Source organism: Magnolia sinica, chromosome 17 (genome assembly GCF_029962835.1).
Source record: "Magnolia sinica isolate HGM2019 chromosome 17, MsV1, whole genome shotgun sequence".
In the NCBI taxonomy this organism is placed as follows: domain Eukaryota; kingdom Viridiplantae; phylum Streptophyta; class Magnoliopsida; order Magnoliales; family Magnoliaceae; genus Magnolia; species Magnolia sinica.
Genome location: NC_080589.1, coordinates 3739698 through 3811516, shown reverse-complemented (window position 1 = coordinate 3811516; position 71819 = coordinate 3739698). Strand labels below are relative to the sequence as shown.

The window sequence follows — 71819 nt, the reverse complement described above, 5'->3', positions numbered from 1 at the left end:
TTCTATGGCCCCACCATGACTTATGTGTTGTATCCACACCAGTGATTCATTTGAATAGATTATTTTAGGGCATAAGCGAGAGAATAAGGCAGATCCAAAGTTCGAGTGGACCTCACTACAGAAAACAATGGAGAAAGTGACGCCCACCATTGAAACCTTCTTAGGTCCACCATGATGTTTATTTAAGATTCAACCTGTTCATAAGTTAACAGAGACATGAAAGAAGGGAAAACACAAATATCAGCTTGATTGAAAACTTATGTAGCCCCTAAAAATTTTTAATGGTAAGCATTCAATTCCCACTGTTTTCTGTGGTGGGGTCCACTTGAGCTTTGGATCTGACTTATTATGTGGCTAACACTCTAAAATAATCTTTCCAAATGGATAGATGGTGTGGATACAACAAATACATCATGGTGGGCCCCACATGACTTGGTGACATCACTTCAGTAAGAGAGTTTGGCTACTCAACCTGTCAGTAGCTAATCCCCTTCCCAAAACTCAATGGACCATATCTACCATGAGAAACTGTGGTGATTGAATGCCCTATCATAAAAAACTTCCTAAGCCCCCACGGTAATATTTATTTGCCATCCAACCTGTTGATAGTGTCACATAAATGCAGACGAAGTGAAGAAGTAAATATTAGCTTAATTCAAAACTTTTATGACACATTAATGCACAATTACCACTGTTTTCCTATGATAGGGTCCACTTAAGAACTGGATCATCTTTAGTTGTTGGGTCATGCCCTACAATAATCTGGAAAAAAAAAGGGGACAGAGAGAGTGAATATATATTACATACATGAAGGTGGGCCCCACAATAAGCGCCACACTGTCTTGGGTGAGGCCGGGGCCAGAGAATACATACATGAAGGTGGCCCCACAATAAGTGCCACACTGTCTTGAGTGAGGCCAGGGCCGAAGAATACATACATGAAGGTGGGCCCCACCGTAAGTGCCTCGCTCTGTCCTGGGTGAGGCCGAGGCCGGACCTGATCGGCTCCCCCTTTTTGACCACCGAAGCACCTAATTTACTTTCCCTTTCTGACCACTGACACTAAACATAATAAGTAGGGGTGTACACCGGTTTGGGTAGGGGTGTATACCGAGTCGAACCCAGCTTGACTTGGCTCAGCCACTAGCTGACCCTAGCTTGAACTTGGCTCGGCTCGGTCTTTGAGCCTGACTGGCTAGCTCAACTCGGTTCGATCAGTAGCTCGGGCCAGTTCAAGCCAAAATCAAGCCTCTGCAACATTTTCACAAACACATGCAGTGCACTTTCAATTTCTCATTATATGTAAAACAACAGTAGTTGTTTACAAGTATTTCATCAAACACCTCATAGGCAACATGAAAATTAAGGAAAAAATAATATTTGTTTCATATACATACCTTCCTTGTCCCTAGTCGACACTTCGTTGAGTCATTTCACCAAACACTTGGTGAGCATCATCAATATCAAAGTAACCGAGTCATCGAACTAGTTCGATCTGAGTTCAATTTGAGTTGGAGTTCAATCCTAGTTGAGTCAAGGTCGAACTCGGTTTGAAATTTTTTCAAGCTCAAAAAATCAGCTCGACTCGACTCAAACTTAGCCACGAATTGAGTTGAATCGAGCTTTTTGGAGTCGATTCAAGCGAGCTAACCGAGCTAACTCGATTCGTGTATGCCTGTAATAATAAAGAACGTGGCTTTGTGCATCCCCGCATCCATCAAGGTGGGTGGGATCCCTTTTGCTTGGGCCCACCTTAATGTATGTGCCTTATATCCACATTGTCCATTTGTTTTTTTTAAAAATAATTTATGGTATGATCTCAAAAATGAAGTAGATTCAAATCTCAAGTTGACCACAATTCAAGAAATAGAGGTAATAGACTATTAAAAACTTCTTATGGGATACAAAAGTTTTGGATCAAGCTAATATTTGTATGGTCTATTCATCCAGGTCATTGTGACATTATCAACAGTTTGGACGACAAATAAACATTCTGGTAGCCCCACAAAGTTTTTAATGGTTGGGATTTAATCACTATTGTTTCCCATGTCATGATTAGGGCTATACATGAGTAGAGTTAGCTCGCTCAACTTGACTCGAAAAAGCTTGATTTGACTTGATTTGAAACTGAGTTCAAGCCGAGTCAAGCTGATTTTTTAAGCTCGAAAAAATTTCAAACTGAGTTTGAGCTTGCCCGAGCTCAACTTGACGCGGATCAAACCCAACTCGAATCGAACTCCAATTGATTCATTTCGGTGACTCAGTTACTTTGATATTGTTGTTGCTTACCAAGTGTTTAATGAAATGACTCAATGAAGTGTGGCGGGTGGCAAGAAAGGTACACATATAAAACAAATACCTTTTTTTTTCTTGATTTTTATGTTGTTTATAAGGTGTTTGATAAAATACCTATAAAACTATTATTGTTGTTTTATATACAATGAGATTTTGAAGGTGTAGACTATGTGTTTGTGAAAATGTCACACAGGAGAACTTGACTCAAACTGGCCTAAGCTGCTGACCGAACCAAGCTGAGCCAGCCAATCAGACTCAAGGACCGAGTTGGGCCGAGTTTGAGCTGGGTCAGCAAGTGGCCGAGCTGAGACGAGCTATGCCAAGCTTGACTCAGTTTGACTCGTGTACACCTGGATCAACTTTATTTTTGGGATCATAACCTAAAATGAGCAGTCAAAATTGATGAACAGCTAGATGTAAGGCACATGTATCACAGTGAGCTCCTCAGGGATCCACCCAAACCCTATTCCATAATAAGTGGCAAGGCAGTAGACCCATTGCTTTTCTTTGTAAACGAAGCAGATGTAATGCTCACACACAACTAGTTGGACCATTCAATTTGGTCCAAATGTATTAAATAGCACAAATACCTTTTTCAAATCAATGTAATATACTACGTGAGAATGTGTGACACTATGACTTACATATGTGTGATGAAATTTACATGTTAAAGATCTAACCTGTTCATCAAATAGAATCTATTAAATAAAATTTATCTACTAAAAATTATAAAATAGTTCTCATCTCTGTAGCCACACTTGTAAGTTGAATATGGACAGTTGGAATGGATTTCTAACTGTCTAATTTTTTTAGAAGAATATTATATTATTGATCACCATTAAAAAATTATCTTCACCTGCTTACAAGGGATGTTACCCAATCAACAGATTGGATGTCTTACATATGCCGCGCTTAGTCCAAACACATAACATATTTACATTTATTTAGTCATTCCATTTTCTTGGGAAAGAAACACTTTCCTCAATTTCTATCTCTTCATTAAATGCATCTCTCTTGTTTAAATTTATCTCACCTGGTACAATAATGGAAACGAACATGCTCCTCTGCTACTTAGAGAAGGTCATGAGTTTTATCCACGCTGATCATTTTAGAACAGTAACGTAAAAAATAGACAGATCGATCGAACTCTTAAGTTAACCACCCAGAGGGGATTAAACGCCCACCATTAAAGACTTCTTAAGAGCTAGAAGTTTTGGATCAAGCTGATATTACCGTTTTCCCTTCATCCATGTCTGTGTGACCTCATGAACCGGTATGATGTCAAATAAACATCATGGTCAGCCTTAGGAAGATTTGAACGGTAGGGTCATTGACGCAACTGCTTTTTGTGGTGTGGTCCAATTGAGTTTTGGATCTGAACGATTTTTGGGCTCATTCACTAAAATAATTTAAGAAAATGGATGAACAGTTTAGATATAACACATTCATCATGGTTGGCCCACAGAATTTGCCACGTCAACACAGCACCAGCTTGGGTGGTTGTGTCGCTGCCCAATCCGAGTCAGTTTGTAACTCGGGTGTTAGTTTGTAACCTATGTCACACCATATTGGGTGTTTCACTGACTCGTGGGGCTATCCAGGACGTCTATTAGTTTTTCCAGATCAATTTAGGGCATGATCTCAAAAATGAAGCAGATCCAAATCTCAAGTGGACCACACCACAGTGAACATTGGTGATTAACCATTAAAACTTCGTCGGGGCTACAAAAGTTTTGGATCAAGCTTATATGTGTGTTTTCCCTTTAACCAGGTCTTCTTACCTCCTCAACATGTTAGATTTCAAAAAATCATTACGATGGGCCTTGGGAAGTTTTTAATGGCGGGCTCTCAATGTCTGTTGCTTCTTTTAGTGTGGTACATTTGAGATTTACATCTGCTTCTTTTTTGAGGACATATGCTAAGATTATGAGTAGAAACTGATGAATGGTATGGATATACAACTCATACATGAAGGTGGGCCCCACAGTCTGGGAAGCACCTCACTACTTATCATTCAGTTAACAAGGATCTAATAACGTCCAACATTTCTGAGAATTAACCGTTAATAGCAATGCACACCTTATATTTTGTACTGGGCCCACCGTGATGTGTACTATGAGATCCACTCCGATCATTGGATGTGTAATTCCATGTAGGGCTCATAGCATGAAAAAATCAAGGTGATAAGTGATTCAAGTGGGCCATACTAATGGAAACAATTGGGAGAGACGTCGACCCTTGATTGTTACCGGGCTTAACGTGATGAGAATGTAAAATCCACTCCAACCATTAGACGCTACACTAAATGATAGGCCTAATGCCTAATATGCAGGCCCATACATGATTCAAGTGGGCAATACCGAGGAAAGCAATTTCGAGGGTTAGCTTTCCCTGCACATTATTTTCGATCCTATAGTCTACCTTAACCACATCTGGGGCTGATTTTCAAGCTCTGGATATAACATGGGGTGAATTATCTAATGGATGGAGTGGATTTTACATAAACAGCATGTTGCGGCCATCCCAAGCCAGCAACTCCTCTCCCTCTTTACTTAACTTTTCCGTAAGCATCATTTATTAACACTAATTAGCATTTAATTCAGACAGCTAGTTGGACGATCCAACTAGTTGTGCGTGAGCATTTTTCATATATATATATATATATATATATATATATATATAAAAAAGAAATGCTCACACACAATTACTTGGACCGCCGGAGTAATTCTAATTAATTAAAGAGAAATTGGACTTTGTCAAGCCTTAGCTTTCAAAATGAGCATTGGCTTGAGTGGGACTTACTGTGCTGTTAATATAAAATCTACCCCGACCATCACATGTGTCACATCATGTTACACTTTTGGATTGAAAATAAACTCCATTGGTGGCTTAGATGCAACACACAATTGGAAACAGTATGCTAAAAAAGCTCACCCTCCATGATGATTGTTTGATGAGGCCCACTTGAATCACGTGTGGATATGATTTTTAAGTCCCGAACCTAACCTTTACTTTTGCATCTAATGGTTGGAGTGAATTTCACATACTCATGATTGGGGCAGTGTAAAAATTAAAGGTGGATGTCTCTCCTTCAAATATTTCATTGGTGTGGCTCACCTCAATTACAAATATACCTTATATTTTCTCTCTAGACATAGAATGAGATTTCACTCTAATGGCCGGAGTGGATCTTGCGTAAATAGTAGTGATTGGCCATTAAAAACCTTTTTTGGGCCAAAAGTTTTGGATTAAGCCGAATTTTATTTTTATTTTTATTTTCCTTCGTCAAGGTCTTTGTGATCTCATCAGTAAGTTGGGTGGCAAGTAAAAAATTCCACTGGGCTATAGGAAATTTTAATGTTAAAAGTTTAATTTTCACTATTTTCTATTTGGTGTGGACCACTCCAGGTTTATAATTGGTTTGTTTTTAGATTAATGTTCTAAAATGAGCTGAAAAAACCAATGCGCCACATGGATATACAATACATATATGAAGGTGCACCACAAGGCCAAGGGCAAATTGTGTTGCATAAGCAATGGATGGCATTTAAACCACTCTCCATATTTTTCCTAACATGGCTCTTTTTTTCTAATAAGGAAGCTGGAAGAACCTTAATGGTGAAAGCAGAATGTCTAACCTTATTTTTATTAGGCCCGCCATGATGTCTTGTTGTGCATGTGAGATCCACTGCAACCACCGAATGTGTGATCTTATTTTACATTTAGAGACAAAATATCAGGCTGACTTTTGATTTAGGTAGGACACACTAATAGAACAGTAGATGGAGAGATATCTACCTTTGATTTTTACAGTACTTACGATCATGAGTAAGTGAAATCCATTCCAACCATTAGGTGCCACAACAAAATCTAGGCATAGAACTCAAAAAACATGTCCATACTTGATTTAAGTATGCCTCATGAAAAGAACTATTTTAAAAGGTAAGCTTTTTCTAAACACTATTTTCAATTTTGCGGTCCACTTGAACCATGGATAAAGTTGATTTTTGGTTTTTAAATCCAACATGGGGTTACACACTTGATAGTGGATTTTACATTAACACCACGACGTGGCTTACCAAGTTAGAAATCATTCTCAAAAGACCTCTTAAAAGGCCACGCGTAGCAAAGACCCCTCTCTCCCTCTCTTAACATTAATTAGCATTAGAGAAAATTTCTTCAGTAAATGCCCAGCTAGTTGTATCAAAACTCACGGTCCGACTAGTTGTGTGTGAGCATATATATATATATATATATATATAAAAAACATAATTCATAAACCTCTCCATCTTACCCGCCGCACGCCCCAATCTGAAAACAGTCACGACCCCTTCCCATCCGGCACCCATCGGCCGACCATCCCATCCCGTCCGGCAGGCGGCAGCAACCTACGGCCTTCCACCTTCTCCTCTTCCTCCTCTTCCTCTCTCTGTCTCTCTTCTCTCCTCTCCCGTCCTGCAGCGGCAGCCAGCGGCCCATCAGGTGCGTCTGTCTTTTTTATTTTTATTTTTTATTTTAATGTTAAGATGATAGACCTCACACCGGAAACAGTGGAGATGGAAGCGGGTTGGTCCCCTTAGAGCCTTATCCGCGTCCCTTTCCATCCACTCTTTCCTACTCTCTGGCCCACTTGAGTTTTGGATCTTCTTTCTGTTTGGGTTCATATCCTAAATCATGAAACCGATGTACCGACTCGATATGAGACAAACATCACGCCCCTAATTCTCTAATTCCAAGCTTCCAAAATACTCCTTATTGAAGAGAATTTCAGTTTCAGAACTGCTTTCATAAGAAAATCAGTTCCCATTGATTTTCAGTATCCATTTTTTTTCTTCATTTTATTAAATATTAGGATTGAAGAAAAAAAGAAGCTAGTAGCGGCTTTCTCCGGATGATTAGGCAGATTTTGCAGTGTACATGTGAATACAAGATAAATTGTCTAAGAACGGTCAAAATTGCAACAATTTTGAAAAATTTTGAGTTGGGTGAAATTTGGGTTTTCCTCATCCTGTTAGTATGTTGTTACTTAACTGTTTGGCATTATGTCCCATAAAGCATGGTTGATCTTATAGCTATTCTATCCATAATGTTAGATATTTTGTCTATATATGAACCCCTCAAAATCCCTCCTAATGAATTATAGTTCCTTTTATTATTATTTTTATAACCATGAAACCACCTCAAGACGTTGCAGGACTTTTCTCAAATTATCAACTTGGGTTCCATCCACTGACAGACACACACACACACACACACACACACACAAAAGGGAAAAAAAGAAGAAGAAAAAAACAGTGTCTGTCCATAACATAATAACATTAAAGTTAAAAAATATAAAAAAAGTTCCGTACATAACGGTTGTTGCTTAACCATTTAGGTGGTGGCAAGTTAGTAGCACATGGAGAGAGGAAGGAAGAGAGAGATTGGGAAAGAGAAAGTAGGCGGATACAGAATCATGGAGAGAGAAAGTAGGCGATGGACACCTTTTTGAAATGACAAAAAATGAACTTGGTTGATGAGTTACATTTTTAATGCCCCAAATACCCGACCCATATGAAAAATCCCTCCTATGTCCTTTCAAATATTAAAGTTAAGAACTCTCCCAAAAACTAATTATGGGGGCAAATTCGTGCAAAATGACTGGACACACACACACACACACACACACACACACACAGAGGCTGTTATTTAAGGAAAATGCGTCTTCTCATTATAATAGGAGGTATGGTGTTTTCTACATACCTTGTGCAAGTCAAAAGGATGTTATGGAAAATGTATCAACAATAGATGTACTGAATCATCACATCATCAGAGAGGGCAAAAAATAGGATCGCTGATAAGAAGCGACAGATGAAATGAGCCCTAAAAATATACATAATAGAAGAACAAGATGAAGAAAATAGCAAGCCCTAAAAATCTTGTTTATAGTTCTTACCCGGTTACATGCGTCACTGGAAATAGACGACAATGGTTCTGAAAATATATTTCGTAAGATTGTCATCAATGGCTTCCATCTCTACTAAAGGAGAGGGAATAACTCAGGGTTTAAGAAAGTCGACAAATACACACACACATATGTGTGTGTGTGTGTATATATATATATACAGAGAGAGAGAGAGAGAGAGAGAGAGAGAGAGAGAGAGAGAGAGAGAGAGAGAGAGAGAGATGCTAGGATAACTTACTTTCACGAACCGAGAGCCACATGGGTGGAACTTTCATTAGATCCACACCGTCCATGAGGTACACCATCTCATTTTAACCATTTATAAAAAAAAATCATCGTCATTCAAACTATTTATGTGATATATATCTTCTCTCTATATCTATATCTATATCTATCTTACAGAATTTGTTTCTAGAACATCACCATCTGTTTCTAGAGATGAAATATCCATTCTTATGGATAGAATAACTATTAGGTTAGTCATGCTTTATGGGATAAAATGGGTTAGTCATGCTTTATGGGATAAAATGTAGGATAGTCAAGTAACAACATGCTAATAGGATGAGTGTAGCAGAATGAGGGCAAGACGAGGAAGGATAGAATTAGAGGGTAATAAGATGAGGGAAAATAAACTTAGATGGTTTGGTCATGTGCAATGGAGACTAAGAAGTAAGAATTGCAACAATAGGACTAAAGATGTTAAGATGGATGAATGGCAAGACAAGGGAGGATAGAATTAGAAATGAATGCATTCAAGGGAACTTGGGAGTAGCACCAATAGCCAATAGGTAATAAGATGAGGGAAAATAGACTTAGATGGTTCGGTCATGTGCAATGGAGACCAAGAACTGCGCTGTTTAGGAATTAGGAGTGAGTTGGTGCTGGTTGAAGGTTGTAAGAGGGCAAAGGGAAGGCCAAAAAGGTCTATTCTTTTGAGTTTCTTTGGCTGTTGGAGGGGTGGCCGTGGTTGTTTGCAGCTCCCCTCTTGTTGCATTGTCCTCTTTTCTTCCTCTGGAATAAAGTTTTATTGCGCATAAAAGAAAAGGCCGAAAGGACGTGCATGGAGGTACTAAGAAGAGACCTAAGGACCTATGGTTTAATGAAAGATAATGGTTTGTGGTTGAGTGGAATGACGAGACATGATTCGTGTTGTTGACCCCAATTAGTCGGGATAAGGCTTAGATGATGATGATGACGATGGATGAGTCTGGATGCAAACTAGGAAAGCTCCCATCATCTTACATCTACCTCATCCTATTTATTGGAAAACCAACAAAACATTTGTCGGATGTTGTGATGGAAAGAAGGAAAAAAAAAGTTAGGTTTAAAGAAAAGATGAGTTTTGGGAGCATAATTACATTGATGTCTAATAAGCGAGTTTCTAGTGTCCTTCTAGTGTTTTGTGTCGATTTGGGGTGGAAGGTTAACGACTATGGAAGAAAATAATTTCACTCAACTAAAGTTAGTGCCATGGGTTAGTTCACTAAGGCAGCGTTTGGTTGCTTGTTTTTTACATTTATCGACTTAGCAATTCCCTGGTTTTTACGAAAACATATTTGCCTCACACTTTTTTGGTTGGTTCATATTTTCCCTAGGAATTCCATTCCCCCCCCTCCCAAAAAAAAAAAAAAAAAAAAAATTAAAATAATAATAATAATAAAAAAGCCTTGGGGAATGGAAAATATGGAGAATTTAAACAAAATTTTATACTTGTCCCAGGTTTCCCCAGGAAACCTAGTGTATCAACTAAACAAAATTTAATTGTTCCCCATAAAATATTTGGCCACCCCTCAATGGTGGGAAGAGATAAAGTTCTCACCATTGACTGCTTAAGTCACAATATTGTCCTACCAAATTTTTGCAACTTATGCCCGAGAGAAGTGGAGTTTGTGGTTCATTTATTTCTAACACTGGGAGTACACATCGTTCATCTAGTGGATGTTCTTCAAACATTCTGAACATCTTTTTTTTTTTCTTGGGTGTGAGATCAAATGATCTAATATCTTTCTAATCTTAATTAACATTATTCACTTCTTAATCAGCAAGAAATGCCAACAGTAGAGGATATCAAAGATATGCCATTCCACGTCTCTCCTACCTAAATAAATCCTAAAATATTCAATTTAACAATAAACTAAAAATGAAAATAGATAATTAGAATCATAACATTCCACCTGACATGAAAACAATCTTTTCTTCAAGGTTGCTTCAAAGTTTAAACACCCTCGTGGATCTGTCATTTTGTGCTTTTTCTTTCAATCCGATGCTTACTGAAAGGATGCTGAAATTGGCTACATTTATTTCCAAGGATGGCTCACCTACGGTTTACTCCTTATATCATGGCTTGGTGTTTTGAAGGCTGTTATGGGAGGATCCTGTGATTTCATGAAAGGGATTCAATTTGTAGTTGAAGACGGCTTTAGGATCAGGTTTTGAGAAGATGCATGGCTGAATAGAAACCATTCCACATGGAATTTGGCAGGCTTTACTGTCTCTCCCAATATGGGGGAATATATATTATATATCTTAATGCTTCGATGTGTTGGGGATGTGGTGGGTTCCCCCTACTTTCTACCTTCCACAGAAATCTCACAAATGACGGAATAGAGGATGTCATCGTGCGTTAAGACTCTGTGTTAAATTTAGTCATCTCTCCTGGTGTTGGTGACTAGTAGAGATGGAAGGGGGAGAAATGAGGCCTATTCATAGTGAAATCCTTCCATCAGTTCCTTGAAGTTGGCGGGAGGGCCATCGAAATTGCTCCATCAGCTCTTTTATGGCATTTTCTCGGCCCTCTGAGAGTGGTTACTTTTGGATGGTTGGTAAGGATAAGTTGCTAGGATTGTGATTATAATGAATGATTGCTCCCTCTGTTTCAATGACGTGGAATCCATGAACCACCTCTTCATACATTGCAACTATGCGCCATATCTTTGGAGGGGAAGATGTAGTTCTAGCAATGAAATAGAGAATTCAAGGGAAAAGAAAATTTTGTAGCAGCTATCTTTGTTAGCTGGTTTGTGGTCCTCATGAAGAGGCAAAACATTAGAAAATTTAATAGTTGGAGAGTGCAGAAGTGGTTTCCTATAGGGCCAAAGGGAGGGTAGTTCTATCATCTATGGGCATTGTGAAACACCCAGGTTTGTGTTGTAAATGAGAAGATATTTTGGGTACATGGGGGGATTGTTGATTGTTGTGTTTTCACTGCTAAGGGTCAAGTGGGATGACTCCTCAACATCCTATTTCGCCTTTTAGTTTGATGCTAATAAATATTTGTTGTCATTAAAAAAGATATTTTGATAAAGTCTTCCTTCCCAGTGCTTTCACTAATCTCTTTGTGAGCTTGTGATGCTAAACATATTCAAATATCCCAATATTTATCCAGACCTATTTGACTTCATGACCTTTCTAATCAGCTGATCAGATCTCGATGTATGAGACATCCAAGATATTCCATGCCTTCTCTCTCATTTAAATAAATCTGGAATTATTGAATTTCAAAATAACCTCAGAGAAAAAGATAATATGGATTATAACAGTTAACATACATAGCTATAGTGTGAACTCCGCTATTATGGGGTTATAACCATTTTCGAAACCTTGGATTTGCCTACATTATAATCTTCCCTTTACTTTTTTACGTTTTTCTTTTTTGACCTGCCTTGTACATATTGATTGAACATTTAGTCCCATCCAATGTGTTTACAAACTTTGGGAAAAATCTATTCTTATTTTTTTCTTTCGAGATGGTCCAGTTGATGTTGTATTGCATGAGTTTATTTCTTTTTTCTGGAGGTATTAAAAGGCCATGCCTCCAGTGGCAGTGGAGCTGCTCCCACACACACGGTCATGCGTGCATACATGCATACATTTGTATGTATCTATTTTATTATAGAAGGCTACTCAAATACAACTAGTTGGACTGCTAAGTTACAGTCTATGTAGTGCATTATCATTGGTGTTGATGTGTGTATTGCGATCATTGGTGTTGATGTGTGTATTGCGACCCATCTAAAAGCTAGACTACCATGAAGATCACCTGGTAAAAAAATAGGCCAATCCACTTATCAGGAGGGGCACATGTACTTTGGGTCAAATTGACAACCTTTCATTGTTTTCTAAAGTGTGGTCCACATGATTAGTGGATCAACCAGATTTTTTAGTCAAATGATCTTCACATTGGAGCCAAGGCTTTTGGATGGGGTTGGATGTCATGCACTCATGACTGGTTGGGCTGTAAGTCGGAGGTCCAACTAGTTGTATTTGGGCACTCTACATTATGTTGATGGGTTTTGCATGATAAATAACCAGGAGAATTTCTAATGTGACTCAGGCATAATCCTTGAGCTTATGTTGTATTAATGGGTATGGCTTACTCTACATTCCTAAGCTTATTGTTGGCGGCTGCTGTCTGGTGTGCTGCATATGCAGCTGTTGCAGTTCTTTCTTCATTTCAATTCTTCAGTTCGGCATTGAATTGGTGAACAATTTTGGATAGCGATCATGGGTTACGCGCAGCTTGTTATTGGTCCTGCAGGTAGTGGAAAGGTAAGCAACCTTTTCCTTGATGCCTGAACTATGCAGTTTTCATTGATGCTAAGAGTGCCATTGGGTTAATGCAGGATTGGTCTTGATTATTTTTTCTTTACAAGCATGGGCCTATGCTTTAAATGCCTCCATTATATGCTTCATGTCTTTCTGACAAGTGTTTTTGTTATCTGTTCTTGATCAGTCTACCTACTGCTCTAGTTTGTACCAACATTGTGAAACTGTTCGGCGGACAGTGCACATTGTGAACCTAGATCCGGCAGCAGAAAATTTTGACTACCCTGTGGCCATGGGTAGTGACAGATCTTCCATTTGTTTGTGTTCATATATGCCTGTACTTTTCACCTGTTTTTCTGGATAAGCTTCGAGATTCTTATTCGCATTGTTATTTGTTTGTAGATATTAGAGAACTCATATCCTTGGATGACGTCATGGAGGAACTTGGCTTAGGACCAAATGGAGGCCTTATTTATTGCATGGAGTATCCTTTGTTTCTTTTCTTTTCCTTTCTTTCTTTTGTCTGCATCTCATTCTTTGAAAGAGATGTTTTCATTTGGTTCTGTTTGTAATTTGGAGACATCTAAAAATCCATAGCATGTTTTCATGTAATCCACTTGTTGTGATTTGATCAATTGGAAGGTATTGAACTAGGAATGTTCATCAAAGGCAGCTGCAAAATGTGTGCGTGTATGCGTTAGTGACACATGGGAGTCCTTTGTTGTTGTTTACGCCAACTTGCTCTGGACATGACAATCTTGCAGCTGCCTTTTACTTGTATTTATTTTCCTGTTTTAAACCCATATATCATTTCAAAGTTCTCTCTAGGGCTGTTCTTTGATAAACTTTATAGCTTCAAGGATCATTAAATCTGATAAATGAATTCATTCTGCAGGGGCAGTAAGCATTTACAGAGTTCCTTGTACCCATTGTATGAGTACTATTGTAGATTTGTTCCTCTCTTTTGTTTTTGTCCCTCTATTCATCATCGAGTATCATATTTCCTTTCCCCATCCTTGCTATTGAATAAACCTTTTTACTGTTAAAAAAAAAAAAGCCCTCTCTGAATGAAGACTTGCTTTCACATTTATTTGAAATTGAAAGCACCCTCTCCCCTTGTGATCTTTTTTCTTTTGAACCTTTGCCATTGTTTTTCTTTTCATATAGTTTTGTGATCTATCAGAAAAGGAAAAAAAAAGATGTTGTTTAGAAGTAGATCAAAGTCAAACTTTTCCTGTAAACTAATTACTTCAATTTCATTACATGAATTGAATGAAAACTAACCGCATCATGATGGAGTCATTCCTGCATTGGGAGCATGTTTTGGCCCACATTTGATACCTGGATTGAATTAAAACTTTAAGACTGTGCTTATTCTTCAATATGAATTGCCTTAACATACCTTCAGGCACCTTGAAGAAAATTTGGATGATTGGTTGGCAGACGAACTGGAGAACTATTTGGATGATGATTATCTTGTTTTTGACTGCCCTGGTATGTATGCCCTTAGCATTATGCCAAGAAAACACTTCAGAACTGAAAGTTATGCTTGGTTCTTCTTCAATTCAACTGTTACACTTCTCCACTTCTCCTTTTGCCTTTTAGAACAACAGGAAAGCTGATGAACATTTGTAATCCATGGAAATGGCTGATTTACTATTCTTGAATGCAAATACTGCCATGCAAGAATAAATAGATTTTCAATGATTTCATATGTTCAGAGTTCAAAAGGTGGAGAATTTATTTTTTTGAGGATAAGAGTGAAGAATTAAGGGGCCACTATATTCTGGTACCCTCTTTGAAGAAAAAACTATTTAATTTGTCCAACTTAGGGTAATTTGGAAGTAAGAATGGTGCCTGATGTGTGTCTAAGTTACTGACAGATACTTATTTTTAAGCAGCAAATGACCATACTATATTATATCACCAAAATTAATATTTTAACTTTTTGGCCAGCCTAGTGCAGTTAATTATTTTTTAGATGATACAGTTAGATATGTTGGAGATGTCATGTTTTGTCAAATATATTTGTATCAGCTAATATGGTTGGACTTTTCAGGAAAAAAAAAGAAGGGAAGCTGCAGCTGGGGACCAAAAATAAGGACAGATGTACTATCATATACAACTATGGACAAAATAAAAACGTTGTCGGGGGTAATGAACAAAATAAAAATGTTGTCTGGCGCAATGAATAAAATACAGTTAGATATCGGTGATACTATTGATAATATTGCCAATATGATCGGTATCGCCACCCTGGCAATACTGAAATGGTTGGAAAATGCGAGATTTCCTGCTGTCGGTGATAACATCACTGATATCACTGAAATATTGCCTATGCATCAACATTGCGATAATATCATCATTTCGCGCAGTGTATAGCAATACTGGTGATATTATCGGCAACAGAAGGTGTGCTGCCAAAGATGTGCATAATTGCTAGAAAATAGTGAAAAAAATGAAAAATAGATTTTATTTTATTTATTTTATTATTTTTTTATATATAAATTTGCGGGGGGTGGGGGTCTTGTGAGGTGGATTTCTGAACCATAATTTTTAGATTCTTTTGGGAATAAGCTTTGATTTGAGTAACGAGAGCAACGGTGGGCTGGATCTTCAAAGGTGAGATTGTTTGCCAAAAGACCATTTTTTCTTAATATTTGAGTATCGATTTTGACTCAAATTTACACTTATGCATGATTTTTATGCATTCACATGGATTTGAGTTGAAAATGTCAAGAATTGGGCCTAAAAATGGGAGAAATTGGAAAAATCCTAATTTTCTTCATTGTCTCCTCCTAAAATTACTAACTGAGGACCCAAATTTTAGTATGTTGATGAGAGTTGGTCGATCTATCAATTTATGTAAACATTTCGCTTTTTTCAGAAAATATTTTTAAATTATTTAAAATTTCAACAGTTGGTTAAAATTTTATTTTATTTGAAAAATCAAGTATCTGTTTTATTTTATTTCTTTTTTATTTATAGATAGATGTTGATAAATTATGTCTTTCATTTTTCGAGAAAAATATTACTTTTCCTATGATTTAAAAAATGATAAATAACAAAATCTGTTTGTTTATAAAAGGTTATGTTTTCATTTTAATTTTTTATCCATGGATATATGGTTGTATGATGTGTTTATGTGATGGGTGCATTTTTTAGGGATGGATGCATGCATATATGTATGTATCTGTGTATGTATGTATATATGTATGTGGATGGATGGGTGGATGATGAATCATGTTTGCTGTATATAAACATCTATGTATGCATGGATGGATGGATCATGCATATATGTATGTATGTATGCATGGATGTATGTTTGTATGCATGTATGTATGTATTCATGGATGTATGTTTGTATGCATGTACGCATGGATGGATGGATCATCCATATATGTATGTATGTATGCATGCATGGATGTATGTATGTTTGCATGCATGGATGTATTAGTGTATAATGTATGCATTGGATGGATGAATGTAGTAATGTATGTATCTATAGATGGATGGATCGATTGATGGATAGACATGTATGGATGTACGTATGTCTACATGTATGTATCAATGTATGCATGAATGGATGGATGGGTGGAGCATGTATACATGTATGTCTTTTAACATCTCTTGAAGTTTCACTGAAAAATTCTACCTTTTTCTCCATGTTTTCCCAATGTTTCCTTCAGTCAGCACTACATTTTTGGGTATTGGCAATATCGATACATGTTTGCAGAACCTCGGTCAGCAATTCATGTAACGATACCAACACTATGAACACAGGCTGGTGTGTTTTGTGGCATGGTTATGAATATTGGTATCAGAGGGCATATTAGCCTAGCAAAAAACATGTACGATACAATGCTGTGTATTTGTACCAGCCCAACATCAGTCCGTGTTGGCCAATTTTTTTTGAGCCAAAAATTACGGAAAGATGTCAAAAAAGAAAAAAACAAAAACCAAAACAAAAACAAAAATATAAGAGAGACAAGAATCTCTCTTTCAAACATATATTCAATGGTGTATCAGACCATTCTTTGAAGAATGTTGTTTGTCTGGCAGACCTGTTGTAAGCTGTGATGCGGAGTCTTTGGGCTATAAGTTTTTCATGCATGTCATAAATTGATATGATATATGATTAATATGATTATCTATCAACTATTCAACTTTCATCTTTATCAATTCATGATGTTTTAAGTAAATTCTCTAAACTGAATAACATGTGCAATTCGTCAACTAGCATAGATTAAGAGAGAGACTAAGGGCCTGTTTGGCCGGGCAGATTGGATGGGATTGGATGGTATTAGAGTGGATTGCACGGATTTCAAGGTAATGATAGCTGTGTCAGTGGATTGATGCAAGATCCATGGGATTGCTATATCTGGTCTGTTTGGCACGCCCAGTCAATCCCGGGATTAAACCTTCCAATCCCTTTCAATCCCTCGAACCAAACACGTCCCAGGCAATTTTGAAGGGATTAGGGTGGATTGGATGGGATTTAAATGTAATGATGGTGATGTCAGTGGATTGTCTTAAGATCCATGGGATTGCTATATCCCGGGATCAGGATCCCGTGTCTGTTTGGCACGCCTGGCCAATCCCGGGATCTATCTTCCAATCCCTTCCAATCCCATCCAATCTGCCCGGCCAAACAGGCCCTAAGAGTACTATCAAGACAGTTCCATCTGCTTTTACCAAGGTTCACAAATGATAAATCACAATAGTAAAACACATGTGAAATATACACTAGCTTGTGTCTGACTCCAAGTTCACGTGTTTTACCTTGTAAATACCAGTAGGACGACCAAGCAAGTAAATGAAACCTAGTTGGTGAGGACAATAAAGAATTTTCCTGCCTTTGAGATACCATGCGGAACTTTGCCTTATCTCTCCAGCATGAAGTTAAGTGGCGTTGGAGGTTTGATCGTCCAGGAAGTTCACAGTTGAGTCATTTTATCGCATCCTTAGCGACAGCTGTGAAGGTGATAGTGAAGATTTTTGGTTGCGATCTAGCACTATCCAGGCCCCCCTAGGTGGTTGCATTTTGGCTGGATGGTTGCTAAAGGTTAACCTCCAACCATTAACCACATTCGTAAAAGAAGTATGACAGAATGTCTACATTATGTGTCTAAGGACGCATAAACAGTGGACCATCTATTTATCCATTGTGAGTTTGCCTCTGCCATTTGGCAAAAAAATCTTAAGCATCATCAACATGCAATGGACTATGCTTGGATTGATTGATACCTATCCCTGTTTCGCTTTTGCTCCCCTTTTTATCCTTTGCAAAAAAAAAAAAAAATTTATTGAGTTACAATGAAAAAAAGAAAAGAAGAAAGAAAAAGAACCCAATGGCACAACTTTGCATGCCAAGCACAAGTGGGCCGGCAAGTGAATGTGGGGACCCCAAGGTAAATTTTCTTAGCTTAAAGATCTTGTCAACTAACCAAGTGGATTAAACTTTCAAAAAAAAAAAAAAAACTAACCAAGTGGACTGCACATGTATGAAAAGAGTGTACAGCAAATGAAGGATAGCCAGTGGTCCACATTAATTCTACATACAAAGTGGGCTGGCCTAATTTTTAGGCTGGTGGTCCATTCATGGAGGGACCTACATAATGACTGTACTTGATCTCACACATGTTCCACTTTGGCACTAATGGAACACTTTTGTTTCACATATGCTGATACATGGCTGCAAATAGCATTCGACCCAATTTGAATACCAATGAAATGCCAATACCTGATGGTCTATGTAAAATGAGGATATGGTGCTTTATTTGTGTTGGAAAGATGAGGAGTCGGTGAGTCATCTTTTTCTGAACTGTCCGTTCTCTAAGGAGGTGTGGGAAAGATTCTTTGGGCTTTTCGGTGTTTCTTGGGTTATGCCAAGATTGATTGATGACTTCTTCAGGCACTGGCACATAAGCAGCCATGGTAAATATGGAGTTGAGGTATGGAGGCTCTATCCTAGCCAGTCTATGGGCTGCTTGGAAGGAACGGAACAATAGATGCTTTCGGGACGTGTGGCAATCCTAGGGGGGTCTTTCTTTGAGCAAAATCAAGTGTTTTTGAATGGGTGGTGGCTTTTTCTAGAGTTGAGGCCTCTAGTTGGAGCGGGTTGTAGTGCGTGGTGTGCGCTTTCAGTCTTTTCTTCTTTTCCTTTTTTTTCGCCCCCTTCTTTTTTTCCTTGTATTCTTTTGGCTTTGCTGTCTTTATAAATAAATTGTCATCTTTCAAACCACCCCCCCAACAACAACAACAAAAAAAAAAAGAAAAAAAAAAAGAAAAAAAGAAAAGAAAAGAAGGGATGTCAGTGGGCTGGGCCAACCAAAATAAAAACTTTTAACAAGGGCAGCTCTGCAGGCCCAGGTGACCAGTTCAAAATCGAGGCATAAACTAACCCCAAGCCTATTCCTTTGTCAGTCCTATAAAAAAATATTTTTTCTCTTTGGGTTTAATTTTTATTATCTCTTGTTTCGGCAACACTCTTCTAACACAAATGATCCTTTTTAAGTTTTATTGTTATTATTGTTTAGTAAGTATGGGATTTTTATCAAAACTATACAAATTTATGGAAGCAACTTCAGTGTGCATAGTACACTAGAAGAGCTGATGTGATATCTACCCTGCCATTTAAAGAAGGTTGGTTGGAGTGTAGCAAATATTGAGAATTTTCAAACATTGTGGTAAGATCCCCATTTTAAAATGCATGTTAAGACCCCAACAAAACCACCACGCACACTATGTGCACAAAAACTTCACCATGACCACCTTGATGCATGCTTTGCGCACAGGAACTTTCCAAATTTTCTATTATAGTGTACATTTGTACAGCCTTGTTGGAGAATCTCACCTTTAAAAGCCAAGTTACAGAGCTTATTTTTTGAATAAAAATGACAGGAGAGGTTCTCAAAATCTATAACCCCCATTGAATACAAAACTCGTCTGCTATGAATAGAAAATGTTAGTCTTGTATATACATGCTTCTTTGGCCTAAACTGTGTGTAATGAATTGCCTTATTTCATGATATGCAGGCCAAATAGAACTCTTTTCTCATGTTCCAGTTTTGCGGAACTTTGTGGACCATCTAAAACGCAAGAATTTCAATGTCTGTGCTGTATATTTGCTGGACTCCCAGGTTTGCTTCGTTATTGATATGTGGAGCTTCATTAATTGTATTTAAATAATGTACATCAAACCTTCTCAATCTGAAATTTGGCACTTCTTTTTTCAGTTCATGACTGATGTGACCAAGTACATAAGTGGATGTATGGCATCTCTTTCTGCAATGGTTCAACTTGAACTGCCTCATGTCAATATTCTCTCTAAGATGGACCTGGTGACAAACAAAAGGGATATCGGAGAGTGGGTTTAGTTTGCAATCTTCATCCATTCTTTATTTTTATTTGAGTTCTTTAATATCCTGACTGTTCTTTCTGTTTATTTGTTGTAGGTACCTAAATCCAGAGGCACCTGTTTTACTATCACAGTTGAATAAACATATGGCGCCTCAATTTGCAAAGTTGAATAAAGCTTTGGCAGAATTAGTGAGCTGTCAAAACTCAAAAGATTTTGTTCTTGTCATTCTTCTTTAGTCTACTTCGTTTGCTAGCTTGTACTCTCACCTCGATGCTTTTCTCATTTTCAATTAGGATATTTCTCTTTTTAACCCTCGTGAAAAACACCCCCCTTGCACTTAATGAAATGGTTTGCGATATATTTGGAAGTACCTCAAGATATGAGGAAGCTGAAACGCATTTCCATAAAAAAAATTAGTTTCTTTATGCTTGAAAGGAACGAATTATTATTTTCGGTTCTGGAGAGTGGAAAAGTGGCAGCTGTTTGGGATTTGCTTTTTGTGCCTCCCAAATGCTTTGTACGACATATTCGACCAAATGTCAATTTTTGGGGTTGCTCCAAACACTTATCTTAATGTTTTGGAATATGACTATTCATTCAAGATCTGCCTTGTCCTCAAATGATTTGTTCATTTCGTAGGGAAGTTCTCAACTTCTCAACATTTTCGTAGGAAGAGCCAGGAACTAACTAGATTCTAAATTGTCTTACTTGTGATGTAACTAACTAGATTCTAAATTGTCTTAACTTGTGATGTTTGTTAGGTTGATGACTTTAGCATGGTGAACTTCTTGCCTCTTGACCTGCGGAAGGAGAGCAGGTAGAATTTTTCCGACTCATCCACTGGTTGAAACCTACATCATCAGCAACAAAAATAGTAATTTTAGCGAATGGCTATTTGCATCAACTCCTAGTTGAAGATGCACTTTTCTTTCTGTTTTTTTTTTTTTTCTGAAATAAAATTGTAGAACTTGTTCTATTCTATTGCGGAAAGTAGTCAAGGCATACCTACCAACAAGGATCATCGTTTCAAAAAAAAAAAAAAAACTACCCACAAGGATGGTAGAAATAGTGTATCAGTTAGAAGTATCATTGTCATTGCTATATCACTATCGCTGCTACTGCTGCTGCTGCTGCTGTACCAGCAGTATTATCATTTTTGTTTTTTCAGTGGTTTATTATCTGTATTGTTATCATCATTGTGGCGCCGTCATTGTCAGTGTCATCATCATCATCATCATCATCATCATAAATGCCACAAACTACTGTGCATGCATATATAGTTTGGTGTACACACACTCTCACCATTTAAGGACAATTGACAGGAATCTAGAAAGCGTTTTAAAATGTGTTTTCAAGCCCCCATCTTAGAAATGTATTGAGATGTGTTAGAAATGGGGGCTTAAAAATCTACAAGGTGGGCCCCACTGGTACCTCTACCAACGCGCACACACACACGCGTTCCAAAATGGCACTTTATAGGACATTTAAACACGCAATGGGTGGGACCCACCTTGTAAATATTTAACAAAAAATGTAGATATTTGATAACAAATTTCAGGTCATTCAGTTCTCAGGTAGCCTACACATTTAAGGAAACAGTGTATAGTAAAAAAAACTTCTAAATGCATTTTACACTGCTCATTATTCCCATACGTGTGGTCTACCCGTGAAGGGCCTGAATTTTTGTATAGATGATTGACATGGTGTCCACCTGATACATAACTTTGGTCCCCTACTTAGGTACATATTTAGCACATGTTTCTATGTGTAGGAGTCTGTGTGGCTAGCAGAACTTTGATATTACTACTAGTACCAGCAGTTGTAGTCTACAGCTATTACCTTAATTTGTCAGAGGTTTACGGATTCGACAGGCATGCAAATCGTAGCCCCTATACATGCTTGTCATATTGGCCAGCATGTCAGTTCCAAGCTGTCCATTGGTTGGCCCATGTTGTATGTTTTCTGGCCCAAGAGTCAGGCCAGTTAACTCAGCAGTTGCGCCACAATATACAAAACAAACAGGCCAAGTTTTAACAAACCACCAACTGTTTGTTTCATGCACCATGGACCATGTATTGAGTGGATCAGTATATTTTTTAGCCAGCACGTCTACATGTCAGGGCCAACCTCAGTTCAGATTTTCCACATGCCAGCTTGTCACATGTACTGCTGCTGCTGCCACTTCACATCTTCTAGTGTTGTCATGCATGGACCACTGTACTACAGTTTTTCTTTTTTCTACTACAACAAAATAGACAAAAATAATGTGTTCTTGATTTCAACATGCAGTATCCAGTATATATTATCGTACATCGACAACTGCATTCAGTACGGGGAAGACGCAGATGTGAAGGTTAAGGACTTTGATCCAGACGAAGATGACTAGCAGCTTGAGTGATTTTGCCAATATCTTACATCAAAGGCCAGTAAGTTATTGTAACCAACAGTCCAAGAAATTGGATCAGAGTGAAAATAGTTGCGCTGCGTCTGGAACAACACTTGCTTGAAAAGAAAAACTTTGGTACTTTGGCAGAATATGATCATGCATGCGTGCCTGTGCGTGTGTGTGTGTGATAGTAGTTTTTATCAATGTTATCTTATGATTTTGAGAACAACACATACATGTAAATTCTTCCAAAGTTTTTTATGTTTCCCCACAATTCCTATTTGATTAGAAAACCCATCTTTTTCTTGAGCTGATTATGAATCAGCTACATTGCATTGCATCTTTCACAAATGCTCACATGCACATGCATCACCCTTGCTGCACATCGAGAGATGAAATGCTTTGCAAGTAGGGTTGTCAACGGGTACCCAGACCTGCACCTGATTTTTAACAGATCTCTTCGGCCATGCATGTATGCTGAATGCATATTGTTATTCTAATCTGTCCATTTTTCTAAGACGCATCCAGTCCGACCCCACTGTCTGCATGTTCGGGCTGAAAATCAAGTCAGTCCTCTCAAGTGGGCCATATGACCTGATTTTCTGCACAGACATCTGCATGATGTGCACAGCCAGACATTTGGGATGGACACAGGACAGAATTATATACTCTGGCAGAATGGGATGGATGATACACATGTAGAACGGGTCTCAGACACTTTCATGTCCAAGATGGATCAAAGAAGGCCTGATCAAAGGCAGAAGTCATCAAGACCGTCAGAACCGTAAAACAAGCATATCTTGCAAACTGGAATGAGTAACTGGACATACCATATATGATTTTGGGGTAGGACACCAAATTTGCGAGATTCCATCATATCGACAGTCGAATTCCATGTTTAATTAAGTTTTAGTTTGATTATAACTCTTCTTCCATTGGGCTTGAATTCTGCCTAACATGAAAAGTATTTAGAAAAATTAGGAGAATAACGTGGTTAAGCCACATACGGCACTTACTATAAATAGAAATTTTACTATTTATAGTAAGTTACAAATTTTAGGAAGTTTTAGTTATAGTTTAATTCTTAAACTTCTTGGTATCATGTTTAAAGGGTTGTTGACTCATTTATTTCATCTATCAATCAATCAACAAGTTTCTTTCATATATTTTAAAATTATTTTTATTTTTTTTTCTTGCGGATTCGAGAAGTTTCTATAATGAGTCCAGATAAACTCCGTAGTTATCCTTGAGGAAGACCGTGATCGGCCTCATCACGTTCATCCCTGCATCACACAGGCACTTAAAAATTACTGGCCCTGGGTAATGAGACATATGGACTCTCCTCTCTCTCTCTCTCTCTCTCTCTCTCTCTTTGAAATTTCATTTTATAGAATAAACCCATGTTAGACTGAACTAAACATCGAACGAGGATAAATTCTACTGAGCTAAGTTCAGGTCTCCTTAAATAACCTCATCTGCATCCAATCGGGTTCAGGTACCTGTTTAATTGGGGCTTTGGATCTAGGTTTCAAGATGTATCTGGGTCAAAATAAGACCATATCATGGTAGGGCCCACCCAGATGGACGGATTAGATTGCAAGCATGTGTGCCACTTTGACACATGCCTGGTCTGTAAATGGCCTGTCTTACATGCTTGTGGCTTAGATACCTGGTAATCATATACTCACGAGTCCGTCCCATGAGGTCGAGCTGTGTGGGCCTTACCATGATGCGTTTCGAAAATCTACCCCATCAGTCAGATGCATCATTCCATCGTGGGCCTAGGTCTCAAAAATCAAGTCAATCCGTGACTTGTGTGGGCCACACCACATACAGAAGTGGGGAGGGGCCGTGCACCATTAAAACATTCATAATCATTTTTTGGGCCCACCGAGATGTTGTTTGCAAATCTAGCCCATACATTATGTGTGTCCCACTTGGATGAGGGTTCAGACTAAGTTTCAGCAGCATTAAAAACTCAGGTGGGCCCCACCAAGTGCTTTTATATGTTTTAACGGTGTCTTTACATGATTTTAGATGGTATGGCCCACCTGAGTTCCGTATATGGGTGATTTTTGGGATATCCCATAATTTAGAGGGAACCCATCAAATGCACAGTGTTGATGGTCGACACGCATCATGGTGGGGCCCACACAGCTCGACCTCACGGGAGCTTATCGTGAGGTCGAGCGCTTAGTACCTTTTCCCACATATATATATAACAATACTGTTAAAAATATCTGGACCGTACTGGACTCATTTTGACCTCAGCCGATTGAGCGTCCAGTGATGTAGTTGAGTACCTGAGAGTAGTACCAGCTTATTTTACGGAATGGTCTGAAAAATGAAGCGGCTACAAATTTCAGTTGAACCACACAAATGACTGCCCACCATTAAACTGTTCCTAGGGTCCACTGTAATGTTTATTGACCATCCAACCTGTTGATAAGGTCACACAGATCTGGATGAATGGATAAAAAAAATATCAGCTTGATCCAAAACTTTTGTGGCCCACAAAAGGTTTTTAAATGGTTAATGACCACTGTTTCATGTGGTGTGGTCCACTTGAAATTTATATTTGCTTCATTTTTGGTGCCATATCCTAAAATAAGCTGGCAAAACAGATGGACAATGTAGATATATAATGCATACATCGTGGTGATTGCACACGTGTACAAATGTTAGTGACATTGCAACGGACGCGGATTCGATACTGACAGGTTGAGTAGCGAGTCCGGTACTGAAATGATGTCACCCAGTTATGTGAACCCCACTATAATGTACGTGTTGTATCCATACTGTTCACCCCACCACAGAAAACGGTGGGGAGAATGATTCCTACTGTTGAAACTATCCTCAGCCCCACCGTAATGTTTATTTGAAATCCAACCTGTTCAAAACTTTAAAAAAAGACATGAAAGAAGGGAAAGCACAAATATCAGCTTATCTAAAACTTTCGTGGCCTTTTGAAGTTTTTAATGGTGGGTGTCACTGTGGCACGCTTTTCTGTGCTGGGATCCACTGAAGCTTTGAATTTAACTCATTCTTTGGATCTTGCCCTAAAATGATCTCTTCGAATGGATGGAAGGCATGGATACAAAATATACATCATAGTGGGGCCCACGGAGCTTGGTGACGTCACTTCAATAGCGAGTCTTGCTACTCGTCAGTAGGTAATCCGCGCCCCAACGCAACATACCGGCGACACGCCGGAATAAATTGAGCATCTTCCCAGGCCGCGGCTTATGAAGTGAGGAGCTCACGGTACAGCGTGGTCTAAACAATATGTGAGGTCTACTGTGATGTATATGTTTTATCCACACCGTTCATCTATCTTTTCAACTCATTTTAGACATGATCAAATCTCAAGTAGATCATACCATAAGAAACAGTGGGAATTGAACGTTGAACGCCTGTTGTTGAAAACTGATTAAGGTTCATGGAAGTTCCGGATCAAGCTGATATTTGTGTTTTCCTTTCATCCAAGCTTATATGACCTTAAGAAACAGGTTGGATGCCAAATATACATAGCTGAAAGCATTAAGTAAAGTTTGGACGGTGGACGTCATAATTCCCATTATTTTCTACGGTGTGTTCCACTTGAGATTTGTATATGCTTCAATTTTTGGATAAATCCCATTGTTTTCTATGGTGTGGTCCACTTGAGATCTGTATATGCTTCGATTTTTTGATAAACCCCTGTGTTTTCTACGGTGTGGTCCACTTGAGATTTGGATAAGATTTGTGTATGCTTCGATTTTTTGATAAATTCCATTGTTTTCTATGGTGTGGTCCACTTGAGATTTGTATATGCTTGGATTTTTGGATCGTACCATGAAATGATATGTTAAAACGGATGGAAGTCTTGGATAAAACAAATACATCACGGTGGGTCCCACTAGGTATCCACGTCCATACCGCTAGGTATCCACGTCCATACCGCAAGCATGACTCTCACAGGAATATTTAAATGGTAGAAAACAAACACAAAAGCACGGATACAAAAGAGAGGACTTCCGATTCTAAAGCCCTCAACCCTCAACCCTAAGCTCCCTCCTGCACTTCACCTACGGCCCCCCAAAACAACGATTCGATTCTGGAAATCTACAAAGCCGTTGAATAGGAGATTTTGGCCGATCGATCGGCCCTACAAGAAGGTACAGTTGCTGTATTTTCAAGAGCATTAGAGCCCAAAAGAAGGAAAATTTCGAATTTCCCCCCTTTTCACGTCCATGCGCTATGAATATCCAAAACTCAGTTTTTGGATTGCTTGAATCTCTTCGAGCTTGTTAGAGTTATGTTCTTGCCCCTTAATACCTTTTAATGAGTTCTTTTTAATTTCAGATGAAGATTTATGGATTCTCTTTTTTTTTTTTTTTTCATTTTAGGAGGTCGGTTCCTATGCAATTTTGTAGGATATGATTTTTCTACAACATTTTTCTGTGTGGGGTCTGCTGTGGTGTGTGTATGTCATGGCAAGCAATCCATCCAACCATCACGTGGGCCACCATCTTTCAGTGGAGCTGTTTAGGTGGCAGTGCGTTGTTTGCTATGGTGCGGCCCACCGCCCAGTCCAGCAGAGTTGATCCTGTGGGTTAACCACGTTATAGTGAAGGTGTTTTGGGTAGCTGTACATTGATTCCTGTGGTGTGGCCCACCTGGTGATTGGATAGGCCTGGTTTTTGTGGCACCCCATCATCACAGTGAAGGGTTGTTTTTTTTTTTTTTTTCGTTTTTGCTGTTTTCATACTTATTTTTACTATTTATTGCATTTTGTGAGAGGATTTTAATTTTTTTAAAAATAGAAGTATTGTATAGCGTTTTGGGTGGCTGTACATTGATTTCTGTGGTGTGGTCCACCTGTTGATTGGATGAGACTGATTTTTGGGGCATCCCATCATCACAGTGAAGGCCTTTTTCTTTTTTCTTTTTTTCCTGTTTTCATTCTTATTTTACTATTTAATGTATTTTGTTAGAGGGTTTTAATAATAATAAAATAGAAGTATTGTGTAGCATTGCTATGGTGAAGGCCTTTTGGGTGGCTGTAGATTGATTTCTTTGGTGTGGCCCACCTGATGATTGGATGGGACTGATTTTTTAGGGCATCCTATCATCACAGTGAAGGCCTTTTGCTGTTTTCGCACTTATTTTTACTATTTATTGCATTTTGTCAGAGGATTTTAATTAAAAAAAGAAAAGAAGAAGCAACGCGTAGCCTTGCTATAGTGAAGGCTTTTTGGGTGGCTGTACACTGATTTCTGTGGTGTGGCCCACCTGATGATCGGATAGGCCTGATTTTTGCGGCATCCCCTCATCATGGTGAAGGTTTTTTGCTGTTTTAGTACTTATTTTTACTATTTATTGTTTTTTGTCAGAGGATTTTAATTTTAAAAAATATATATAGAAGTATTGTGTAGCTTCCGCTACACCCTGTAGAGGGCTGACCACTTTACTATACACTACACGCTATTTAAAACATTAGTCATATAGAAATCCCAACTGAGATGGAGGGAGCAGAGGTGACTGAAGCAAGGGGACCAAAGAGACCGGAGCGAAACGAGGCAAGCAAGAAAGGGTATAAAATAAAAGCAGCTAGGCAAGCAAGAGATGTGAGGCTTCGCCGATTGAAACACCCATGTAATAACAACCCCAGTAGAATTCGTAAGCGATCTGAATCTGATAATCTTTTTCTCAAATGGAGAGAACCAAAATTAAAGTAAATCTGGAATGATAGTTTGATAAATGGATAATAGTTTGGAACCCGGCAATTGAAAACTGAAAAACAGTAGAAGTCGGCTCAATTTTGATAGCTCAAATGGATTTTCATGGGTGGTTGTTTCTCCTTGAAATCCATGAAAAATCCATGCATTGTTGATCGAGCCCCATGAAGAGATTTTTCATACCCCTTTTCATCGAATCGTATGCTTTATCAATCTGAGTTTGTTTTCAGATGAAGAAATAACCACAAGTTGCAAAAGTTTGAAACAGTAGTTAGGTACTGAAAATGGATATTGATTCGGATCCCCAAAATTCAAAGCCCAAAACTGCAGAGGAAGGTGTCCTGATGCAAACAGATATGGAGGAATCCTCGACCAGTGGGGTAAGTACATTCAATCTCAGTGGATCTTTTTTGTTTAATATTTCTTCTATCAGCTTGTATTGTTTGTGATGTTTTGTTTTTCTTCTTTTTAAAAGTCCAAGGATAACGAAAAAGAAGAGCTTTCAAAGTCGATGGGAAAACTACAAGTAGACGAATCAGCACCTGATAGTGTGGGGGAATCATCTATAAACTTCAAAAGAAAACCTGTTATCATCATTGTAGTAGGAATGGCAGGCATGTAGTCGCCCTCCTTGGTGTTTGCTTTCATATATATGATTGATATAAATATTTTTGAATACCCTTTTTATTCTTTACAGCAAAATGAATTATTGAATAAAATCACATGTTTCTTGCAGGGAGTGGGAAAACAACATTTCTTCACCGTTTGGTATGTCATACGCAAGCTTCAAACATCCGAGGATATGTTCTGAATCTTGACCCAGCAGTCATGTCACTTCCGTACGGTGCAAACATTGATATTAGAGACACTGTTCGCTATAAGGAAGTGATGAAAGAATACAATCTTGGCCCCAATGGAGGGATTCTGACGTCTCTGAATTTATTTTCCACAAAGTTTGATGAGGTAGACGGGGATTTTGCTGTGTTTGTTCTTATGTTAGTTGCATTTTTGTTTTTCTTCTTTCACATTCATTCCATGGACATCTGATTTCAGGTTGTATCAGTTATTGAGAAGCGGGCAGATCAGCTTGATTATGTTCTTGTGGACACCCCAGGGCAAATTGAAATATTCACGTGGTCGGCTTCAGGAGCAATAATTACAGAAGCTTTTGCTTCGACCTTTCCCACTGTCATTGCATATGTGGTCGATACGCCTCGTTCAGCTAATCCAGTAACGTTCATGAGCAACATGCTTTATGCATGTAGCATACTCTACAAGACGAGGCTGCCTCTCATTTTGGTATTCAACAAGACAGATGTGGCTCAGCATCAGTTCGCGTTGGAGGTACATCTTGGCTGCAGACTCTTTTTCATTCTTTCCCCCTCCCTGTGGGCTTTGTTTGCATGTTGCTTGCTATTGATAACATTTTGACGGTGGGCCGGGCCTCAGCTGAGCAAAATAAAAATATTGCTCGTTCTACCTGTGTTGTAACCAAATGACGAGCCTGTTTATCATCTCTTAATCACATGCATTTCTATGTATACTGTCATTGCATGATTGAATCTATGTTTTATTTCTGGGGAGCAGTGGATGGAAGATTTTGAAGCATTTCAGGCAGCGATAGATTCTGACTCGTCATACACTTCAAGCCTATCAAGAAGCCTTTCCCTTGTTCTTGACGAGTTCTATAAGAATCTACGTTCTGTAGGAGTATCTGCAGTCTCTGGTGCTGGAATGGAGGCCTTCTTTGACGCCATTGAAGCAAGTTCTAACGAGTACATGGAAACTTACAAGTACCGTCCTCACTTTTTTTCCCCCACTTTTCCTAAATCAATCTTTTAGGTTGCATTTGGCTGATAGCTGCAAGAACAATAATTCCTGTTTTTTGAGATTTCTACTCTACAACCAGAATTTGCAAAAATCATGAAATGATACTTGTGCAGATACGAGAGAGCTCGTTCTTTCCAATACAAGACAACCTCATTTGAGAGAAATCCCAAAATCATTTTCCTCTGCTCTTGTAGTGCCCATGAGCCAACAATTTTTTCCTTGAACTGATACCAAGATTTTTTCTTCCTTCAATTTATTTTCTTTTTTGTTCTTTCTATATCCATTGCAGGGCTGATCTTGACAAGAGACGGGCAGAAAAGGGGCGTTTGGAGCAGGAGCGCAGGCGGGAGAGCATGGAAAAGCTAAAGAAGGACATGGAGAAGTCCCAAGGAGAAACTGTGGTGTTGAGCACTGGTTTGAAAGACAAAGAAGCTAGTAAAAGCATGATGGAAGAAGAAGAAGAAGAAGAAGAGGAAGACGAGGACATTGTGTTGTATTCGGAGGATGATGTGGAGGAAGATGACGGTGAAGATGAAGAGGTTTCTCGTTTCTCATTTTGAGGTACAACCCTGCGCAGTTTTTGTGATGGCTTCTTTAGACTGTATAAAGGATCTTCAAGTGGTTGATTGTGTACCATTTCCTTAGGCATGTGCTTTTGGGTGTTCTTGGTGATACCCATTTACATCTAGAACAGTGTGTGCGCTGCATCAGAAAACTGAATTTTGGTGACCTTTTTGGACTGTGTCGATTATTACATAGTAAATTGAGTGTGGGTCACCCTAATTTTCCATCATCTCAAAGCTTTATAGGCAATATTCTTGTGTAAAGGATCTTCAAGCGGTAGATTCTGCAGCATTTTCTCAGACATGTCTTTTGGGTGTTTTAGCCAATACCAATTTATATTTTGAACATATAGTCTATGGGGCTGCATCAGATAACTGAAATCTGGTTACATTTAGACGGTATTTATAGGTATCCAGTTGGTATCTGGTCAGTAGAATTTCGAGTGGGTCACCGTAATTTTCCTTAATCTGTAAGCTTTATGTCATTATTTGGCAAAATTTGGTATTGTTTTGGCAGGATTTCAATGTCGGATTCCTCTCCCCCCTCCCTCCCTCCTTTTTTAATCAACATAGAGCGAGGCTTCCATGCACACCGGGAGCAATGAATTGGTGCGCACATTATCTCCTACCATTGAAAGACTGAGAATCAATATGCATTTCAATAGTTTATTTTGAAAAGCTTAATAAGATTCCTACTCTATCACCTTTGTGGATGGTAGGATGTGTTCCCACAAACTCTTGGTGCACATTCTTTTTCCCCTTCTTTTTCCTTTTATTTATTTATTTTATTTAAATTTTACTACAATGAAATGGCATATGAATCATGTTCTGCTGTTCTACTTAATCGAGGGCCAGAGCTTCAGTTAGACCGTAGGCTATCTAGTCTTTTGTTACTACATTCATGTCCTTTCGGGCCTTTCCCATGCCCTTTTAGAACCTTCAAATTGTACCAACTCACTCTTAACCAGAGCAGTTCCTGGTCTCCATTGCTCATGGCCAAACCATCTAAGTTTACTTTCCTTCATCTTAACTACTAATGCCGCTCAATTTCCTCAAATGCACTCATTTCTAATTCTGGTCTTGCCACTCATCCATCTTTACATCCTCATTTCAGCTACACATCCTTATGGAATGTCCTTCCTTAACCCCAATATTCTGCCCTACAAATAGATGTGTACACAAGTCGAGCCGAGCTGAGCTGAGCTTTGCCCAGCTCGTGCTCGACTCGGACTGCTCGAGTCCCAGCTTGTGCTCGGCTCGGCCTTCGAGCTCGGAACAGCAGCTCGTGCTCGGCTCGTCCGAGTTCGAGCAGATTTCGAGCCGAGTTTGAGTAGAGTTTTCGAGTCGAGTTCTTAAATAGAGGATTAGAGCAAACCCAGATGGAAAAAAACAGAAATTACAGAAAACCAAGATAGGAATTCCACTCACGATGACAAAGTACATCGCGACGAGAAGAAACCCGGGCGGCCCGAAAGCCAGCCAGGTCAGCGTCCCAAGCAGGAATGCAGCTCCAATCCCAGAGATCGACAGCCCGGCTAAGAGGATAGGAGAACCCACCAAGAAAATGAGGAGATTGTTGAAAATTGCAGATTTCCATGAGGGTGGGGAAGCTTGGATGAGATCAAGGGCTGCCTGAAACCCTAGCTCTGGTGCAGAAAAGGCCTTGGGAGGGAGCACCTTGGAAACCCTAGGTTTGGGGTGGGCCAGTCTTAGGGAGAAAGGGGGTTTGATGGCATTTGAGAGAGTTTTGATGGGCAGACGGGATGATAAGGACTGCAGAGGTAGGCGTGATAATGGAAGAGCGGGCGGAAGAGAGGGAGGAAATAGGGAGAGAGGGTTAGGGTTGGGTGCCGGGCGGGATAGTTTTGAAAAGGGGGGGTAGGTTTTTTTTTTTTTTTTTGGAAGGGTATATATACCCTGTACCGAGTCGAGCCGAGTTTGAGTAGTATTCAAGTCGAGCCGAGCCGAGCTGGGTCAAGCTCGAACTCGGCTCGAACTCATTTCGAGCACAAAAAATCAGCTCGACTCGGTTTGAACTCAGCTTCGATCCAAGTCGAGTCGAGCGAGTTACCGAGTATTTGTTGCTCGTGTACCACTCTATCTACAAAGCACGGCTGTTCTCACAGCTATCCTACAAAATTTCATTTTCAGTTTTGAGTGGTACAAAGCGATCACAGAAAACTCTAGAGGTTCATCTCTGCTCTCAAGAATTATTGACCCATGGTATCGGAAGTGGTCATTTTGAGAAACTTCAGTCAACATTCAACTAATTCTTTGTTTTCACTACTATTATTACTAAATTCATACTCCTTGTACTCGTTTTTAAGTTGACTAATTTTAGATTCTTTAGATTCTGAAGTATCCCTCCATAGATCTAGTTGTGTTTACGGCTTCCTTCGCCTTCCTTCCTATGTCATCTGCTACATTCATGTCCATTCGGGCCTTTCCCATGCCCTTTTAGAACCTTCAAATTGTACCAACTCACTCTTAACCAGAGCAGTTCTTGGTCTCCATTGCTCATGGCCAAACCATCTAAGTTTACTTTCCTTCATCTTAACTACTAATGCCGCTCAATTTCCTCAAATGCACTCATTTCTAATTCTGGTCTTGCCACTCATCCATCTTTACATCCTCATTTCAGCTACACATCCTTATGGAATGTCCTTCCTTAACCCCCAATATTCTGCCCTACAAATAGAGGTGTACACAAGTCGAGCCGAGCTGAGCTGAGCTTTGCCCAGCTCGTGCTCGACTCGGACTGCTCGAGTCCCAGCTCGTGCTCGGCTCGGCCTTCGAGCTCGGAACAGCAGCTCGTGCTCGGCTCGTCCGAGTTCGAGCAGATTTCGAGCCGAGTTTGAGTAGAGTTTTCGAGTCGAGTTCTTTGAGCCTGTTTCTTAAATAGAGGATTAGAGCAAACCCAGATGGAAAAAAACAGAAATTACAGAAAACCAAGATAGGAATTCCACTCACGATGACAAAGTACATCGCGACGAGAAGAAACCCGGGCAGCCCGAAAGCTAGCCAGGTCAGCGTCCCAAGCAGGAATGCAGCTCCAATCCCAGAGATCGACAGCCTGGCTAAGAGGATAGGAGAACCCACCAAGAAAACGAGGAGATTGTTGAAAATTGCAGATTTCCATGAGGGTGGGGAAGCTTGGATGAGATCAAGGGCTGCCTGAAACCCTAGCTCTGGTGCAGAAAAGGCCTTGGGAGGGAGCACCTTGGAAACCCTAGGTTTGGGGTGGGCCAGTCTTAGGGAGAAAGGGGGTTTGATGGCATTTGAGAGAGTTTTGATGGGCAGACGGGATGGTAAGGACTGCAGAGGTAGGCGTGATAATGGAAGAGCGGGCAGAAGAGAGGGAGGAAATAGGGAGAGAGGGTTAGGGTTGGGTGCCAGGCGGGATAGTTTTGAAAAGGGGGGGTAGGTTTTTTTTTTTTTTGGAAGGGTATATATACCCTGTACCGAGTCGAGCCGAGTTTGAGTAGTATTCAAGTCGAGCCGAGCCGAGCTGGGTCAAGCTCGAACTCATTTCGAGCGCCAAAAATCAGCTCGACTCGGTTTGAACTCAGCTTCGATCCAAGTCGAGTCGAGTCGAGCGAGTTACCGAGTATTTGTTGCTCGTGTACCACTCTACCTACAAAGCACGGCTGTTCTCACAGCTATCCTACAAAATTTCATTTTCAGTTTTGAGTGGTACAAAGCGATCACAGAAAACTCTAGAGGTTCATCTCTGCTCTCAAGAATTATTGACCCATGGTATCGGAAGTGGTCATTTTGAGAAACTTCAGTCAACATTCTCAACTAATTCTTTGTTTTCACTACTCTTATTACTAAATTCATACTCCTTGTACTCGTTTTTAAGTTGACTAATTTAAATTCTTTAGATTCTGAAGTATCCCTCCATAGATCTAGTTGTGTTTACGGCTTCCTTCGCCTTCCTTCCTATGTCATCTGCAAACAATATCCACCATGGAATCTCTTCCTACAAATGCGTAGTAAACTCATATGTAACCAAATGTGAAAAGGTAACTCAATTCAATGTGTAGAAAGTAGTTGTACTTGAGTAGATTGCATGCTTGCAGTGTGCAGTACCACTGGCAGTTTCCTTCAACCCTTGTTATCTGGAGTTCCAACTCAAAACTCACTGCAATGTCTATGTGACATCCAATCCGTCCATTGAGTTTTTTCCAACTCGTTCTAAGGGCGTGTTTGGTCGGTGGAATTGAATTGTATAAGATGGAATTAACATCATTATTGCACAATGATTGTGAAAATGCCATGGTATTGTAGCCATCCAATCCTATGTTTGTGATAATTTTTGTTGCCACAGGAAAACACCATATTAAGCAAAATCATGTTTGGTGGACCATGGAATTGTAATCAACAGACCAATTCACGACGGATGTCGTTCACTTGTACACATATGTAACCTGAATGTTGCGTGTAAACGGTGTATATAGATGGATGGCATGGATAAATGCATGCAAACATGTGGGGCCCACATGTTTAGTGAATTTCAAAATCCAGGGAAATCCCGCATGGGACCAAATCCAATTCCATGGAACAAAATGCAATTCCATCCCGCCTAATCCCAACCTTTCCCATCCTCTTCAAATGCTGGATAGAATTGGACTGGACAAAATACATTTCTGTTTTTCCGATCATCCTTGTGGGAATTACCTTATGAACGGGTGGGATGGCATATAAAGATGCCGGCGGCCTTGGGATGGTTTCAATGGTGGGGTATTTTCACTTGCACAGTTTCTGTGGCTTGTGTCACTTGACTTTTATGTGCTGTATTTTTTTGTATCTGGTGAAACTGATGGACGGGGTAGATGTTGTGCAGACATCAGACTGGTCCCATGGAGCTTCGGATTGTAGAAAACTTGGGTCCCGCTACCTGATGAATGGCCTGGATCTTAGAGATTCTGACACGTTCTATCTGGACCATTGGTAGAGTTTTTACAGTATGTTTTTACTTTCTCTATATTGAGCTGATTTGGTGGTGATGGCCAATCCACGGTGGGCCGAGCTCAAGTGGTACCCACACCACCGTAAGCAAGTGGTTGAGATGGTGGTGCTGGGAAGATGTGGGGCCCACCTGATGCATATATGAAATTCAACCCATCCATCGGAAACATCAGCGCATCTGACCATCAGATCCTGAAAGTCAGGCTGATACGTGAATCAGGGGGGCCACAACAAGGGGTTCAAATTGGGAGGGAATGTGCACCCTTGATTTGCATGGGGGGCCTGCCATAATGGGTATATGGAATCTAGGCCGTCCTGACCGTTCATCTGGCCTGGATGAAGGATCAAACCAAAACTCAGGCTTTTTTTTTTTTCCCGATTCAGGTGCAAATCAAGGGCGACATCTTCTCTCACATTGCGACCTGTGTTGTGGCCCACCTGAGTATTAGATCCGGTTGATTTTCGGCATCCGGAGGTAATAAGAGGTTACACATCTGATGGACGGATTGGATGGCTTGCATATATCACGTGAGCCACACATCTACACGGTACGACCACAAGCTTAATGTGCTACCCGGTACAACTGGAGCGCGCCTCATCCATGGTGGGCCACGAAATTTGGAAGGTTTGATTTGAATTGATATCTGATAGCGGCCTCTTTAACGTTTTATGACTAGGAAATTGTAAACTCTTTTATGATTCTCCTTGGGAAACTGAAACAAGACAATAAATGTAGTGAAGCAACCCAATCTCTATATACTACCTCTCTTCAACTTCGAGTAGGACTCTTTCATATCCTCTTTGAGAAAACCTCAATCTCCCTCAGAAAAAAATGACCACTGTTTCCATAGATGTTCTAGGAATCACAGTCACCACCACATTCATCAAAGATGCCCACCACTGATGTGGGGCCCACCAACAAGATCCCAACGCTGCAACTGAGTGTAGGGTCGAGATGCTTGGAATATCCACACATTCCAGCCATTTTTTGAAATTATTTTAGAGCATGAGACAAAAAATGAGGTAAATCTAAAGATCAAATGGACCCCATCATAGAAAGCAACGGGGATTGAATACTTACCATTGAAAACTTCTCTGGGGCCACGTAAGTTTTGAGTCTACCTCATTTTAGGCCCATGCCATAAAATAAGGTTACAAAGCAAATGAACGGTTTAGATATAATACACGTGTGTTACTCTCAGTAATTTCAAATAATGATGGGTAAATCCATTCAATGTATCACCATATTACCAACAAATAATGAAATTAATCTCATCAGGAGACAATCCCTGCCATGGATAGTAATTATGTTTTTTTGAATCCCATCCCACCTGATCCCTTCTAATCCCACCGCCCAAACACGCCCTCAATCTCCCTCAGAAAAAAAAGACCACTGTTTCCATAGATGTTCTAGGGATCACAGTCACCACCACATTCATCAAAGATGCCTCTTTGGTGACACTTGCATTAACGAACTGAAGTTTACTATTTCTCACGATTCAAATCCCATCGTTGGATTGGACTGTGAGCCCACCACTGATGTGGGGCCCACCAACAAGATCCCAACGCTGCAACTGAGTGTAGGGTCTAGATGCTTGGATTTCCACCTCAGGAAGTTTGATCATGTTCCCCAGTCACTCGAGGACTTCTTAGCTGACCCCAACGTCACATTTATATGTGATAGTACTCAAGAAGATGTTGTGAGGCTTGCGACGGACTATGGGCTTGTATTTCGCAATGCTGTTGAAGTGGGTCGCTTGTCTTGGCTACTCAAGCGCATGGCTAACTTCTCCTTTTGGGGTGCGGTTCTTTGTCTTTTGCTCCTGAAGGCTTGGGTCGTTATGTTGAGAAAGTGGCCCTTTATATGTGTTCGGTGCGGTGAGACCCATTCAATGGACCGGATTGGATATTTGGGACCCTTTCTGTGGACCGAATTGATTACGTTGGAGTTGTTGCTTTGATTTGAGTTTGAGATAGTGGCCCTTTCTATGGTTGGGTTTGGGATTTTATTTGGGTCTTCTTCTTCTTCTTCTTCTTCTTCTTCTTCTTCTTCTTTTTTTCATGCATTGCTCTTCTGGGGACCTTTTGGTGGGTGTGGCCCATTTGAGCCTTCAATCTCCCTCCTTTTTTAGTTCATGTCCTAAAAAAATTGGTAAAAATGGATGAACGGCTTGGATAAAACATATACATCACAGCGGGCCCCACAGAGCCCATGACACGACCTTATCTCTAGCTAGGTCTTGGTGGGGTAGGTAGTACCAAATCCACGCCCGGATTATCTTCTCTGTGTTTGACACGTGTACAATTTCTGAGTGAGTGTGTATCAAGCATCATACGCTATCAGACTATCAAACAACTCCCCACCTAGGATTTACCTGATAATATGCAACAACACAGAAACCTTTCCAATTCCAAAGAGAGTACACACAAAAGGTGGCATGTGAACTCACACAAATGTTGGACTTACGTTCAGAAGGTTACCTCCACGGAACATCCAAGCCGTGTAAAATGTGGGCCACACTATAAAAATCACCTGTCTGAAAATTCAAACCAATGGACTCTTTAGGTGGGCCACAACCGTACATTGAGTTAGGTCACCGGGTATCCATTGATATAGACGGTGTATCCTGCCTGACGAGGTGACCATCCATCGCTACAAGTTCTACATCTTGCACGGCTCAGATTTTGTACGAAATTCACACATTTAGAGGAAAGTTGGGTGTAACCCTCTTACATGGAGCTCGCGCGTGTAACCCAAAACTGTGGGGCCCAATGTGATTTTCGTGTGATATCTACTCCGTTGATCACTTTCTCCAGATCATTTTAGCTCTGAACTAAAAAATTGAGGAAGATCCAAAACTCCATTAAGCCACCTCACAAAAAACAATGGGGATGGGACACATAGAAGTTTGTATCGTGATGATATCTGTTTTTCAGTGGATCCCACCTACTCGAGTTTTAGATCTACCTTTGCTCACATCCTAAACTGATGAACGGAGTGGATTTCAAGGTAGATCTAAAACTCGAGTAGGTGGGATCCACTGAAAAACAGATATCATCACGATACATCATGTTGTATACGCTCTTTGGGCCCACCATGTTGTATATGTAACATCCACTCCGTCCATCAGGTTCTATCCTCAATTCTAAGCCTGGGGAGAAACAACGGTCAGATCTACAACTCAGGTGGGTCAAGGAGCAAAGTAGATGTGATGTGAACCACATGTTTGTATATGGGCCACTATGGTATGTATCTATCATCCAACATCTCGATCATGTGTAACTCACCGTGATGAAGTGAAGATACAAAAATCAACCTGATACAAAACTCAGGTGGACCTTTCTGCATGAACTTAAAGGTTTTAGCCGTAATTTTACATTATTTTCATTGGTGTGGCCCATCAAAGGTTTCCATTAGGCTATCATCTGTATGTACGGTTCAAATAAGGGTTTTTTAATCTAATTGACGGATAAAAACCTAATCCAAGACTTATGTGGACCTTTATGCATGAACTTAAGAGGTTTTAGGCATAATTTTACATTATTCTCATTGGTGTGGCCATCCTAGTTTTTCACGCGGATATCATTTGTATGTACAGGTCAAATAAGGGTTGTCATCCGATGGACGGAGTGGATTTACACAGACAACATGGTTTCGCCCCACGTGGCTCCACAAGAAATGAGAGGATGCAGAGTCCATTGAACATGCATGTCTCTTGGAAATCTCATCTGAACTTATCGTTGACGAGAACCCTCCGCCAACGATAACAAATGAAGGAATTCATGTCTATACATGCCTCTTCTAATGGACCACCTTCCATTTCGTAATATTAGAAAACAACATAGACCCAAAAACCCGTTTAAATCACATATCCAAAAAAATGCTATCTTCTTTGGTGGATCCTTATATTTCATTCATGGAGCCATAATAATGAGCATGTCCCCAGCCTCCTAGAGTACCGAAAGCCACAACTTAGTAGGTATGGTTTGATAGGTTTTAACTCATTTAGTGGCTTGTCTTATTACTAATAAGTCCGATATAAAGAGTTTGCTATGCTCTTATATAATTTGAATTAAATTATACAATTTTATTTTATTTATTTATTTATTTTTTTGTGCGTAGATTTATACACAATACCCAATATCATATAAAATGCATTGAAACTGAAAAGAAAGTTGGATGATTTATTACTCTTATTCTTTTTTGTCACACTCAATCCTACTTCAACATTACGTTATTTTGAAGGATATCATCAATATTAGCAAAAATTATAGAATTTACAATTTTTATAAAATAGTTAAATCGAATATATAAGGACAGGCTTAGCAAATACAAAGAGCCACGAATAAAACTTTGTACACAATTTTCTGAAAAATAAATAAATAAAAAAAATCCCAGATTCAGAAAGAGAATTAGAAAATTTTAGACCACTTCGTTGATCTGTTTCTTGAGATCTTTTAGATAAGGTTTGTATGAACCTTGTTGATTGATCATAGTACACTTGTTGCTCTTTTCTATGGTTCATGAGTATGGTTTGAGTGTTGGTAATAATTTGTTGAACTATCCATACACTATTTATATAAGATAGGTTGGCTTACTATTTTGGTCTAGGGTCATAAAATCAATATGACCGTTTTATAGCCATTGGTAAGAAACAAGCTGTTATTAGCAGTTTCTAACTGTTGTGCATGTGGGATAATTGTCACTGCGCATGCTAGCAGTTTAGGCTTATTAGCTAGCTATTTTATAATTGTTGGGCTAGCCACATACATCCGTTTCTGGATGGTCCGAATTTATGTTGCATGAGGAGTTACACCTCATTCTAACGGCTAGTTTTCAGCCTCTATAAAATTCACACAGGTCTCATTCAGACCATTTGCTCATTTCAACCATTTGACCTATATTCCCTATTACACCACGACTAGCATCGGTTCACGTAAGGTCGCGAAAGAGCGACCCATCTACGCACGTGCGAAGTGTAAAGTACACCACTAGCGTTTTTATAACCACACTGCCTCACATGCTCATGCCCTCATACTATGACCGTGCTCGAGCCCGTGACCATGCCTAAGCTCATGACCGTGCTTGAGCCCAAGCGCGCATGCGGGTATTCGCACTAGAACACGCAAGTCCCGATACTTTACAGATCAACTAAAGAAATATAAAGGTATTCCACACCTCACATATAAATACTATTTTTTTTTCTTCTCTCCTTTTCGATATAAGACTATTCCTATAAAAAAAAATGCCAAAACACAATTTATTTCAAAAAACATTTATATATATTTATATATTTTATTTATTTAAAAATATTTTTTAATCAATATTTTTCATAATAGTTGATGTTTAGAAGCCTCTTACATACTACATTTTAAGAAGGGTTGCAATTATTCTTCTTTCAATTAATATAAATCTACTCATAAAGAAAGCTTGAGCAATTTAATTCAAACTATATAAGAGCACGATGAAAAACTCTCTCCTCCTTCTAATTCAGAAAAGGTAAATGAGTACCTATATAAAGAATTAGATAGTAGCTTGAACTTAACAAATGAATCTCCTCTCTTGTAGTAAATAATGACGAAAACGCATTTAATATTGTGAACACTGTAAATTTGTAATATTTTCACTTTTTCTTTTGTAAGTCGTCTTAGATTTTTTACTTTTATTGTAGAATGGATTTGATTTTGTGTATAACCTTGAACTTGAATTTGAACTCAGCTCAAGTTGGCCTAAGCTGCTAACTGAACCATGCTGAGCTAGCCAATTAGGCCCGAGGACTGAGTTGAGCTAAACTTGAGCTAGGCTTGGTTGCTAGTCGAACCGAGCCAAGCTCGACCCAATGTCTATAGCTCTAGTTCTGATAGTTTCATGGACTTTTAGCCCCACTTTTAAGCTATTATATGGTGTATAAATGACATGATTCCAAAGTTATTTGAAATATCATTGACTCATCTTTCCAACGAGCACAACATCACCATAATCAGACTTATAATGAGGAAGTTATGACCATCTTTGTAGGATTATTTTTGCTTTCAGTTCCATGTATGATACATGCTATGATGGACTTTCAATACACTTTTTAGGCTATCAAATGGAGTTCAAATGTGATGATTTCAAAGCATTTGAAAATTTATCAACTTATCTTTCCAAGAGTATAAGATCACCCCAATCTAACATTTAACAAGAGAGTTATGACCATTTTTATGGGATCACTCTAGCTCTCATTTCCAGGTGTGATACATGCCATAGTGGAGTTTGGGTTTACTTTTGCACTATCAAATAATGCGAAATGAAAACGAGGATACGATTACTTAAATTGGATGTGTAACAAGGGAGTTATGAACGTTTTTATGAAAATTGTCTTAGGTGTGATCCCAGTCTCCCAAGTACAATCCACATATCTCAGGTACGATCATTCTATCCCATGTGCAATACTAGTGTCACAAGTGTGATTCCAAGACCCTAGGAGCAATCCACAACTCCCAGGTGTGATCCTCTCCTTCCCCACCTTCTCCTCCATATCAATCTTTTTCTTCAACCTCAAGTCCCTCCCCAACAACAACCCAATAGGAGACCTTATTAGTTTTACGATGAAAAACCAATAGATATTTGTAGTAAATTGAATGAAGGCAATCCCCACCACACTACAATGGTCAACACTCACATATGTTGACAAATATGCATTATAAAAAATATATTTTTTATACCATTAAATAATACATCAATCAATCATGCATACAATATATTATACATTCAAATACAAATAATTAATACACGTCGTCTTCTTTCTTAGATTTATCATTCATATATTTAATATATGTTGCCTTTTTAACTGCCTATCTATTTTACTTTCTTCATCTTCTTCTTCTTCTTCTTCTTTTTTTTTTTAAAGAAAAGAAAAAGAAAAAAACTATTTGTAACTAGTTCAGATGCCACCTCTTTCTTCCACATACATAGCTTTTACATATTGCTGGGGAGTGGCTTGCATTATTACTTAATCTTGTGGTATAATAACTTTTGGCACATTGTACTTCTTATGCTGTTGCACCTTCATGAATTGCCAATTGCAACTCTACGTGCACTATAAACAAGTTAAACTCTCCAACGGCAACATTTTCAACATTTCTTCCATTATCAAACTCGCCAACGACGATCCAATTCTTAAAATTCATTTTCATATATTTTAATAGTTCGGTACATGTACATATATAGCAGAGGATCACTGATCCAACAATCACGCTATGAATCCTATAATCAAGCTATGGATCCTACAATTAAGCTATTCTAATAAGGAATCTGCTCACACCTCATGTACAACCACATTCTCGCTAGAATAGGAAAGAATAATTATAAGGATATTCTAATAATTACAGTATTTTAGCACTCCCCCTCAAGTTGGTGCATAGATGTCACATATGCCCAACTTGTCCAAAAACGTTGAGAACGCTTGATTTGAAACAACTTTGGTGAGGATATCAGCCAACTGGTCCTCTGATCGAATCTTAGGTAGCTCCATAATTTTTGCATCCAGCTTCTCTTTAATGAAGAATTTATCTGCCTCCACGTGCTTTGTGCGGTCATGTTGAACCGAATTATGGGCAATATCACATGCTACCTTATTGTCACAATACAATCGAATTGGTTGCTTAGGCGGATAGCCCAAATCCCTTAAGGGCTTGTTTGGCCGAACCGATCCCACGTATTAGGAGGGATGGGATCGCGATATCCCGAGATATGCATGATGAGCCAAACAGACTCGGTGAACTTGTCCCGGGATATAAGCAATCCCATGGATCTTAAAACAATCCATTGACATCACCATCATTTCCTTAAAATTGATCCCATCCCTTGGTTAGACAGATTGGAAGGTAAAATCCCGGGATATGTTGGGTGTGCCAAACAGACCCAGTGAACTTGTCCCGGGATATAGCGATCCCATGGATCTTAAACCAATCCACTGACACCACCATCATTAGCTTAAAATCCATCCCATCCCTCCTAATCCCATGGGATTTGCCTGGCTAAACAGGCCCTAAGAGAAGTCGTAGCCATAACACTTCACAAATTCCAAGTGTCATACCTCTGAATTCAGCTTCCGCACTGGAACGTGCAATAACATTATGTTTTTTGCTTCTCCATGTAACAAGGTTACCACCTACAAAGGTTAAATATCCTGAAGTAGATCGCCTGTTATCTACTGCTCCAGCCTAGTCTGCATCAGTCTATGCATCTATATTATGAAAATCTATATTTTTACTGAATAAAATTCCCTTTCTAGGAGTAGCCTTCAGATACCTCAAAATGCACATAACCGCAATCATATGCTGCTCTCTAGGATTGTGCATAAATTGGTTGACAATACTCAGCGCATGAGCAAGGTCTAGCCTAGTGTGTGATAAATATATCAATCTTTTTACAAGTCTTTGGTATCTTCCTTTATCCACTGGTACCTAATCAGCCTTAACACATAATTTCAAACCTTCTTCCATTGGTGTATCAACTGGTTGACACGCTGACATACTAGTTTCCTGTAATAAATCTAAGTTATATTTCCTTTAAGACAGAAAGATACCTTTATCAGATCGAGACAGTTCAATTCCAAGGAAAAATTTCAATGAACCAAGATCTTTCATTTCAAATTCTCTGGACAAGTAACTCTATAGATTCTTCCTTTCTTCAGAGTCATTTCCTGTGACCACCATATCATCCACATATACAATGAATGCAGTGATCTTACCTCGCCGTTTCTTCAGGAACAAGGTGTGATATGAATTACTCTAATGGTAGCCAAAGGCTCTCATAGACTTTGTGAATCTTCCAAACCATACTCTTGGAGATTGTTTCAGCCCATACAATGATTTCTTTAATTTGCACACCTTATAACTGTATATTTCTGGTATCATGCATCCTGGTGGGAGATCCATGTAGATTTCTTCGGACAACTCACCATGGAGAAAGGCGTTCTTTACATCAAATTGTTGTAATGGCCAATCCAAGTTTGTAGCTAGAGACAACAAGACACGAAATATGTTAATTTTAGTTACAGGTGCAAATGTCTTTGTATAATCAATCCCATAGGTTTGGTTGTATCCTTTGGCCACCAGTCTCACCTTAAAGCGTTCAATAGTACCATCTACTTTATACTTCATAGTAAAAATCCATCAACATCCAACTGGTCTCTTTCCTGTTGGACAATCAACAAGTTCCCAAGTTTTATTTTTTAACAAGGATTCTACCTCCTCATTCATGGTGGCTCTCCACCTCGGATCGGCTAAGGCTTCCTGCACATTGTTAGGAATAGATACAGTAGATAATTGATTTACAAATGACTGATTTGATTCAGACAGATGATGGTTAGACACATAATGACTCAGGATATTTGACTTTATTAGAAAGTTTGGGTTCATATGTGGGTTTGGGGATACCTCTAGTATGACGTTGTGGCAGTTGTTTTCTCTTAGGTTCAGACACAAGTTAAAGATTATCCTCAACAAGCGATGGGTGTAGTGGTGACTCAAGTGCAAGTGGTGTGGGGGATTCGCACGAAGATGCCATAACTTTAGTTTTGGAATGTGTATCACCACTTGAATCCAAATCACTCACTTCTTGAATGACCGGCTGTGTGTCATCTTGGTTACCAGGTAGAACTTCCTTCTGAAAAACATGAACATCATAGTGTAGAGTCTAAGCTTCCTTCTGATACTCCCCCTGAAGTTTAGGCGTAGAAGAAAAATACATGGAGTCTTCATGAAAAACTACATCCGATGTTATAAACATTCGTTGAGTGGGAGGATAATAGCAACGATACCCCTTTTAATAAGTACCATACCCAAGAAAGACACATCGCAATGATCGAGGTTGCAACTTGTTGAGTTGATGCTTATGAAGGTGTACGAATGCTACACACCCAAAGACATGTGGAGGCAAGTTTGGGGTGGTTGGGGCGTTAATTGTGTCAGCAAGAGCTTAGGATATGGTGTTTGGAAAGCAATAGTGCTGGAAGGTACCCAGTTGATTAAGTATGCTGCAGAGGCAAGTGCTTCTCCCCAATAGGTTAACGGCATATGAGCTTCTATCAATGAAGCATAGACAACCTCTAACAAGTGGCGATTTTTTCTTTCAGCCACCCCAATCTGTTGGGGTGTATTAGGACACAAAGTTTGATGAATAATACCATGGGCTTTCAAATATCACTGAAATTTAGAGCTCATATATTCTCCGCTATTGTCGCTACGGAGGACCCTAGTCTGTGTATTGTACTGAGTACCAATCATTTTATGAAAATTTTGAAAGAACAAGTTTACTTTACTTTTGGCCTTCATCAAACACACCCAAGTTAACCTAGTACAGTCGTCAATAAGGTAACAAACCAACGTGATCCACCCAAGGTGGGGATGTTGGATGAACTCCAAACATTAGAATGTATGACCATAAAAGGAACTGGACTTCTATTCAAACTCAATGGAAAAGAAGTATGATGGTTCTTTGTAAGTTCACAAACATCCCATTGAAAACTTGAAACATTAAATCTTGCAAATAAACAAGGAAATAATTTCTGCAGGCAACCAAAAGATACATGCCTCAGACGTCGATGCCATAATAAGATGTCAGATCTTTCCTTCTCCTCCTAAGAACTATCCACCGCGAAAGCTTGAGACAGTTTGGTCGAACTATCTGACGCTATGTCGAGGTAATACAACTTCCCTTGCTTAATACCATATCCAATCGTCTACCTTGTTCAGATGTCCTTAAACACACAAAAGTCAGGCCAAAAAATGACAGCACAAGATAAAGAAGTGGTTATCTGGGAAACTGACAACAAATTATAGTTCAAAGAAGGAACAACTAAAACAACATCTAAATTCAATGTATCAATGAGGGGCAAGGATCATTCCCCACTAACCGGGGTGGAACTACCATTGGTAGTGGAAACAAACTTTTGTAAGGATGGTTTAATTTGTGAGATATATTTATAATCAAATGTCTTATGATCGGTAGCACCAGAATTAATTATCTATGTACTATTGGAAATAGGTGTACTCATATTTAAAAACTTATCACCATTACTCGTTGCTGCTACCAAAGCTGAGGCTTTTCCAGCAATTTCATCCTCTGTCTGGTTTCAACAACTGCAGCCGTGGAGGTCTTCTTGGAAATTTTCTTTCATTGATCATGGTTGTAATCCTACCATTCTAGATACCCTACAAGCTCAAAGCATCGACTCTTGGTATGATTAGTCTGATCAGAATGAGTGCACTTGTAGGTGGATTTTTCAGCACCATTCTTGTGATGGCTGGACCTTGTTCGGTCCTGCTGATTTTGAGATTACCGATTTTGGACCACCATGGCTGAAGTTTTAATATTTTCTAGTTCTTCATTCATCATTGTGCGCTGAATAGATTCACGGCGGATCAGTGCATGACATTCTTCTAATTCAGGAATAGGTTCCTTTCGTAGAATTTCACCATGGATTGGTTCGAATTCACCATCTAATCCAGCAAGGAAAATGTGTACCCTTTGTTACTGAACTACTTTTTGATAAGCTTTAACATCTTTCTCACTTTCCATGATCACCTTATCATGATGATTTAATGCACGAAAAAGTTCAGTCAGTTCTCTATAATACATAGATAGTGCTCCACCCTTCTGTTTGGCAGAGAAAACTTTTTGATTCAAGGCAAACACCTGTAACTCATCTATTCCATCATAAAAAGTTTTAGAAAGAGCTTTCCAAATATTACTGAGCAGTGGGTAAGCGAAAATATCGCTTCATAATTTCTGGAGATATAGACATCAATAGCCATCTTTTAACTTTTTGATTATCTGCATACCACTTCTCATATCCCTCATCGTTCGCTGCAGGGATTTTTGAGTTTCCCCGAATAAAGGAGAGTTTCTCCTTTTCAGCAATACACATCTCTATAATTTGAGACCATATATCATAGTTTGTCTCGTTGAGTACAATCTCTGCATTGAAAGATGAAGCTTCAGATTGAATAATAATAGGTATAGATTGGTTACCAGACGTTTCAGATTCTGGCTGAACCATACACAGGCTTTGAAGGCACTTGGTGAGTGGTGTCAATGGAGAACGCAATCAAACAGAAGTAGGTCCTTTCGTGGCTTTGATACCATCTTAAAATTCATTCTCATATATTTCAATAGATCGGTACATGTATATATATAGTAGAGGATTACTGGTGTAGATCTTACAATCACGCTACAGATCATATAATCAAGCTATTCTAATAAGGAATCTGCTCACACCTCATGTACAACTACATTCTCGTTAGTATAGGAAAGAATAATTACAGGGATCTAATAATTACAGTATTTCAGCACCAATTAATATAAAAAAAAAAAAAAAAAAGTAAAACAACCACGTTCTTACTATTATCATTCATATGAGGGAAAGGTAGTAAGAGATTATAAAGGAAGTCAGAAAATGAAAAATGTTATAGCAAACATGATGATGAGGACATTTTCTTAACACATAGTCATTGAAGATCACCAAAGGAAGAGTGGTCACTGAATAGTCACAGGACGTTGGTCATAGTTCCAACGACCGTTGGGTTGTGGTCTCCCTCTCAAAGAAAAAACAACAACGACATCAGCTCTTGCCATGAGCATTTTAGTTGACTATGAGAAGGAGAAAAGTTGGAAAGTTGAGGTCAAAACATTGAACCCCAGTAGTCTAAACGTTAATTACATGTTATATATAAAAACCAGTTCAACACCATTTCTTAAATGGTTGACTGTTCAACCGCAAACAAGGCTGAGTTATAAAAAATCTGGTCCGTCCAAACAGCTGAATTGTGGAGGGAGACAACTCACAAACTGCCTCGAAAAGATTTTGTTACCATCTGATCTTGCCCTTCGAATTTATACCACTCAATGTATTACTTTTAACTGTCCATTTGATACCCATCAATTGGACGGTGAGGATGACTTGATGAACATATTTTTAGAGATATACACCATCCACAACGTGCACAGTAATTTGGATGGTCTAAATGTCTTTACACGAGGATGAATCCCTGCTACTTTCGAAATGGTGGTGAACGTCAATTTCGTGCGTTGAAAAGTTCGTATTTACACGTAATGACAAGACAAAAGATTTAGAGAACTGGCCGAGAAACGTGGGCCCGGAATCACCTGCATCTGACATTCGGACACGTAAGTCCCACACCACAGAAACAGTGGTGATTGAATGCCCACCATTAGAAACTTTTTGTGGGCCACGAAAGTTTTGGTTTAAGCTGATATTTATATTTCCATATTCATCCACGTCTGTGTGACGTTATCAACAGGTTAGATCGAGAGTAAAAGTTAAGGTGGGCTATAATTTTTTTTTCAACGATGGTCATTCATTTACAACTTTTTCCGATTGTGTTGTCTATCTGATATTTGGATCTGAATTAATTTTCACCTCAGACCCTCAATTGATCTGGAAAACGAGATGGACGGCGTGGATATACAACACATCCATCAAAGTGGGCCCCACTGTCACGGCCTGACCGAACTCGGTACTGAAAAATCACGCTAAAAATAAAAAATCCAATTTAAATTTATGGAAAGGAATACATTACTACGTTAATAGTTAGTTGTGCGTCTGTCGCGACTCAGGATGCAGCGTGTATTGGCACCTACTGGATCTTACGTGCTGCAATTATCTGATGTTTTCAACCGTCTATATTCTTGATAATATTATAAATAAGCGGCCTTCCCATTATCATATTCAACTAATGATCCTAACCTTTGATTTTTTTTGAGTTGAATGCGAACCACTGAACACTTTTTTTTTTTTCCACTGTTTTAAATTCATTTATAGATAGTCAAAAAATCATCCTTTCAGATTAAATTTATTGTGGCGGATTGAACATAATAACTTCCACAATATGGTCAGTTAAGATGAGACATCACTTAATATGTGGGCCTAGGAGCGGCAACACACGTTGCATACTGACTCGCGCGGAGGAAAAGGAAGTGAAATTTTAAATCATTTGGCGTTCATGTCGAGATAACCCGTGATTGTTGAGTGGATTTTGCCATCAGCGAGGTTACACCAACTCGATTAATCGTGCGATGGACCAATTCCAGTTCATCGCTTCTCTACTGTACACCTTGAACTGGAGTTTGTGAGTCCAGACTGCCCATCTGAAAGGCCCTGCGCCAGATGGTCCACTGTTGATGATCATGCAATCCTAGCCGTTGAATCCAAGGATTGTAGAAGCCCCAACACCACATTTAAAGTGAAATATGTCAGATCTGGCCGTTTATTAGGCAGTGCTTACCATGTACATGAGGTGGAAAGTAGATCTGTGCACTGTGTTAACAAGCACGACACACATGTGGACTTTGACGATGCATAATAGGGCCCACCAGATGGACGATTCTAATTCAAAGGTGAGAGTGTATGGACGCTGAGATGCAACAGACTAAATCTTGTCAGTCCATCGAGACGAACCGAGACCATCCTCCCGCTAAGAACAAACGGCCGCGTCTGGGACTCTGGGATGGTGGGATTGGATGGAATGCAGGGCTCCGTATAACAGCACCCATCCAGTTCCTACTTCTCACCATCTTATAGCACATCAATGATCTGGGCCATTCATCAGCTAGGGTGCATTTTCAACTTTCCCTGGACCAAAAACAACATTAATCCGATTATCAGGAAGGCCAAAATCGTCTGGAAAAAAATGGACGGTCAGGATAAAAGTCAAATCGAAAGTGCATGTGCGAGTCACTTGATGAACTGATCACCATGGTTTTTGAAATATAACCACCTAATGATAGCCGTAATGTGTGACACGTGCGCCTTCACATGTGGGAGCGGATTAGGTGAGACCGGATCCACCAAGGTGGGTGGGACCCCTGACTGTGGGGCTCACAGTGGCGTATGTACCTTAAATCCACACTGTCCAACTATTTTGAAAGCTCATTTTAGGGCATGATAAAAAAAATGAAGCTGAATCAAATCTTAGGTGGACCACACCACAGGAAACAGTCGTGATTGGATCCCCACCATTAAAAACTTAATGGATACTACCGGAATATTTATTTGTCATCCAACCTGTTGATAAGGTAAAAAACACTTAGATTAAAAGATCACAAAAATACTAGCTTGATCCAAAGATTTTAGGGCCCAGAAGAAGGTTTTAATGGTCAATCACCACTGTTTCCTGTACTATAGTCCATCTGGGATTTGGAACTGCTTCATTTTTTGGATCATGGCCTAAAATGAGCTTTCAATACGGATGGACGGCGTGGATTTAGTCACGTACATCACATGGGTTGATCCGGGGTCTCACCTAATCCTCTCCCTCACACGTGGGAACCAAGCCTCGCATGCATGCGATCCGGGTCCCGCATTCTATCAAAACACATCTAAAAATAGCGGCCGCGCTGAATTCTCCTCTAATTTGGTGAAGCTCCGACTCTTTCTATACGAAAAATCTCTCTCCAATCCCACGGGAAACTGCAAATTTCCCAAAATCTCCCTTTCTCTCTTTAATTCCGTTCTCGCAGTAAGTACGCAGGACTATCATATCTCCTATGGCGCACGACGAGCTTCCGATCCCCATATTCTCCTCCTTCGAGCCTGTCTATGGCGAAGGATCGCAGCTAGACGAAGCTCAGATCCGATTTGACAGACTGAAATCGAAGTTCGTCGAGGTGTTCGGCCACCAGCCGGATCTCTTCGCTCGATCTCCAGGTTCTGTTTCTCTGCTTTCGCTTCTTCATCTGATCTTCTGATTGTTGGAGGTAGCATGAAATCAGCAGTTGCGATATTGCGAATTTTTCGGATCTTGCAGGTCGAGTGAATTTGATCGGGGAGCACATCGATTATGAGGGCTATTCCGTTCTGCCGATGGCCATACGGCAGGATACGATCGTGGCCATCCGTAAACACGATGCTGGAGAGAGTCCGAAGCACCTTCGGATTGCAAACGTCAACGAGAAGTATACCATGTGCACTTACGAAGCCGATCCGAGCCAGGTAATTTTCTGGACATACATGCATTGGATGCAGCAGGCATGAAAAATCGATGGTTATTAAAAATAAAAAATAAAAAAATTGACTGTTGACAGTAAACATACATGTGTGGCCCACCTGATTACCTGATGAATGGCCCTGATTTTGGGCAAATCCATGTCGTTTTCTTTGGATTTTGTTTGCTTTATTGGAATTGGAATTTTGAGAATAGATAAAGAAATGGACAGGCGTGTATTTGTAGATGCATTTTTTAGTCTGTTTAAGCTGGGTTGAATGGTGTGATACTCTGTCATTGTCATGGATCACATGCATGTGTGTGTCCACTGTATACAGTCATTCTATCCACCCAATCCATACATTGCCTGAAAACACACTGATCTGATGATCCCATCTGACAAATGGATGTTTTCTGGTTGAATTCGTACTGTTGGCCATTTTTCATATTAGCTGTTCATTTGATGGCCACTGGCTGGATGGTTAGGATCATCCAGTTAATATGACTTTTGGGTTATGACGTGTGGGGGCCATGATTTGGATGGTTTTGATTGAGCTACATGTAGGGCACATTTACAGTTGTGCGTATGCTTGCTATCCATTTTACTCTGGTAGATAATGGTACAATTCCTCTTCATCTCACACCAATAGGCGTCCTCCTCTACTGGGGGAAGCTAATTGAGACTTTTTCATGGGATCTTGAATTCATAGTTATTGTGGTAGTTGATTCGAGACAGTTTCTTCCTAAGACAAGCCATTGCATTTCTTTTGCCTTTGTAGCTTTCATTGCTTCTACAAGCATTTGATGGCCGCTGGCTGGATGGTTAGGATCATCCAGTCAATTTGACTTTTGGATTATGAAGTGGGGGGCCATGATTTGGATGGTTTGATTGAGCTACATGGAGTGCACATCTATAGTTTTGTATGTATGCATGTTATCCACCAGATTATGATACAATTGCTCTTAATCTCACACTAATAGACTGGCCATTGCATTTCTTTTGCCTTTGCACCTTTCATTGCTATTACGAGCGTTATTTGAAAGCTCATAAGCTTTTGCATCTTTGCAGGAGATTGATTTGAAGAATCACAAATGGGGCCATTATTTTATTTGCGGGTGAGACATGAAACTTCAATTTTGGTTTAAGCTGCTTTTCTCCATTTAACCTTAACTTCTGACATCGGCATCAAAGCTTTAGCTGAAGTTCTTACTATCTCTTAAGAAGGATATTCCAAAATAAGTACATTTTTGATTAGTTTAACTTGAATGCTGGAAAGATTTATGGTCATACATATCCTCATCATTCGACATGTTTATAGATTTCCCTCGAATTGGTTTCTGATGGAAATTATCTTTTGGGATGTATTGCAACCACAAATGATCTTACTCTTTTTCATGAAACATTTTCCTTCTCTGAAACAAATCTTGCAATCTTTGAACATCCTAACATTGGTGTTCAAGATCTTCTCAAACCCTCGACTTTTGGATCTTAAGTTGGAGTATGGAATGGACAATCTGTGGGAAACCTAAATTACATCTCCATTTTCTCTCAGTCAAGCTATAGGACATTTGGTGCATGTTCTCAGATGTGTATTTTTTTTAAAAAAAAAATCTAAGAGGTGTGTCTAGGCATTTTTAAAATCTAAGAGGTGTGTCTAGGCACATGCTCATGTGCATGTTTGCTCTTGTTCTTCTCTAATATTCTGAACTATTATGTTCCTTGACAACGTAAAATGTTCTGCAGGTACAAAGGATTTTATGAATTTCTTAAATCAAAAGGATTTGATATCGGTGAACCTGTTGGGCTTGATGTCATGATTGATGGAACTGTTCCTACAGGTGTTGTTTCTTTGCCAGTTCGATGCCTATTTCATAATTAAAATGTTATTGCTGCTTCATACCAAAGATTTAAATTAAATAGCTCTTGGAATAACAAATTATTTTCTTATGAAACGGAATAACTTTCATTCTACATCTTGCTCATGCAGGGTCTGGATTGTCCAGCTCAGCAGCATTTGTCTGCTCATCTACCATCGCTATAATGGCTGTGTTTGAGAAAAACTTCCCAAAGGTTAGTCCTGTTTTTTCACTCTCTCTCTCTCTCCCTCTTTTTTAAACCTCTTTGCTCTGTCTCAAAATTTTCTCTGTTGTAATGCATGCTTTTGTCTTAATACCCATTTATTATTAAAACTACTTCTAAATGAAAATTTATTTTAGTATTGACATGCTGTCATGCTCATTTTTTAATGAATACCCATGTTTTCTAATTTCAAGATACTGATGATCACCATTTGGACCATTACCCTTGTCATCCCATGTAAAGAAAGATTAAAAGTAAAATAAAGTTATTGAAAGTATTTCTATGTGAATTGGCTTAATATGTTGATTTTAAATGAAGTAAACAATCGATGGTAACAATTTCCTTGGTTAAGATTTTCTCCCAGCTTAATATTTTCTCGTTTATAAGTTTATTTGTGGGCCAAATTGGTGGCAATGAGCAACCATTTGAGAAGAACTATTCTATTTGTAGAGCCTAACCAAATCAAGTCATATGATGCAGACCAGCTATCAGTCTCCTCTATGAAGTTTCTCATTATTCTCATTCACTATTTTTTCAGAAAGAAATTGCCCAAGTTGCATGTGATTGTGAGCAGCACATTGGGACACAGTCGGGTGGAATGGATCAGGTGAGATATCACTTGGCACACAATTATCCTTTTTTTACTATGTTGCCCATGAAACTAAAGAAATTCATATTAATTTGCTCTATCCTATAATATTTTGAGTTTGTACATCCTATTAGTTTCTAGTTAAATTGAAAATTTTATGTTTTTTTTTTTTAGATTTTATAAAGTTCAACTGTCTGACTTTGCCTTTTGTACTATCTATCCTTGACATCGAGGAATTATTTTCATCCATCTCTGTTTTAAAATTAAGTTTAATGTTATATTGTCTTGCATGTTCTTGGTGCATGCTGAACGGAGATCAAGGAACATGATTTTGGGATTTCTCATCAGCCTATTTATTATTGTAGTGTTTTCATTTCTTACGTTTGATTACAATTGTGACCCTACTTCCTCTTGTTGAAATTAAAGTCCAAAATTTTCTTATAGATGAAGTTTCTTATTTTATACAATCTATTGTGGTTTTGCAGGCAATCTCTGTCATGGCCAAGTCTGGTTTTGCTGAGTTGATTGATTTCAATCCTATTCGTGCAACTGATGTGAAATTACCTCCTGGTGGATCTTTTGTGATTGCTCATTCTTTGGCAGAATCTCAGAAAGCAGTAACTGCTGCAACAAATTACAACAACCGGGTTGTAGAATGTCGGCTCTCAGCTGTAAGTTTTGAATTTTTCACCGAAACATGGAAAAAAAATATCTTGGTTCCATGATGTCCTTATTCATTTTGCACCTCTTATCTCATAAGATATGAGAACATTTTGTCATCCTCGGAGGTAAATGTAGACAAAAGGTTTTATTCCGGAGTGCCAGTTCAACCAGAATATCTATTTCTTTGTTCCTTGATAGGATAGATGAATCTCAGCATAGATCTTGACTTCCTAAAACTTGGGGATGCAGGATGCCCTGTTTTGAATGGTAGCTGACCCTGGATTTTGTTTTCTGGAAATTTGGATATAATGGCTATTGGAATGAAACTACTCTATCTGCGGGGTTTTGTGCAGTAAGGTGGATGGTGGTTAATGATTGTTTAATGTCACATACACAGATAATATCATAATACATTAAGAAAACCTTTTAAGTTTTCTTGCAGGAGTATGGTCACAAGTCCTACGGTCCTATGGAACGGGATACGTGTACCTGTTCTTCAGTTGGGTTCCATGGACCGCATGTGTGCATTGAATGTGGCCTGCTAGGCTGCTTCTCAATTTGCTCCTTTGATTGGTCTATTTGATGAATGGACTACTTTAAGTTTCAGGACTTGACCAGAAATTGGTTGGCCTCCCTGATCATGACCTTTATCTCTTCTCCACCTGCATTTTGCACATTTCAAAGGAGTGCCATCACATGTGTCAACAACTATCATGGGTTTTGTGCATGCTATGCTTGTATCATGTGCCCTGTGGAGTTCTCATATTCTTGCACACAGTTCAAGTGCTTCCTCAGAGAGAGGACAGCATGTCACTGGTTGGCTGCATATAGTTTATCCCTTTAATTGATGGCATGTTTCACTGTTATTATAGTGTCACTACTACATCCCTGTTCTTGGATGTGACAATTGCAAAAGCTTAAACTCTTACTTTGGATGACATTCATAACATCATATATAGTTCTTCCTGTTTCCTATGTCCACAAGGTGGAAAACTCATTTCTTATTCTTGGGTCCATTTTAATATCCTATTACATCACTACTGCTTATAAGGCTGTCAAAGGACCGGATCTTGGTTGGTTTGGGCTTGTGCTTCAAACTTGTTGGGCCGGGTCTTTTTTTTAGCCCTTATCTCACCCTGCCCATTGAAAACCCGAACTACTATATCAACCACACTTTGGCTGTTGGGAGGCTGTTTGGGTTATTTTAGACTCCGTAAACTCTCTATTACTGCTGATAGTATTTTTGCATTCTATGTTACTAATTCCGCATACAATGTTGTTCCTGTAGATTGTCCTTGGTATAAAGTTAGGGATGAAACCAAAAGATGCAATCTCCAAAGTGAAAACTCTCTCTGATGTTGAGGGTTTGTGCGTATCTTTTGCTAATAGCCGTGATTCTTCTGATCCTGTGCTCGCTGTTAAGGTATTCATTTTTCTCTTTTTAGTTATGTTTTGGAATTGGATTTAGAGAGAGTGTGTGTTCGCTTGTGTTTATGAAAATGTAAGGTGGTGATTGAGTTCTCGCAACAAAGTGGCAATCAACTTCAAACTGTTTTTTTCAATCATGAAAATTGGATTTGTGCTGAATGGAATAATTCTTTACACCATTTAGAGAAAACTGTGCACCCGAACAGTTTGGAATTTGGGCCAACCTCCTAAGTGCAGCCCATTGACAACTACTGTTTGATAACCTCCATGTGGTAGGATTAGAGTTCCTATTTCCTTAAGCTAGTAGACTTTCAATGCACCACTGGTTGATAAACATTTCTTATACAGGAATTTCTGAATGAGGAACCTTATAAAGCTGAAGATATTGAGAAAATTACAGAGGAAAGTCTCACATCGATCTTGGGTAATTCACCAACTTCGTTAGCTGTACTTAGAGCTGCGAAGCATTTTAAGCTATTTCAGGTGATTACTTTAATACTGTACTGTGTTACATGAACTGCATATGCTTTACTTATTACAAGTCTCCACCCGGTTTACATCTCTTGTTGCGTCATATTCTCCATGTTTTTTAATGATCCTTTGTTACGGAACTTCATTTTTTTTATTTAATTTAAATATGCTAGTAAGATCAATTAGTGGTGACTTGGACTTGCCTGAATGTCAAGCTTTTATCCAAAAAAAACAAAAAAACAAAACACAGAAGTAGTTAAAAATCTTCTCAGGTTGGGAGTGATATTTGCAATTTTCTTTTAGCAGTTAGCAAGTTAGCATGCACCATCATTTACTCCATGCTTTTAGTAGGTATATTGTAGTTCACCAATCTGTTTTTTTTAGTTGAGCGTCTGACTTGGATTGATATGTATGTTCCAGCGAGCCTCCCATGTATACTCAGAAGCTAAGCGTGTTCACGCTTTTAAAGATACCGTGCAATCAAAACTCAGGTTTGTCTCATTTGTCAATCCATTTTAATCTTGTAGACACACATGACATTATTGTGCACATCATCAAACAGTTTATGTGAGATGTATATTTCATTTAGCACAAGAAACTTACACGTATCTCATAAGCAACTAGTAATTATCTTTGATTCTTTTCCTATAATTTGGAAGAAGGTTTTAGTAAAATGAAAAAAGGAAAAAGATATTTCCGCTCAAGGATACAGTCACACATCATTAGTGTATTGCACTCAACTCCATGATCTGAGCTCGTCTGCTTATACATTAATTTCACAATGAATTCCTTCCATCAGAACCAACAGGATGATTGTCTGACAAATTGGTACTTCAGATGGATGTCAGTCTTAACTCTTCTGCCATCTCACAGTCACAGCATATAAATAATCCCAGTCACAACATATAAATAATCCCTCTGATCCAAACAGGATGATGTTGGCACTTGTTACCATCCCTCTCCCTCTCTAAGATGGGCTCGTCTTTCCTTGTTTGAGCAGACCCTCCCAGTTTGTCCTGGTCTTTTTTTGGTAACAGAATCAAGGGATTTCATTAGCAAACGAGAGAAAAAAAAAGATACTAGACAGAAAAAAAAAAAAAAAAAACTTCCCTATGTAAAAATTCCCCCAGCACACCACTTTGGCCAATGTGCGGGCATGATCATTTGCCTTTCTTCCAACATGGAAGGCAACAGTGCTGGCTTCTTCTGGAGTCCAGTCCTATTGTAGGCAAGGTGGGATTCAGACCCAAGTTGTCATGATTGTGACTTGGTACTATCGATTGAGAGCTAAGGGCTTCATCTCAATTTCAATCAACTGATGTGTTAATAATGAAACTTCAACAACAAATCCATCCAATAGAGAACATCTGGTGCCCTTGTTGCAGTGCACATCCTTTATTTTTAAAAAAATCCAGGTCTTCTTTTTTGACATTTTGACCAACGCTCATCTTGAACTGTGGAATAAGAAAATAAAGATCAAATCAACCTTTTTCCTTTTTAACTTATGATGAATCGAGAGAAAAATAGAGGTCGACTGCAACAAGTTGGTCTGATGCATCCTAACAATAGGTGGCAATCAGGATTGAGCTGAGATGTAGATAAATGAGTTTCTTGAACCGTTGAACAAGAACGAGATGTTCAAATTAGCCTCTCTTTTTTTCTCTTTATGTATGATGAACAAGGGAAGAAATCAGAGACTACGACTTCAACCATTTAGTCTTTCTTGTGCTTCCATACAAAAAGTGGCTGTCGGGATTTAGCACCACAGCCTAATGATGGGGACATTCTCAATCACATGTATTGTCTTTGTAGCGAAATTGTAGCTATTCAAGGACTCAGATTTATTGATGGGTTTAAGCATGGGTTGACCATATAATGCACATCCAAGAAGTTCAAAGAATTGATCTGGAGGTAAATATCATATTTCTAAAAATCTGGTGACTCGACTCCAAAACTTAGCTTAGTCAACTCTACTTGACAGAACTTGACCCGAGTCACTAGGAAACTCGCCAGGACAATGACCTGGTTCTGACATCGCAAGACTTGTTGGCATGACTTGATCCAGGTAACTCGGCTGTGAGGCATGACTTGTTGGCATGACATCGCAAGACTTTTTTTTTTAATAATAAGAGAAGCTGAAATATGAGGTTTGAACCCACAATCTTAGGGAAGAGAACAAACTCATCTCCTAACATGCCAAGAGCTATTTGTCTGACTATTTTACACATTCTTTAATATTTAACCCAATTTTAGAGATATGTATCATCACTCTAAACATCCTCTAATTTATTCATTAAATATTGAGCCAAGTCAAATAAGGACTCAATCGAGTTTTCAAGTCGATCCAACCTGGCTGGATAATGAGTCAAGTTGAGTTTTCCAGTTTTTGAACTATGGTAAATATTAATTTGTTCCAAGTGACACCAACTAGAAGGGTCATTTTTGCAGTGATGAGGACATGCTAAAGAAGCTTGGTGATCTGATGAACGATAGTCATTACAGTTGCAGTGTTTTGTATGAGTGCAGGTATGAGTCTTTCAGCATGTGCACGCATAATCCACAAATCAAGGCATGAATGCTTGTTTTCATCTATGCTTCCATTGAAGCACATGTAATCCTCAATTCTGCGTAGACTGCATTCACAAGTACTGCTCAAATATGTCAAGACATGCATTTTTTATGGGCAATGCTAATGAATCTGGTTGCTATTGTACTCGTCAGACCTAGCTTGGCCCACTTATTTCCATGCTGAAAATTTTTCTTGAGGTCCCCAACCTCGTGGCTGGACTTGGACATGCTTTTGCCCATCCTGGCCCCGGACCTTGACATGCTTTTGCCTCTGTCCTGTCCCCGTTGCAATCCTAAATCTACATTATCTTTTGACTACTAGTTTCCTTCCCTATTTTTTTTTTTTTTTTTCATTAGCTGTCCAGAGTTGGAAGAATTGGTAAAAATATGTCGTGACAAGGGAGCTCTTGGAGCAAGGCTTACAGGAGCTGGATGGGGTGGCTGTGCAGTTGCATTGGTGAAGGAGAGTATTGTCCCACAGTTCATACTTAATTTAAAGGTTAGTTCTTGATCGTTTCTAACTAGAATTTTCTACTTCACTGAGGAAAAACTTACCTTGCGGATTAGCCGGGGTGTCAATATACCATGCCAGGTCCAGCCTGAGCCCGACCTGACAATAACCCGGTGTTATCCCAAGTTGGGCCAAACTTTTTAAACCTGCCCGCTTGAATAGAAATTAATGTGGCCTCATCATCTGTTCTTCTCATTAGCATACACCATTCATAGTGTGGGGTTGTGTGCACATTGTAATAAGCCCACATGTGTACACGTGATCTCACGTCACGGTGTCACATGTGCCAGCATGACCAACAAGCAATATCCAAGCCATCCATGAGTTGAGTCCAAGTGTGTAGATGTTCTCACCCAACAAGATAAGAGTACATTCGGAAAGTGGGCCATGGTGTTAGAAGATGGTTGGACGGACAGGTAACAAAACTTCAACGAAGTTTTTTCCAATCATAGATTGTTTCATAAACTGTAGCCTACCTGATGAGTGGACCGACGTATTCTGTGGAGAGCATCTCCACAGTGGCACCCTGATGAATGGACGATAAATTATCATCCAACTGGCATGTAATTAGCAGTCTTGTTTGTAAGAGACATCCAACCCATCCAAAAGGTTGGCCCCACCATAAAGATTGGCAATTGTGCATTGTTTACTTCAGGGTGGCTTCATGATGAGTGGACAGGCATGATTTGCATCAGGTGTTTTTCATGGTGGCGGGGCCAATCTTTTGGACAGGCCGGATGTTGTACACACTTGACCCATTGCTGATTATGCGCTAGTTGGACGGTCACTCTGCTGTCCAATTAGTTGGGTGTGAGACCTGGTGTGTGTGTGTGTGTGTGTGTGTGTGAGAGAGAGAGAGAGAGAGAGAGAGAGAGAGAGATTAATGTGTAGTTCTTATCATGGCTTACTCCTAGCCCAGCCTGGCCAGTTGGTGGATGAGTGTCAACATGCCTGGCTTTAGACACGGACCAACTGTCCTACTAGACCTAGCACCTGACCCATGGAGGGCTAGGCTTGAAGCATGATAAACAAGCCCAACCATTTCACAATGACAGTATGACAGCCTTCCTAGCTACTGCCAGAAATTTCTCTACAGATTCATCTTACTACAAAAGACCTCAAACAATCTCTTGGAGTCCCATAATCAAGGTTTAAAGTATCGTCCAAAACTTGGTATATATCGCCCAGTCTGTTCCAGTATCACCCATGAATGATTCAGATCTATCAGCCCCGTGTCAGCCTGAAACCGCCCAATATGGGGTGATACGTAATGGTATTGGTGGTGAATGATACGTTATGTAACACACCCATTAAAAACCTATCATTTAAAATTGCCAAAGCAGTCCATTCTCAATCTATAGAAAACCTTGCAATCCTATACATTCCCCAAATTGAAAGGTGAATTATAATTTTCTATGCATTACCTACGTCCTTTCTTGCATTTTTAATTATATTTCTACATCCTTTTGACCTAATCATTAAGACTCATGTCTTGTGGATTCTCATGGATCTTTTTTCTGCTAAAGTGCTCTCAATCATTTAAGCATTTGAGCAGAAACCAGTTTCTTTTCCCACCACAGCATCTTTATTCTAGAATTACAATATCTATTTCATAAATGTTGAATACTATATTGCCAATGGTAGTTTATAATATTGAAAAAGCAGTGTTCCATTGTCACTACACTTTTGTTTAGAATACTGCATTGGCTTTTCTGGGACCCATATCTGTAGCACTGGAAAACTGTCGACCCCATTCCACCACCGTGCATGATGGGGATCCCAACACGTACTTCGTAATGTGATCTGTAATCACGATTTTTAAATGGGTGTTGTGTTTCCCGCCCACCATCCATGGATGGTGTGAGATTGGTGTTCACAGAATGTTGTTGTGTGCACATTTTTCCCTAGCATGTCCATGTCAGTTATTATTGCCTGCTATTTATTGAAATATATGATTTTTTTTAAAAAAAAATATTTATTATTATTTTATTTTTTGTGTGTTTCAGGAGTCTTTCTACCACTCTAGAATTGATAAGGGTGTGATCGACAACAACGATCTGGGCCTGTATGTTTTTGCATCCAAGCCGTCGAGTGGGGCCGCAATATTTAAGTTTTAAGCTCCAGTTGTGCCGTTGATCTTCTTTTAATCCATGGTGGGTAAATGTCACTATCAATGTCGGATGACCATGCAATTTAACGGAATAAATGCCTTTTTTTCTTTTTTCAAGAAAAGATTCGAAGCGTCTACGTTTGGAGTTGTGCATTTGTGAACGGGGTCACCATGGGCCCCACCATGGATTGTTAACCAACGTGAAGGTTTTTTAGGCAATCCTCAATGCCGGATTTCAGGACAGAAATGGACGGGTGCAAAAGCTTAGATATCCACATCCAGTACGCAAGCCCAGCGGTTGGTGTACCTGACTTTGGACCAGTTCACATGGGTGGTGGGGCCCACCTGATGAGCAGCCCTGATTTTGTTTGTAGGTGGAATTATGCTATAAACACCTGTAAAATATTTTGGTGCACTTTCATGGACACGTTGACCAGCTATAAGATTGGATGGTTGAGAGAAAAGGTTACGGACAGTCCATATTCAATGCATGGCTCGATATCACAGACCTTTCCTTCACATACAGGAAAAGTTCCCATTGCTAGTTGTCTTTTTGACCTTGATTCTTTAAGCAAAAGCTATCTCCACCGTTCATGCCTTTACAGAAAGTTACAACCACCACCAATCTTCACAATGCCAGCTCAAGGGAGAGTAATGGATCTACAGAAGCCTTCACATGCAATAAGGATTGAATACCTACCATTAAAAACTTCTTGACGACTACAAAAGTTTTGGATCAAGCTGATATCTATGTTTTCATTTCATCCAGGTTATTGCGATCTTACCAGCAGCTTGGATGGTAAGTAACCAGTATGGTGGGCCTTAGGAAGTTTTTAACGATGGGTGTTTTATGACCACTGTTTCCTGTGGTGTGGTCCATTTTATATTTGTATCTGCTTCATTTTTGGAACCATGCACAAAAATGAGCTGAAAAAACTGATGGACGGCTTGGATATGCAAGATATAGATCAACGTGAGCCTCACGGTCAGGGAAACACCCACTAACGTGTTACCCGGGCCACGCACGGATCATGTGGGCCACACGATATTGGATTCTCTGTTATCCTCACCCATTTTTATCATAAACGTGTGGCCCACTTGATAAGTGGGCCAGTCTGGTTAGGGGCAATTGCAATGACGAAAATGATAAAGCCTATTCAGAGCAGACCATGGATGGTACCGTTCGTTCATGTACAATTAATAAAACATGAAACATGTCTTTTTGTCCTGTCCGTTGGAAGAGGATTAGGTACGGCCCGGCAACATTCGGCATGGTGCGTCCGTGACCGTGGGGCCCACCTTGACGTATGTGTAGCATATCCACGCCGTCCATTCATTTTTTTGAGATCATTTAAAGGAATGATACAAAAAATGAAGCAGATCTAAATGTCAGGTGGACCACACTACAGAAAACAATGATGATTGAATGCCCATATTTAAAAACTTCCTAGGACCCACTGTAATGTTTATTTGCCATACAACCCCTTGATAAGGTCACACAGATCTGGATGAAGGGACCAAAATAAATATAAGCTTGATCCAAAAATTTTGTGGCCTAATGGTCAATCACCACTGTTTCATGTAGTGTGGTCACCTGAGATTTGTATTTAATTCATTTTTTGTCCCATGCCCAAGATGATCTTTAAAAATGGATGGACGGTGTGGATATACTACACATACATCAAAGTGGGCCCCACAGTTAGAGCCCACTTTGACGACAATATGAGACGATAAAATCTCGCCAGATGGCTGAGATTCTTCTTCCATGAGTGGTTAAGACGTGCTTTTGTTATAATTGCTAAGATGTGCCAGACCCTCCTCACTTACACGTGGCAGAGATGGGATGAGGATGGCGATTGTTCTGGTGGCGGGCCACTGCGCGGATAGATTATTTCCGAGAATCAAGTGAATTGGAATATGGTAGGTAATTGTCACTGGCCTAGAAAAGAACGGTGAGAGCAACGGTCCACGTTCACCTATAACCGCTTCCAAAAAAAGAAAGAAAAAGGACGCGGTCAGAGTCGTCCGATCAATTTGATTTTAATCTTATAGCCCATCCATACGGTGGCCCACCTGATCAACGGTCCCGATCACCAGATTGTAGTGAGCAAGCCACGTAGAATTTTTATGCAACGTGTACGTGGATTGGAATGTGGTAGGTAATTGTCACTGGCCTGGAAAAGAACGGTGACAGCAACGTTCCGCGTTCAATCATAGCCAAAAAAAGATGCAATCAGAGTCGTCCGATCAATTTGAATTTTATTTTATAGCCCATCCATACGGTGGCCCACCTGATCAACAGTTCCGATCACCAGATTGTACCAAGCGGACCACATAGAATTTTTATGCACCCTCATCCACCATCGTCTGTCTAGATTTAAGTTAATCTGCAACCGTCCAAATTGGTAGCCACATTTTGGATGGATCATACCCCTTGAATCACATCGAAACGACAACACCAGCTATCAATTCACCAAGGCCCGAACTTTTGACCGTTTGGATTCACATATCTAAATGCCACGTGTACGGCCTTCGGTTAAAAGAAATATCTTAAATGGTGTCCACCTCACACCAAATCCGGGCGCATCTATGGCTTTGCGGTGGTCCCCAGGTCTACCAAAAAGCCCTCCCTGACTTAGTGCCCACACGTGTAGTGCGTGCACCAGCCCGGGCTCACGCTATTGCCGTCTTTCACTCCCCCACGGTCCACGTATGGAGACGAATAAAACTTTGATACTCTGAAAGACTACGATGGTTGATACGCAGATATTCAGAAATTTCAAACATGAAATACAATATCTCAATTTAAACCGTTCTAAGTATGGACCTAAAGTTTGATAGATCATAAATTAATAAGATAAACTTATTCAATTTCTTAAATGGACGACTTGTAGACATTTAATCGACAGACCAAGAAAAATAGTCAATGCCAAAATCAACAAAATAATGTCCATAAATCAACGTTTAGAACATATCGTTAAGTGTGAATTTTTTTTCATATAATCTATATTCGTGTATTATCATTATCTGGAAAGTTCAAATTAAGTAATTGTTAGGTAAATATGCAAGCTGTTAGTGGCTGTGTATGAACCATGCAATCTGCCAGAGTAAAAAATAACTCCCCGTGAAGGACCCAAAGGCCCTCCTTAATTCCCGCTTTATATCCTCTTCTGAAACAAGTGTCGGCCCCACATTTTTCTTTTTTCCCTTTTTACCCTTCCTCTTTTCCGGAAATTCCATCTCCTCCCGTATATGCCTTCCCTCGTTCCAGAGATTCGAACGCGGGTCCCGAATTTTCAGCTATTTGCTGGAAGGACCCTGGATTATCTTTTTTCTTGTTTGCTTGAAATCCCCTATAATCCCATTTGGAATCTTGCTTCTGTAGATCTAGGGTTTTCTCTGATTGCAGGTAAGGAGATGCTTTTCTTGGTTCTTTCTTTTTTGTGGTTTTTCAATTTCTGCATGTTTACGGTTATTGTTTTGTATTTTGGAGGTGCATTTTAGGTTTAGGGTTTCGTTTTTCCTAGGGTTTTGTGAGATGCATTCTCTTTCTGTTTTTGCCCTTTTGATTTGGGGATTTTTTTTCTAATGGTCTTTTTTTATTTGGGTTTTAGGAAGCTGCATTTTGAGGTAGAGTTTGTGTTCTAGGGCTTCAATGATCTTCTATTTTTGTTGCTATTTTAAGATTTTTTTTGAAGGCTTCTTTTATTAAATGTTTGGTTATTTGGATATATTCTGTTGATTTTTCTGTTCTTCTTCTTCTTCTTTTTTTTTGGTAAATGCAGGATCTTTAGATTTGTAGGGTTTATAAGAAATGGGATTTGGAGATTACAGGTCTGTGTATTTCCGGAATGCGATTTTGTAATTCTTCGATTTTGGGTTGAAAAACAAACCAGAAAATAATGATAGTGCCTTCAAGAAAATTAGGAGATAAGAGGAATTGGAGTTCTGGAAACACAATCGTAGAAATTCTCTGATTTTCAATGCAGGCCATTTTATATGTAAATTTTGAGATTTTACAGCGTCCCAATTAATATTTGCTTAGTTTCGGTTTTTAAGATGCATGTGAATCTGAATTTTCAGAAGGGAGAATCTACGCTGCCAGGTTGAATGGCGAAATCTGAATTTTCTCATTACTGAAGAGAATCTCTAATTTTCATGATTTAGAAGGCGGGGAAAGGTCAACAAGGAGAGTAGTTTTGTTATGGACAATACAGATCCAAGAGAAAGAGATCTCTGTATCGATCTCGAAAGTGGTGCGACCACAAGTGAAGAAGAAGGTCCGAGAGATGGAGTTGCCAGCTCCAGAAGGAAGAATTTGTTAGATAGGGTCTGGAGTGGATTCGTGAGCTTTGACGGATCAGTGAAAACTAAAGAAGGCATAAGTCCACATGAGAATTTGTCGAATCCTGACGAGGTTTGTGTCGAGAATGTAGGCTTGTTGATAGAGAGGTTTGGAGGAGAAGAGAGAGTGAGTTTTGTGGAGACTTCAAGGATAGAAAAACCAAAGAAGAAGAGCTGTAAAAAGCCTCCTAAGCCGCCCCGTCCCCCGACAGCGGTGTTGTTACATGCCGCTGACCAGAAGTTGGCCAGGGAGATTACTGAGCTTACCATGTTAAAGAAGGCGAGGGTTGAACGGATGAAAGCACTGAAGAAGATGAAAGATGGGAAGACAACATCATCCAGTAGTAGTCTGTGCGCCTTGGCCATTACCATTATCTTCTGCCTTATTATAATCTTGCAAGGTACATAGTTGTGAATTGTAATTTGAATGGGTCTCTTTCAATCCAATTTCGAATTATTTCGAGTTCAGTTTGTGTTTTCGTTGATTTTCTTTGGATGTTAACCTGATCGAAATTTAGGGTGTTTGTCTCTAGATCTCTAGCTTTTTATATATATAGATAAAATCCAATATCTGAGTTGTTAAATAATTCAGTCTTAAGTATTCTCTTCTTCTTTTATTTCAAGTTATCTTTCAAAAAAAATAATAATAATAATTCAGTCTTAAGCTGTAATGATTTCTAAGACATTCTGTCAGCAGCAGGAAACAAGATTTAAATTTCAAGACTAAATAGGATATTCAATCTTGGATCTTTGTGAGCCTGACCCATGATTCAGTGATTTTTGCATGAACATGTTAGTTTGAGACGTTGAAATTTAGAATCATTTTATAAAACTCATTGTATTTGCATTCAACTATAAGGCTTGCTACATATTCATTAACTGAATTCATCCACTTTCTAAAAAATATTCATTAGCTGAATTCTTTTACACTAAATGCTATGCAATATATTGCGATTGTAAGTTTGTAGGAAATGAATGATCAATATGTAGGGAAGTGCAACTTGGGCAGGATGAGTATGGTTGAGGGTCAATTCGAGCCCAACCCAATCTCAAGAGGAACCAACCTGCAACCTGAATTCCAACCCAAGGTACCCAACCCGAAGTCCTCTATATTCAACCCAACCCTACTCAAATACATGCGATTTTTCCCAACCCATATTTGCTCAACCCAAACCCAAACTGAAAGCCAAGCAGTATCCAAATCAGATTGGTGTTTTTCAACCCAAACACAACCCAAGGACCTTGACAACCTGACCCGAACTCAGGTTTGGTCAATAGTGTTCATGGGTTTACCTGAATCCCAGTTGCAGCCCTATCAATTTTCCAATTTCTTGTGAATGTATGCATGATATTTATATGTGATAAAGCTATTTCTTATATCTACTTGCATCTATCAAAGCTTTGGTTTTCCTGAGTTAACTCTTTAGAAACCTTACTACCCATTCTTGCACTGATTCTATACCTAAAAATAGCAAGATTGAAGCGAGAAGCTGTCAGCTAAGCACACACTTGAGATTTGAACCATATCAATCTATTGAGTTTTTACTGAACAGCACTTGAAAATGAGGCGGTTTGCTTCTTTGCAGGAGCATTTTCCAGAAGCAGCTCAAATGTTCAATTTCAAGGGTCACCTGAGGCTGCATTAGCGACAGGGAGAGGATTGATTTCGGTTCAGTATAATAGGAAAGTTCCTGCAAGAGGAGGTACCATTGGTCCTGGATCTGGATCTCCCAGGTATGCTGCTTTTCTTTGCTTGATTTGGATTGTGTTGTGGTGGCATTTTACAGTATAGATGCATCCTATCTTTGTTGGAGAAATCGGTTAAAGTTGCTCAATTTCTCATGTCTCATTGTATGAGTGATTGATTGTTCTTGATTCTTTATTACACACCATTTTTTTTTTCATTAACGAAATTTCAAGATCACTGCTGATCGTTCTCTGGTAAAGTACACTTGCATCAACACAGCATCCCTGTGGTCTTTTGAAATGAACTTCGTGAGAACCTGTGTTGGAGAGGGAATCTATCAATCTTCTGAAGTCATCTATGCATGTTGATGAGAGCTCCTGAAATCTGCTGTGTTGTTTCTTCTTCTTCTTCTTCTTCTTCTTTTGGTGCCAAGTAATTTGGGTGTTCAAGTGATCAATCTCCTCATATTCTTATTGTAGCATTATAGAGCCAGTCCCTGGGTCAGGCACTCAGGAAGAAAGGAGTAGATTTTCAGGCTGACTATAACTTCTCCATAACGAAGAATTCCAAGAGTAAATATCTGAGACGGTGTCTTCGGGTAATATGTGCTTGAACTTTTCTCGTTGTACACTTGTGTCTGTAACAGCTCATTCAGACAGTTTCAGTTGTATATATGAAGATGTTGTATGCCCATGAAGCTGGAAAACGGCGAGGAAGGTGCCCCCATTTACAACAGCACAAGCAATCCGTTACTGCTTGCTGAAAATTAAGGTTATTTTAGTTATTAGGGATTTCTCTGGCATTTCAGCAGTTCCTTGCAATATATAGGCTTATTGCTATGCATGGAAGATTCATGATATTACCTGAAAGATGACAAGGAATGGAGCATCTGACTCTCTTGTTCAGTTATTTTGAAGTACTGGAGTATTTGATGGTCACATTGAGTTGAGTTCAATTGGGACACCTGGACTTTTGATCGACCAATCTGGACTGCCCATTAGATCCAACATGTATATTATGTGCTACCATGAAAGATATCATGCCCATAAGATGAATCCAATCCGTCCATAGGATGGTTTTCTTTCTTATAGCCATTTGTTTTCCAAGCTATGGATGGAATAGTAAGGATGATCCTGATAAAAGTGATGCTTAAGAACCATAAGCAATCCAAGATGTGCTCTAACAAAATAAATGTCTCAAATTGTTGATGGAACCTAATTTTTTAAGTAAATGATCTTGACCATCTATGTTTATCGTTGTTGATTGGAAGGTTAGAACTGTTCGGTGGGTGTGATTTTTTCATTGTAGCCCATATATATATATATTGGACAGTCTGGACCGGCCAATATTATTTTTGTTAATCAGTAGAATCATCAGTTCCCTTTTTGTTTGTCATTGTGTTTTCTTTCTACGAAAACGGCCGTGTGCCTTTCATAGGCTGAATTTTGCTGATGTGGACTGAACGACTTCATCTGGATGAGATCCACCCCATCCATCGGGTGCACCATCCTGTGTTTGGACCGGGGCCCAAAAAGCAGTCTGATTCAACATTCAGTTGGACCATGCCATGTGAATTTAGAGTTTTTGCATGATTTTACACCGTTTCCTATGATGGGGCCCCCCTAAGTCTTGGATTGGAATAGTTTCTAGGATCCATGGTTATACTGTATTGACGCACCTGATGGATAGGATGGATCTAATGCATGTTTGTCCCACCTAGTTGTCAGCTAGCACTAGTCATCTGCCTGCTCTATTATTGAACACGATTGAGAATGAAAAAACAAACGTGGAAAACCTTACGACTCTCAAAGAAAGGGGAAAAAAAAAAAACCAATGTGGAGTCCCTTCCAATCACAATCCTCTTGCCTTTTGAGGGAGGATATTTTTTGTGGCTTGAGAGATATGCTAGGACAAAAGAGAATCTATCACCTTGTGATTTGATGGCCCACACTAATTACAAATATAGATGCATAATGCATATATAATGACCCCACATGATAAATGCCTCCCATGACATGTTTCCATTGCATGACCAAGGGAATCAACATTTCAGATTTGATGGCCCACCCCTCATGCATACGATCCCCTTGTTTTCAACCCGGCCACCATCTTTCAGGCACGTTCAATAGGCCCACCAACTTGCCTTTCATTTCATTATTTCTGGTGGCATTTCTTTTTCAAGATTTAGAATTCTATTTCTCACCAAGTCATGTGTATGGCCTGGTTTGCCACTGATAGTCAGTTGATAATACCTACTTTTACCGCCTAATTCTTCATGATTTCTGATACATCAAACAATGCCTTAACTGAGGGTGTGTTTGGTTGCACTCGATATCACAAAATATCATGAAAATTTACCCCAAATTAGACTGATTAATCATGAAATCTCATGATATTTGGTGCAACCAAACGCATCCTAATGTGAATGACCATTCTGGTTTTTGTTCTCAGAATTCATTGCATACTGGGGCTAACTTGGTGTCTGTTTATGGCATCCAACCCTCCGACAGGTGCACCCCACCATGAGGATCACATGAATTAAAAAATTAGGCTGATGCAAGTGCTAGGTGGGCCACAAGTAAATTTGATGTTTTTGGGTGGTGTACATTGTTTGTTATGGTTTGGCCCACCTGACAAGTGGATCAGACTTGCAATCATGTAAGGGTTCTTCTTTTGGACGGTTTGGATGTCTCCAGCCCTCAGAAATCAGGCCAATCCAAAACTCAAGTGGGCCTTAGCACATGTAACTTGTTGAGTGGGAAAGCCCACTGTTGATTAGAATAGGTCTTCTGTGTTTTATATATAGAATCCAGTCCTTTCAGACCCTTCATCCAGGCCAGATGAAGGGTCATCCCAAAAATCAGGCCGTTTTATGACTTAAGTATGCCCCTAAAAAATCAAGGGTCGGCAATCCCCGCTAGCTTATCTGCTTTGTTTTGCCCCGTTCAGTTTCGCTGGGGTCAAGTATCGGTCGTTGGGATTTCTTGAGGTGATGTGTTTGATGGATGGGTTGGAAGGTGCTATACATCAGGCAGGTCTCACATCTGGCCAATACCACCGTAGCCCGCACCCTTTGGAGCGGGGCCCCCAAGGATAAATATATAGGGATTTTTACTGAGAAATTCCTCAACGAATTGGATTTTATCAAATAGTGCCTCCAGTAACGGTTATTCTCCGCAGGTGCTTTTTAAGAAGAGAAATTGTATTTCTGTCTTATTTTGCTTTTTCTTTACAACAAAGTGGAAAATGAAAAGTTGTAACCCCTGCGTGTTTTGTGTTTCACATCCATGGATGGTCCAACCCATCCAACAGATGCACGCCAACCTTATTGTTATAGGAACCAGAATTATGTTAAATCCATTCTAAGGTGGGCCAACCCATAAAAAATAATGTTACAACATTCAAGATATATCAATTCAAGTGTAGCCATTTGATGATTTGATTGACTTGATGTTCTGTTCATGCTATCACAACCGTGTGGTACATGCATTTAACGGGTTTGATGTTATATTGATACCATGTCGAGCTGGCTTCAACTTGGCTCAGCTTCACCAGTAGACTACCCTGGTTTTAACTTGACTCAACTCGGTCTTCAAGCCTAATTGGCTAGCTCAGCTCAGCTTCATCAGCAACTCAGGCCAACTCAAGGTCAGTTTAAGCCCAGCTTGAGCTCGATTTTTCGAGCCGAATTCGAGTTCATGTTTAGATTTTAAAGTTTATATATATAAAGTGAACCAGATTCGATTCGAATCGATTCA

At 39.4% G+C, this 71819-nt stretch overlaps 4 protein-coding genes across 7 annotated transcripts; all 4 read left to right on the top strand.

The window, feature by feature from the left end:
- Positions 1 to 6607: 6607 nt before the first annotated feature.
- LOC131230319 (uncharacterized) lies at positions 6608 to 22828 on the top strand. 2 transcript variants are annotated; one of them, XM_058226176.1, is made up of 10 exons: positions 6608 to 6777; positions 12671 to 12787; positions 12972 to 13080; positions 13187 to 13268; positions 14193 to 14278; positions 19823 to 19926; positions 20023 to 20153; positions 20242 to 20335; positions 20909 to 20964; positions 22437 to 22828. In XM_058226176.1, exons 2-10 carry the CDS (start codon positions 12743 to 12745, stop codon positions 22531 to 22533), a joined length of 804 nt encoding a protein of 267 aa, XP_058082159.1. In that variant the 5' UTR covers positions 6608 to 6777; positions 12671 to 12742; the 3' UTR covers positions 22534 to 22828. The 2 variants fall into 2 exon arrangements, with proteins under 2 accessions (XP_058082159.1, XP_058082158.1); XM_058226175.1 differs by having other exon boundaries at positions 6610 to 6777; positions 12573 to 12787.
- A 3724-nt stretch (positions 22829 to 26552) lies between these two features.
- Positions 26553 to 30946, top strand: LOC131230742 (GPN-loop GTPase QQT2). Of its 2 annotated transcripts, none has more exons than XM_058226697.1 (7): positions 26553 to 26690; positions 28484 to 28633; positions 28729 to 28871; positions 28994 to 29216; positions 29307 to 29597; positions 29841 to 30046; positions 30373 to 30946. In XM_058226697.1, the coding sequence occupies exons 2-7, from the start codon at positions 28538 to 28540 to the stop codon at positions 30641 to 30643; spliced, it is 1230 nt and encodes a 409-aa protein (XP_058082680.1). In that variant the 5' UTR covers positions 26553 to 26690; positions 28484 to 28537; the 3' UTR covers positions 30644 to 30946. The 2 variants fall into 2 exon arrangements, with proteins under 2 accessions (XP_058082680.1, XP_058082681.1); XM_058226698.1 differs by lacking the exon at positions 26553 to 26690 and adding an exon at positions 27529 to 28194.
- A 20076-nt stretch (positions 30947 to 51022) lies between these two features.
- On the top strand, positions 51023 to 62167 carry LOC131230832 (galactokinase). The gene is made up of 13 exons (XM_058226839.1): positions 51023 to 51333; positions 51434 to 51618; positions 52680 to 52726; positions 53355 to 53449; positions 53599 to 53681; positions 54229 to 54297; positions 54765 to 54950; positions 56231 to 56365; positions 56719 to 56853; positions 57262 to 57332; positions 59290 to 59367; positions 59767 to 59908; positions 61927 to 62167. Exons 1-13 carry the CDS (start codon positions 51174 to 51176, stop codon positions 62035 to 62037), a joined length of 1497 nt encoding a protein of 498 aa, XP_058082822.1. The 5' UTR covers positions 51023 to 51173; the 3' UTR covers positions 62038 to 62167.
- A 3048-nt stretch (positions 62168 to 65215) lies between these two features.
- Positions 65216 to 68904, top strand: LOC131231196 (uncharacterized). Of its 2 annotated transcripts, XM_058227310.1 has the most exons (5): positions 65216 to 65439; positions 65816 to 65864; positions 66114 to 66775; positions 67961 to 68108; positions 68541 to 68904. In XM_058227310.1, the coding sequence occupies exons 3-5, from the start codon at positions 66235 to 66237 to the stop codon at positions 68599 to 68601; spliced, it is 750 nt and encodes a 249-aa protein (XP_058083293.1). In that variant the 5' UTR covers positions 65216 to 65439; positions 65816 to 65864; positions 66114 to 66234; the 3' UTR covers positions 68602 to 68904. The 2 variants fall into 2 exon arrangements, with proteins under 2 accessions (XP_058083293.1, XP_058083292.1); XM_058227309.1 differs by lacking the exon at positions 65816 to 65864 and having other exon boundaries at positions 65217 to 65439.
- Positions 68905 to 71819: the final 2915 nt, after the last annotated feature.

Excerpts from the sequence above, each read along its gene's own strand:
- LOC131231196 (XM_058227310.1), top strand. The coding sequence starts at position 66,235 with ATGGACAATACAGATCCAAGAGAAAGAGATCTCTGTATCGATCTCGAA. Across the intron at positions 66,776-67,960 it reads CCTTATTATAATCTTGCAAG|GAGCATTTTCCAGAAGCAGC; the intron begins GTACATAGTTGT and ends GCTTCTTTGCAG. Across the intron at positions 68,109-68,540 it reads CCTGGATCTGGATCTCCCAG|CATTATAGAGCCAGTCCCTG; the intron begins GTATGCTGCTTT and ends TTCTTATTGTAG.
- LOC131230832 (XM_058226839.1), top strand. The coding sequence starts at position 51,174 with ATGGCGCACGACGAGCTTCCGATCCCCATATTCTCCTCCTTCGAGCCT. Across the intron at positions 54,951-56,230 it reads TAGAATGTCGGCTCTCAGCT|ATTGTCCTTGGTATAAAGTT; the intron begins GTAAGTTTTGAA and ends TTGTTCCTGTAG. Across the intron at positions 57,333-59,289 it reads ACCGTGCAATCAAAACTCAG|TGATGAGGACATGCTAAAGA; the intron begins GTTTGTCTCATT and ends TCATTTTTGCAG.
- LOC131230742 (XM_058226697.1), top strand. The coding sequence starts at position 28,538 with ATGGATATTGATTCGGATCCCCAAAATTCAAAGCCCAAAACTGCAGAG. Across the intron at positions 28,634-28,728 it reads AGGAATCCTCGACCAGTGGG|TCCAAGGATAACGAAAAAGA; the intron begins GTAAGTACATTC and ends TCTTTTTAAAAG. Across the intron at positions 30,047-30,372 it reads GAGTACATGGAAACTTACAA|GGCTGATCTTGACAAGAGAC; the intron begins GTACCGTCCTCA and ends TATCCATTGCAG.
- LOC131230319 (XM_058226176.1), top strand. The coding sequence starts at position 12,743 with ATGGGTTACGCGCAGCTTGTTATTGGTCCTGCAGGTAGTGGAAAG. Across the intron at positions 14,279-19,822 it reads TCTTGTTTTTGACTGCCCTG|GCCAAATAGAACTCTTTTCT; the intron begins GTATGTATGCCC and ends CATGATATGCAG. Across the intron at positions 20,336-20,908 it reads ATAAAGCTTTGGCAGAATTA|GTTGATGACTTTAGCATGGT; the intron begins GTGAGCTGTCAA and ends GATGTTTGTTAG.